The 72089-nt window shown below is 42.8% G+C and overlaps 4 protein-coding genes across 4 annotated transcripts in view; all 4 read right to left on the bottom strand.

The window, feature by feature from the left end:
* The window catches only part of ACOT7 (acyl-CoA thioesterase 7), a 130478-nt gene extending 127026 nt beyond the window's left edge, over positions 1–3452 (bottom strand). The window contains exon 1 of the mRNA XM_018576546.1: positions 3377–3452. The gene's annotated coding sequence lies outside the window, so the exon portion shown is untranslated. The remainder of the gene's footprint in view (positions 1–3376) is intronic.
* Positions 3453–11245: 7793 nt separating this feature from the next.
* On the bottom strand, positions 11246–21288 carry LOC108804703 (alpha-tectorin-like). The gene is made up of 9 exons (XM_018576557.1): positions 21243–21288; positions 19291–19395; positions 18521–18729; positions 17114–17271; positions 16234–16473; positions 15935–16097; positions 14594–14663; positions 13556–13588; positions 11246–11310 (listed from the first exon to the last, which is right to left on the bottom strand). Exons 1-9 carry the CDS (start codon positions 21286–21288, stop codon positions 11246–11248), a joined length of 1089 nt encoding a protein of 362 aa, XP_018432059.1.
* Positions 21289–23487: 2199 nt separating this feature from the next.
* On the bottom strand, positions 23488–37075 carry LOC108804714 (uromodulin-like). The gene is made up of 12 exons (XM_018576569.1): positions 37030–37075; positions 35755–35859; positions 34983–35191; positions 34244–34401; positions 33541–33780; positions 33239–33404; positions 31419–31491; positions 30776–30808; positions 29486–29546; positions 28436–28494; positions 23792–23936; positions 23488–23611 (listed from the first exon to the last, which is right to left on the bottom strand). Exons 1-12 carry the CDS (start codon positions 37073–37075, stop codon positions 23488–23490), a joined length of 1419 nt encoding a protein of 472 aa, XP_018432071.1.
* Positions 37076–49478: 12403 nt separating this feature from the next.
* LOC108804719 (uromodulin-like) lies at positions 49479–59205 on the bottom strand. Its single transcript, XM_018576584.1, has 9 exons — positions 59160–59205; positions 57872–57976; positions 56509–56717; positions 54610–54767; positions 53916–54155; positions 53625–53787; positions 51379–51451; positions 50764–50796; positions 49479–49543 (listed from the first exon to the last, which is right to left on the bottom strand). Exons 1-9 carry the CDS (start codon positions 59203–59205, stop codon positions 49479–49481), a joined length of 1092 nt encoding a protein of 363 aa, XP_018432086.1.
* Positions 59206–72089: the final 12884 nt, after the last annotated feature.

Below are 72089 nucleotides of genomic sequence, written 5' to 3' on the forward strand. Positions count from 1 at the left end.
GAACACTGCGGAACTACAGAGAGTCTACACAGCCCAGGCCTTTACCCTATTCACCGGGTCACGGGAGAGCACGGCTCGCTCACAGACCTTGCTCCTCCCAGAATGCTCTGGGCTACGGAAGCCTCTCAGATTCCAAATGTTTCCAAAGCTCACACAAGGCTGACTACTAATAACAGAGGCCTAGACCACGGGAGAGGCTTCATTACTCAAGTCCTCAACATGTGCGTGTCCAGTCTCATTCACATGATCCCGGTTTGCTGCGGTGCAATTAACGCTTGTGCGTTAATGTGAGTTGCGTTTAGACAGACCATTCATTTGATTGGGCTGCCTAATGCACCACAAGGGATTGGAAGAAATGCATGCAGCGTTTCTTGAAAGCTCCGCAATGTACCGGATTGCATTACCATGCACTGCAAGGCAGGTGCACTCGGAAGACCAGATGGGTAACATGCACGTATTACTGCAAGCGCACTGGTGTGAATGGGCCCCTAACCTTCAGACAATCTGCAGACAAGGGCCCCCGTCACACTTGGGTGGCCCAATGCAGGACGTTAATATGTGTTGCAGTAAGGCCAGTGGCGTCACAAGGGGGGTGCGGCCCGCACCCGGGTGACACCATTGGAGGGGTGACACCAAAATGACTTGGTGTCACCCCCTCTGAAAAGTCAGGCACTCGGTCATGGACCGGGAGCCCGACAGTTGCATGAAAGAGGAGGGGACCCGGCGGCATACCTTATCTCGCCGGGTGAACGTTCCCTCCTCTGCAGGCGTCGATCACCAAAATGGCCGCCGGCAGGTATCACAAAGATAGCTGCGCACGCGTGTGGTGACGTCTCACGCATGCGCAATGACGTTTTGGTGGGGTGTCACCCAGTATTCGCTCCAGGTGACACCCAGCCTCGGGACGCCCCTGATTAAGGCATCCATATTTATTTAAATGGTGTCCCTGAAGAAAGAGGAGATTCTCATTGGTCAGCAAGGTCATGTGGCCACACTGGCCAATGAAAATCTCTTCTGAGCCTTCTGTGTTCAGAGAAGGTATCCCCAGTGGTTAGCATGACACGAGGCCGCAATTTCCAATGAACGCTTGCCACTGCTAGCATTATAATGCTACACAACTTCTGGGACTGTGAAGTGGAGTTTTGAAGTGTGAGGCCCGTTACACTGGGTGGTGTGAGTGGCAGGAGTATGTCATCTTAGCAGAGAGTTGCAATAGGGACTGTGGGAGGGGTTTGGAAAGGGGAGGGGTATTGTAAGTTAGTTCACCTTATTAGTTTTTCTGGAAAGGTGAACAAACAATTTAAAGCGGACCTTTACCCCTTTGACTACAAATCACATCAGCATTCAGCTCTGCTAACAAACATATTTTTATTGTACTTACAATTTCTTTTTTTTCTACTTGCTGGTCCACTTTGGCACAAATGATGTAATCGTGCCCAAGCAATGCATCCTGGGAAGGTTACATCAGCAGAGCATTGCTGGGAAATCTCACCTGTAATCTCATGAGATCTCAGGGAAAGGCATTTTCCAACCCTGAGATGATGTGCATGGTCACATGTCCTAGTCACATGTGCCAGAGTTCCAGGAAGTAAAAGGGAGAGCTAGTAACCTGCCCTTAGTAAACATGGCCACTACCAGCAGCCTGGGGAAGAAAAGAGAAATAAGGAATGCAAAGAATACAAAGCCGGCAATTATCTAGAAGTATGCGTTTGTAGATTGTCGCCCGACGCTCGGGACATGTAGCTCTACAGCTGCCCAGATCACTTGTAACAGCCTGCTTGCCCGATCGACTGTGCTGCAATGTGCGGCACTGCAATACTGTGCATTGTGGTGCGGTTGGAAAAAGTAACGCATGCTCAAATTGCGTCACAAACAGACGTGGTGTGAACACGGCCCTCACACTCTGAACGGGTTCAAACATATTGCAGGAGAACGTGGGGTGTGAAGTGTCATGTTTGTTTATATTTCCCAAATCATCTCTGTGTGTAAATAAAACAAAAAACACAGACAACCCTCTACAAACAACACTGGAGAGCAAAACACCAACAACTCTACTAACACAACACCGGAGAGCAAAACACCAACAACTCTACAAACAACACTGGAGAGCAAAACACCAACAACTCTACAAACACAACACCGGAGAGCAAAACACCAACAACTCTCTACAAACACAACACCGGAGAGCAGAACACAAACAACTCTCTACAAACACAACACCGGAGAGCAACACACCAACAACTCTCTACAAACACAACACCGGAGAGCAAAACACCAACAACTCTACAAACACAACACCGGAGAGCAAAACACCAACAACTCTCTACAAACACAACACCGGAGAGCAGAACACAAACAACTCTCTACAAACACAACACCAGAGAGCAACACACCAACAACTCTCTACAAAACACAACACCGGAGAGCAACACACCAACAACTCTCTACAAACACAACACCAGAGAGCAACACACCAACAACTCTCTACAAAACACAACACCGGAGAGCAACACACCAACAACTCTCTACAAACACAACACCGGAGAGCAACACACCAACAACTCTCTACAAACACAACACCGGAGAGCAGAACACCAACAACTCTCTACAAACACAACACCAGAGAGCAGAACACACCAACAACTCTCTACAAACACAACACCAGAGAGCAGAACACAAACAACTCTCTACAAACACAACACCAGAGAGCAACACACCAACAACTCTCTACAAACACAACACCGGAGAGCAAAACACCAACAACTCTACAAACACAACACCGGAGAGCAAAACACCAACAACTCTACAAACACAACACCGGAGAGCAAAACACCAACAACTTTGTGTCACTATTTATAAATATCAATTTCACAGCAAATCACCTGAGAGACCCACTGACACACTAATGGAGGTTTACTATAGATTGACACACAGACACACCACTGTCTGACACCGGGGTCACTGACAAAACACTATCACAATACCACACTGACACATTATGACACAATGAGGGGCATTTGTCAAAACTGGAGCAGAGCAAATCTGGAGTAGGTTCTCTCTTTCATTTTCAAAGCTGGTTACTATGGACAACTGCTCCAAATTCTGTCTGCCCCAGTTTTGATAAATGCCCCCCAGTGACACATTATGACACACTTGCTGTGACAGCTCCATGTTCCCTGTGAATTCTGTATGCCGATACCCCTCCATCCTCGTCCCCAAAACCGCAGGACACCCCGGGGCACCCCTCTCCCCATCCTCGGGCCTCTTTCTGCACAGTCACTGATGACGTCACTCCCCGCTCAGCGGTGCCGCCGGGCGTGCTGCACCCACCTGCAGGGTGTGGGCTGACACCTCTCCGGTATGTGTGTGCGCTTACCGGCTGATCTGGATGGTGGAGGCTGCGGGCTCCTTGTGCTGAGACATCGCTGGGGGAAGACGAGGTGGTCCGGCTGCTGGATGCTGAGGCTGGGAGGGAGGAGGGTGACACCAGCCGGCAATGGCAGTGAATGAGGTGACACACCCCTCTGTGACATCCTGCAGGGGGCGGGGCCAAACCTCAATTCACAAAATGCAGAATTTACATTACATTACAATGTATGACATTGTGTCCAATAATGTGTCCTGTTCAATGAGGGCCCCCGATCATCGTGTGATACAGAATGCCCAGTGATTGGCAGCTTATGAGGTGTACGGGAGCCTCAGCTGTGGCCCCTGACAGCTCCAAAGGGCCACACATAATGTTCAGTATATGATAGAATACTGTCAGAGGAGACATCAGAAGCTACAGGCCTGAAATATGATAGGTTGAAGGATGAAGACACTATAGGGGATAAAAAGTCCAGGGACATGCAACATGAGACTGCTAGAGGTCACCGTCATCATGGCCTCCTTGCAAATTAATGCTTCAACTAATGACTGCTGGGGTATGCAAAGGGCATCACAGCATGCACCAAAGGATGTGGCCGCATGTGGCCCTCGGGCGGAGTTTGGGCACCAAGAGTCTATTGCTAACCATCTGACACCAAGTTCCACATTTTCCACCCATGTAATCACACCAGATTATTCAAATCAGGCGGTGGGGGGTTATGCTCAGGAAGATTTGTATGAAATGATGGATACCCATCAACCTCCCGACCTTCTACAGAAGACGTGGTGAGGGCAGAGACATTCACTCCTCTCAACCAATCATGTCCTCTCCTCCTGCTCCTAGTACCTGCAATGGCTCTCGTTGCCATGGTGGGAGTAAAGAATGCCCTAGGGTCAATGGCCAGGGGGAAGAAAATGCCCCAGGGTTGGCGGTTAGCAGGAGAAGGAATGATTGCCCACTGTTAGTGTCATTGAGACTAGTCCTTCATTGTTGGTGTTACTGAAATGAATAGTCCTCCATTGTTGGATTACTGTTGTCATTGGGAAGAATAGTCCTCCATTGTTGGTCTTACTGGAAGGAATAGTCCTCCATTATTGGATTATTGGTGTCATTGGGAAGAATAGTCCTCCATTGTTGGTCTTACTGGAAGGAATAGTGCTCCATTATTGGATTATTGGTGTCATTGGGAAGAATAGTCCTCCATTGTTGGTGTCATTTGGAAGAATAGTCCTCCATTGTTGGTGTCATTTGGAAGAATAGTCCTCCATTGTTGGTGTCATTGGGAAGAATAGTCCTCCATTGTTGGTCTTACTGGAAGGAATAGTCCTCCATTATTGGATTATTGGTGTCATTTAGAAGAATAGTCCTCCATTGTTGGTGTCATTTAGAAGAATAGTGCTCCATTGTTGGTGTCATTTGGAAGAATAGTCCTCCATTGTTGGCCTAATAACCAGTCAATGCTGCTCTCTCTCCTTGTGCAGGGTAACTGGGGATCTCACATTACCTACCACTGTGCACACTGTGGAGAGCAGTGGTGCAGTTTGAGCTATAAGAGCCTCCCTGTGGCCTGATAAGGGACATAAATTATATATATTATTACAAGACTAACTGCAAGGGAAGTCCTCCATTGTTTGCAGAACAGGTGTCTCCATTGGAAGATGTCCCTCAAATCCTGTTCCTGTAGCAACTAAATCAGTGGCAATGGGAAGACTAGAGCGGGTAAGTCTGCACAGTAGGAACGCAGACAAGAATATAAAGTTTCCACCCTTTAACAGTATCATCAAAACTAGACTAGAAAATAAAATGATACACTTTAATATAATTTAGATGTCATTGTTGCAAGACAGTATTGCCAAAAGAAAGACTTGTTTGTCCTGAAAAAGGGATATGTGTTACTTTGTTATCATCAAGGCCAAATTTACTTTCTCTGCTGTCCCGAGGCCAGGTACCTCAAAGCGCCCCCCTACCCGCCATGATTTGAGCTTGTCCGGTCCAGCAGTGGTAGCCCTGTGTAATAATAACAGACAGATAACTATTCTATCTATAGAAAGAAACTCAACAAGTTTTTCTGCTTCAAATGACCAGAGGTGCAGTGACGTTACAATATGTCACTCCCTTTAAAACATTGTAGCTTTGCAATGTAACCAGTTTTTACTATGGTATGTATTGCTCAGGGGTGAGGAGGGGTTACATTTTGAGTACATTCAAATGCCAGTCTTTTCTTAAATATTTCAAATAATATAAAGAAAGTAACTGGGAAATGTATTTTGTTTTTTAGCATTAGAATATTTAAAAGGCTTTTCCATTATTATTGTGCATTGGAAGCCCCTTTCTTTTACAGTAAAGTCCACGGAGGGGAATTTGCCTGATTACCTGTCAGCCATCTTTGTTATATCGCGTGGGTGTGGACATTTTTTTTTAAAAACTACTTGTCCAAGGACTAAAGCGGAGGCCCAATCTACTTGTCCCTCATGACAATCTACTTGTCCTGATACAAAAAATAATTTTGACCAAAACCCTATTTAACAACACCGGAGACAAAACACCAACAACTCTACAAACACAACACCGGAGAGCAAAACACAAACCACTCTACAAACACAACACCGGAGAGCAAAACACCAACAACTCTACAAACACAACACCGGAGAGCAAAACACCAACAACTCTACAAACACAACACCGGAGAGCAAAACACCAACAACTCTACAAACACAACACCGGAGAGCAAAACGCCAACAACTCTACAAACACAACACCGGAGAGCAAAACACCAACAACTCTACAAACACAACACCGGAGAGCAAAACACCAACAACTCTACAAACACAACACCGGAGAGCAAAACACCAACAACTCTACAAACACAACACCGGAGAGCAAAACGCCAACAACTCTACAAACACAACACCGGAGAGCAAAACACCAAAACCCTATTTAACCATGTGAAGAAGCACTTCTCATTGGTCAGTGTGGTCACCTGACTGTGCTGACCAACGAGTGCTTGCAATCTGCAAGCGAAATTCCAAATCCATAGGGCAAGGCTGTGCTGGACGGAAGTACAGATAGTACTGTACACCTGTACTGGCAGAGGGGAAGGACCGTGTGCCGGGGTAAGAGGGGTAGAGGGGGCCAGATTTGAGCGGGTAATTCCATTTTCTCAAATTGCTTGGGAAAGTGAACTTACCCATTAATGCGCATTGTGCATGTTAGAGAGCGCTGCTTATTCACATGCAGATGCCGGCGGGCCTGGGGTTGGTTTTAATTCTTTTTCTTTAATTTTTTTTTACTTTATCATTTCGTTCTCTGCTCCCCGCTCTCTATCCTGGAACGATTGCCGTGGTCTCGGGTACCCCAGAAGAGCAGGGGACCCCGAAAGCCACGGCGGGGGGCAGACAAGATGGCTGCTCATTTTATACAAGTGATCTAAGGTCACTTGTACTAAATGAGCGGCAGCTCCCCCGCTCTAAATTTAGCTCTGCTAGCCCACAGCAGGGCTAAATGTAGAAAAAGGAAATGAATGGTAACCACATAAATTTATAACATGCCTTGGTAGCACGGTGCACATGGGAAGGCTTTCAACAATACAAAACACATAAAGAATCCCCAGCACACCTGCCAGCTAGCCGGCAACAAAACAAGTTACCCTGTCAACAGTATGCGTTAAAAACAGAGGTTTTAGTTTCCCAAACCTTTGGCCAAAAATATGTAGAAGCCACACTGCCGCGTCAAGGCTCCTCTGTGAAGTGTGGTTCTAACTCTATTCATGAGTCTCCATGTTGGAGCATATTAATGCAGTTGATAAATTAAATGCAGGTGTACCTGGAGGTAGCCCACTCCTCCTCAAAAGGTGCAGGGACGCACTGGAGGCCTAGAAATCCAAAATGCACGCTGGGGGCCTCAGTGCTTCCCTGCATAGAAAATAGTCAAACTAGAAATAAATGGTAACCACACCGGCTCACTTTTTTTGTGGGGCAGAAGGGGGCATGGCAGGCCATTGAAGTGAATGGCACCGTAGCCACGACCTCCGGCCGCAATGTGATCGCCTGCACGGGAGCTAAAGGCACATTGTGCTTGCGGTCCAGTGCTGTGCGATCGCATTGCGGCCAGAGGACGTGGCTATGGTGCCATTCATTTCAATGGCCTGCCACGCCCCTTCCTGCCCCACAAAAAAGTGAGCCGGCCGCAATGCGATGCAGTGAGTTCTGCCCAAAATCGGACCGGAACGCACTGCATATGGTATGAACTAACCCTTAATCAATCATTTTTGGAATATAAGTTCTTTATGGAGTGACAGGGGTATGTCCATTGCCTAAATACATCTCAGCAAGTTGTGAGGTACTGTATGTACTAATACTCATGCTGTGTGTCTGAGGTCATCTCCTCTAGACAGTAGACTTTTCAGGGGATTAGGGTAATCATTAACTGCAACCACTCCAACCATTAATAATACTTCACTGTATCTGTGTTATCTTCATATGCACATAGATATGTATATTGTGCCTCAACAACCTGTTTAATGGGTCCCTCTTCTACCCCCAGGCCCCATAGCAGTCGCTTGCATTGGTTTAACACAATAGCTAAGTAATATGGTGGGTCCCAGGTATCCAGTGGCATGATAATATGTAAGCACATGTGTCTCTATGAATCATTCTCATGGAGTCATCTACTCTCCTATGCCTAGACTAAGGTCTCTCGGCTAATATCTCCAGTGTACTCTGCACTGGAGTCCTGAAGGTATTAAAAGTAAGTTAGTCACAAGTCTGAGCAACTTAAACCCGGTATGTAATGAAAATGATCCAGAGATGCAGGCAAAACTCTACTTTCATATCAGAGCTGATTTTGTCTCCACTGCCTCCATATTGGTCAATGAGGCCACAGGTAGCCAGAAGGCCAAGGTCATAATTTTCAAGGAAGTCAAGGTGTGCATGTGACTGCAGCTACCATAATCCACTAGCTTTCAGTGGTGGGAGATTGAGATTGATGCTAGTAGCTTTTAAAAGACCAATACCAAGAGTGATGCCCTACCCTGAGGTTTTATCCCTCCATCTAGCACTAACCCTCTCTGTAACTGCAAAATTACCCCTTATCTCCAGGTGGCCCTTTAACAGTGGGAGTTGAAGGTGGGCTTCCCGATTATGTGGTTACTCCCAGATAGCAAGAAATTGTGCTGCAAGTTTGAAAATGACTTGCTAAACTATTGCAGACTTGTCAAGTTTCACAATTTTGTTGCACAATTACACCAAGTCTGCATTGCAAGTCTCCAGACCAGCGAGCTCGCAGAGCTCTTGCTAAGACCTGCAGGACTCTTGCTGTAGACTTGCCAAGCAAATTTGCTACAAATTCAAAAAGTGTCAACTAGAAGTTGTGCTGCAAGTGTTCTGCAAGTCTACAACTTGCCAGGAATGTGTGCAGCAAGTTAACAAAATTACAATTTCACCCCGCCACAAGTTTGTAGCAAGTTATCCTTGCTATCTGGGCTGTGATTGGCTGCCACATTGGCCACAAGATCAGGTGCTTGTCCAGCCACTAGACATGTGCGATTCGTTTCGTTCCGAATCGAAATTCGGACGAATTTTCGGACATTCGGATGTATACGAATTCCGAATTACAGACATAACGAATGCAAACGAATCCGAATTTCCATTTCCGAAATTCGGTAGCGTTCGTACGAACGTTCGTTTCGTTTTCTGTTCTTATTCGTTTCTTATTCGTTTCTTATTCGTTTCGTTCGTTGGAGCAAAATGACATTAGAGAAGGAGAAAAATATTTTTTCCCCCTCAAATTTCACTTTTGCTGCAAACGAACGAAACGAATAAGAAATGAATAAGAACATAAAACGAAACGAACGTTCGTACTAACGCTACCGAATTTCGTCCGAATCCGAATTGACTTTCACACCCGAATCCTGAAAAACTAAATAACACAATTCCGAATTTAAAACGAAACGAAACTAAACGCATTTTTTGGCAGTGCACATGTCTACCAGCCACCTCACAATTGTAAACAGTGACCGTGAGCTGTCGGATACACGCTCAGCACACAGCAGGGCGACGGCTGATACATATTTGCTTACAACTTGTGTTAAAGCCCAACCACTGGGGTGACGCATGTATGTTAACACTGACCCTCCCTGTAACCCTTTCTTTCCTAGTCTTTCCTGTAACATAGGCCTCCAGGATTTTTTAAAATTAAACCTTGCATTGGGGCTACCCCCACTCTGCAAGGGCTAAGTGCTCATTTTGGTCTAGGGGGTTAAAATAAAGAAGAAATACTCACCCGATCCTCGGTCCCACCTGGCTGCTAGGTCCCTGCAGCCTCTTCTGCCCTGGGCTCCAGCCGTGACGTCATCATGTCTAATTAAGGTCCATTAGATGTGAAGATGCTTATGAACATACCGCACTGGATTGTAGGTGTAGAAAGGTGAGTGCTGACTGCCGCAGAACTGAAGATTGGGTGAGTATATCTCCACCCGTAGACCAAAACAAGCACTTAACCTTTGCAGTGTGGGGGTAGCCCCACTGCAAGGGTTCATTTTTAAAAATCCTGGAGTTCTCCTTTAAGCTGGCCATACACGTCTAAAATTTCTTCCACTTTCGAATGAAATTCGAGCCATGGGTGCTCCTGCGACACCACCTGGCACAGCAAACATGGACTGAACAATATAATTTATATTTCCATTACATTAGGAGACCTGGCAGACTTTAAAATGTAAAATGTTGCTTTTTCCATAAATATTTAAAATGCAGAAAGAAAGTATAAAAGGATATTTGACAACACAGATCAGGACCTCTGCCTTTGTTCTGTTTCCTTTGAACTGAATCTGACGCAATATCGACTCTTGATAGGGGTGGGTCAGTATGTCATCCAGGCATCTAGCATTTTCAGAAAGAAGTCAGTGATTACATCTCTCATATTTGTCTTCTGAAAGGTTTACCTGAATGTTTGTGCTTTGGGCATTATTTTATTTTGTACATATTTCGAGTAAGTGCCTGGGTGACGTGACGTCTATAACATTCTGCGTATAGTTCTGCTGAGATTTACCAACCCAGCACGTGACAAGGTTTTAACGATGTTGTGCAACGCTGGATCAGGACTTCTGGTCAGACCTCATTCTTAGCACACTTTGCGTTCAACCCCATCCAAAGAGTTCTATTTTATTTTTACATTAATGAAATGAACATAAAAGTTTTGTTTTTTTGCTGCGACAAGCAGCTATGTCCACTGTCAGCTGCAGATGGTTGTGGTGACCATCTTCCTACATACTGACTAGCTAAAGGAGACCCGCAAACAGATAGGGAGGACAGTGGTTCGGGAACAAGCTAGGGAAAGAGGAAAGAGACAATATAAAAGAAGAAGAACAATAAGATAATGTAAGTGTGGACCATCTCTCTTCCTAACAAAAAACTCCAAGGGTTTAATATAACTTATAGAACCTCCTGAGCCAACTGAATGTAAAGACAAAGAAACAATTTGCATTAAATGTCTTTGAGGTTTATTAAGTTTAGAAGTACAGATCATATTCTTAATTGATACAAAATATCCATTATGTGGTACACTCCATTAACTTTTGTTATCCTATAATAAATAAATAAATATAAAAAGCTGAAGTAACAAAGCAGGCACCTCTACTGTACACCGAAATAGCAGGATATCAGCGCTTTACAGAATAAGCATTAACAGGATGTTTAGTGGCGACGGCTGCAGCAGACGGTTATTTTGTTATTTTACATAGCTTTATATATGATGCAGCCAATAACAGAAACAGAAAAATAACTAAGATACAAGATTCCTTCATATTTCGCTCTTTGAGAGCCCTATTGGTTGACGTTATTACGAAGCCTCATGGTGCTCAGGGTGGTTGTAGTCTTGGAGAGGTTACATCAGCTTCACCAAGATCCAGGAGAAGAGCAGAGCAGGCAAAGTCCAGGGCATGGAGAAACCTGGGGCAACACATAAGTCATATTAGAAATGTAGCATTAAGGGTTGTCAACTTTTAAAGGAAGGTGTTCTAGTCATATGAGAATTCCTATGTTTTCATTGAAGTTGCAGTCTGTGGAAAGTCAACTTTTATACCAGATTTTAACAATGTGACCTTTAGCATTGAGTATTTAAAGTGTATGTCCAGCCATTACTTTTATTTTTGAATAGAGTGGCAATAAAATTAGAAACCCTGTCAGATGTGCTGCTACAGGGTCTCATTTACTGTCATGGTGACAACGGTTTCACCAGACAGGAAATAGGGAAAAATCGGAAACAACCGCAATTGTTTCAGAAACAAGAGTCCAATCTGACAGTGGTTCTAGCCTTCCTCTGCTCTACTTAGTCCTTCTCTTCTCTATCCAAAACTAAAAAAAAGTTTTAGCTGGTAGTACACTTTAATGAAGTGATCCCCCTCCCGGAAGTGAAGTCCGGTGGGGTCACTGACATCAATAAATACCAGACAAAAAAACAAAACATTTAATGCACCTGTGATGCTGGGGTCACAGACAGTGTTCATTTTGGCACCAAATTTCATTTTCGTTTTAGTCTTTTGACGGAAATTTATTTTTAGTCAACAGATTCATTTTTATTTTAGTCTAGTTTTAGTCGATGAAGTTCAAGTTGATTTTAGTCGCCGAAAATTAAAGTCGATATTTAGTCGACTAAAATCTAATAGGTTTCTTTTTAGTGTAATGCATTATTTAAACAATTCACTAGCATTTCCAAACTCATTCCATTATATATTCCTGGAGAAATGTCAAATTTTATTGAACTTTAATTTTTTTAATTTTTTTTTAACTTCATTGCTATCACGTGGGGTGGTTGGCTCACAAGCCCCATATGTGATAGCACATTGGAGGTGACAGGTTCTCTTTAAGGTGACATTAGGGGTCTTTTAGACCCCTAGTGTCACCTTTCCACTTCACTGGATTCAGCTGCTGGGGCAGCTGAATGTCAAAACAGCAGGCAGTGGCTTGGAGCAATAGCCAGCCTGTTATTGGTTATTTTAAATTTCAATAGCCAATAGCAGGCTGGCTATTGCACCCACCCACTGCCTGCTGTCCTTCAGCAGAGGAGGGAACTGAAGGAGAAATTTCTCCATCAGGTCCTCCTCTGCTGATTGACAGCAGGCAGTGGGTGGGTGCAATAGCCAGCCTGCTATTGGCTATTGCATTTTAAAATATCCTATAGCAGGCTGGCTATTGTTTGCAGCCGCTGATTGGAGACTTGTCACGGGTGATAGAACACCGGCGGAAGAGGGGGAGGAACGGGGCAGCCAGAGGAGGAGGAAGGGTGGCCAGAGGAGGAGGGAAGATCGGCAGCGCAGGTAGGAGGGGGGGCAGCAGGGGAATGTAGTCACGGCAGTGACAGTCTCTCCTCCCCGCTGGTGCCAGCTGCAGTGGCCTGTGTCCCTGTTGCCTCTGCCAATATAGGTGGGGAGAGCAGCAGGGATTGAAAGGGACACACACGGCTGCAGCCAGCACCAACTTTCGGTGACGAAATTAACACTGGTCAAAGAGCATTATGAGTTTTCTAAAGTCAAATGAAGCTGTTTGCCTTCAGACTGTCACTCTCCAATTGAAAACCTTTGTTCTTAGGCACTGCAACATATGCTTTTTAGTAAAACTAATAAGAAAAATTAGATAAGTACTAAATATATGCATTGAAATATCTAGATTGAGATATAAGCCATAGTCACTGGCATTCCTAAAATTAGGCAGGTGTACTGGTTGAAAAAAACACGGGGCACATTGGGGACTTTATATATCTCTGTGGGGGGTTTAATATTGTTGTGGCCGGCAACAGGAATCGGCTTAGGCTCAAAAGGAGACATTTTTGCTTTGCTGATTGGTAGCCAATCCGGTGACCTGCATACAAATATGCTGGCTAGGAGCATGCAGGTCGGTAGAGTAGGAGAAGAGGAAAAGTGAAAAGAAGGTGACCTTATTGGTGTAATAATGCTCCTTCACTGCCCATTTGGCAGACTGGGGGTGGGGAGAGGACACCACTGTAATAGAGGAAAGAGCTGCCAGCCTTCTTGTTGTGCTGTGTGTCAGAGCTGTGTAAATCACAATATTGGATGGACAGACATCTGTGAATTGAGACGTTTGCCTGCAGTTCAGCATGAAATATGTTTATCTATGCCAGTTCCTGATCAGTGATGTGCCATTAAAAACCATTAAAATGAAATTAAAATGTACTTACTGCTAGCAGAACTGAAATCTGCAAAGCGTTCGGCTGGAAATCAAAAATACATATTTGTTAATTGGAGACATGAAACTGAACTGATACTCATTCTACAGCAGATATCATATTCACTGTATTCTGCAAACATTGTGTTATAGTATATGTACCCCGTAACATGTAACTTCTCTGCTGTGTTCCCTTTTGGTCCTTTTCAGTACACCAGGCGCTTTATTATATCTGTTTGATAAGTGCATTGATTTGTTGATCTTGCCAAAAATTTAGAGCTGCCCTGTGTCCTTCTGGCACTTCCTGTGTTATCTCAAGGAGTCTAATCAGCACTCCCAGTTCTTATTTTGGACTACAAACCCACCTCCTCCCTACGCTGGCACTACACGAATTCTTTAGTCGTGCACAAGACAACTGGGCAGGGCTGACACAATTTCTCTCTTACTTCCTGTTCAGGTGACAGGTGTCAGACAGAACAGGAAGTGAGGGAAACCCCCCTTCCATAGGGGACAAAGACAGCAGTTATAACTTGACAGCTTTTTTTTAGCCCTCCATCGCTTTATACAGAGGCGGCTCTTTAATTAGGCAAATTAGGCGGTCGCCTTAGGCCTCGCGCTCCCGAGGGCCTCGCGGCCGCCTAATTTGCCCTTCCGTCACAATACCTCACAGCCAGGTAACGTCATGAGCTCTTAGCCCTGTCGCTGTCAAACAGAGACTCTCTGTTTGACAGCGACAGGGCTGAGAGCTTATCTGTTTCCTCGGTCCGTCCATTCGAAGATCTGTGGGGTCTCACCAGGGCTCTTTGGGGGTCTTACTGGGGCTCTGTGGGGTCTCACCAGCCTGGTTAAACCCCACAGAACCCTGGTGAGACCCCACAGGCCTGAGCGGGGCCTCATGTTTAGGTTTCGCCTAAGGCCTTGCAAACTCTAGAGCCGCCTCTGGCTTTATACAAATCGTAAAAAAAAAAAAAAGGTTTTCCCAGAAGTTGGGCTTTAATCTATGTGAACCGAAGAATTACTGTTACAAAACTGCCAACATGAGATCACTTACATGGCTGCAAAATGAGACTGACGGTTGCTCCACCGTCCTCGGATTTAGCTGATTTGGCTTTGAAACAGTCCTGAAATGAAAATAAGAAAGGTAATTCAACAACAATTTCCGGGCAACAAGTGAAATCAATCAAGGAACTACAAATTCTATCCAGGATACACTGCAGCTATGATAAAGTCACAAAGTCCAATTCTTGCTCTTTAATATGAGCTCTGTACTGTCTACAAAATGGACACAGCAGACAATGTGGAGGTCAACCACACACCAAGTTCTTTCATCACTCCGATGGTGATACTTCCCTAAGATAGGTTGCATTCCATCTTACTCCACATTGGCTTCACAGAGGTTTCAGTCTTTTAAAGCTATATTCCCCAATTGCTTGTTTATTCAACATGACCAGAAAATGGTCTACATCGGTATCTGGTCTACATGACTGGAATCTGATCTACATGACTGCAATCGGGTCTAAATGACTAGAATTTGGTCCGCATGACTAGAATCTGGTCCACATGGCCGGAACCTGGTCTGCATGACTGGAATCTGGTCTACATGACTAGAATCTGGTCTACATGAGTGAAGTCTGGTTTACATGACCGGAATCTGGTCTACATGACTGGAATCTGGTGTACATGGCTGGAATCTGGTCTACATGACTAGAATCTGGTCTACATGAGTGGAATCTGGTTTACATGACCGGAATCTGGTCTACATGACTGGAATTTGGCCTACATAAATGGAATCTGATCTACATGACTATAATCTGGTCTGCATGACTGGAATCTGGTCTACATGACTAGAATCTGGTCTACATGACTAGAATCTGGACTACATGATTTTCAAAATGAGTTGCGGGGGCACCCTACTGAGAATACCCACTTTTAGTGGTGGCTATGGTGGGGGTGAGGGTAGGGTAGGGTGTTGGAGCCAATTAAGCAGCTGCAAATGGCAAGCTGTCATGCAAGAACTCTGGTGGCGGCTCTCAGAGTTAAGAAATTATATCACTCATTTATCAGAAACGAGACTTCAGGATACTGGTGTTTACATACAGCCAGGCCACTGGGATCTGGAATCAGGTTATCAGAAGGAAGGGGAAATTGTACATATATTTAAATAGTAGACAACCAATATATCAAATAAATGCTTTTTCTAACACCTAACATGGCACCCTCAGGCCAGTGGCAACACATCCAAGGCTAGAAATTGCCTTAGGTTTCAAGTGCCCCTTGGACCATTGTGCCAAATGGGCAGCTGACTGTTTTGCCCATATGGCTCAAGAAGCCATTGCTGCTCTTTCAGGCCCAAGAATCACAGAACATCCTCTATGTGCATGTTGAGTCTTACCGGGACACAAATATCTGTTGCTTTGCAGATCACAACATCGGCAGAGAGACGGACGCCACTAGAAGTAGCAATCTGGAAGACTTTCAGTTTAAACTGAGCTTCAGTACCATTTCCATTGCTTATGACGGATAGCAGGCCAGCAGCTTCACTGGTAGCTGGGCACCTGGATATAAAAACCTTTCATCAGTTTTCAATTACTGTAGTCTGTATTCTAAAGATTAGAACACAATACTGAATACAGAATATTAAATGTGTACAAAGAACAGACAGAATCGTTTCCTAGTGTTCTGCGTACTTACCCATTCTCAAGAAGATTGTACTGGGTTGTATCTGATCCATCACCAGTGGCATAAATCCTCACCACTTTGAGTTTAAAGGAGTTAACATCCAGGTCTGGTATGATCACTGAAATGTAGATAATATCTTCTACGTACAGTGGATCAGCAGCTGAGAGAACGGTAGTAAAGGTGTCCTCTGTATAGGCCACCATGCTGACTGTAAAATTTGCGTTTGATCCAGGGACGGTTATTTCTGTGCTCCTGGAAAATAATGACAAAACAAAAGCTTACTTGCCAGGAAACCCTTGTAGGTATGTGTGCATGCATCTATTAGGGTTATTCACAAAAGGGTGAATAGTTTGCAGAAGGAAGGAGAAGTGAACTATCTAGGACAACATATCTGATCTGGAAAGTGAACTGGATTTTTCCAAATCAGCTATGTTGGCCTAGATTGTTCACTTTTTCTGCCTTCTCCAAACTCTTCACCCTTTTGTGAAGTACCCTGTATGTTATTGTACATGGGTATGCAGAACTGAAATATTTTCACTTGGGGTGTACTAATGAAAGTGGTGAAGCTGATATACAAATTAAGGACAATATCACTTTGGACAGATGGCTTACAGTCACCCACTTATCCTCAAAGAGTTGAGCTGAGTTCTATCCAAGCTTTTGTTTAAAATTTTTTGAGACGAGGCACAAGGCAATTGTGGCGCCATTATTCAAGAAGGGGTTAAGGTCATCTCCCAGTAACTACAGACTTGTAAATGTAACTTGTACTGTAGGGAAGATACTTGAAGGTGTGCTAAAGGAGCACATACAAGAGTAATGTGCTAGAATGCAAAATTATAAGAGATAGCCAGCATGGACTTCTGAAAGATTGAAGATAAATAATAACAATTACCCAAGAACTGGATTCAGTGAAATATTAAGAGCGACGTTATTAATAGTCAGCGGGTATGTGCAGGAAATATTCATGACAACATTTTTTCGTGTTATAATTGGAGACGTCTTGGCAAAAATATACAGCCGATTCCTGTATGTGACATGAGTCGCGTTTGACTGTAGAGAAAGGAAACACAAAAGTCATTAAACACGGTCAGAAAACTTTTCACCCTACAGCTACCTACACTAGACATGTGCGATTCGTTTCGTTCCGAATCGAAATTACTACACCTCAGCAAATAGTTACTAATAATGTCATTGTATTCTCTGAGAAGTCAAAAAGGAAGTCTCCAGATTGGTTGAAGCAAAACTCCAGCCAAAAACAACTAAATAAAAAAGAAAAACCTATCAAAAGAACAACATTTAAGTTTATCTATGTTTTATTCTATGTTCTATAATGGCATTGTATTTTTATTTCTTTTTTATAAACTTTTTCAAAAATTTGATATTTATTTTTATTTATTAACTCATTTTTTATTAAACATTTTTCTATTTTTACTTTACTTTTAGGGGCTTCGGGGAAATATTGTAGGTCTAAACAGACCCCTGACATTTCCCTTTTAAAATAGAAAAAGAGATTGAGAACACAGAGTCCTCAATCTCTTTTTCTGTATCCCCTGTCAATGAGCAGGAATCCTCTATGAGTGTTCCTATTCATTCATAACATGAGAACAGAGTATGTGTACTATAGCTACAACTACGAATGAACAGGAGGTGATGTAGATCACTCCCATTCATTCATAGTTGAGGATATAGTAAACATACCATGTCCTCAATTATCTAATAACACTCAGCGATCACTGCTCGTTGAGTGTTTGTACCCGCTCTCCTCTCTGACATGCTGTCACAGGAGGCTGAGCGGGGAGGAGAGCTTCGCTTCCTGTGACAGCGCTGTCCTCGCCCACACACCGCTCTGCCGGACTGTGACAGGAGGCTGAGCGGTGTGGGAGGAGAGACCCCGGCCACTCACAGCGCTCTCTTGCTGCAGCGCTCGGCCGGCTATCACTTTCTCTCCTCCCTGCTGGGACACAGAGCAGCGCCCAGCGGGGAGGAAAGAAATCACAGGAGAGAAAAGGAAAATGGCACTTTCGTCATTTAGCCAAAAGTTCAATTTTCGTCCGGCGGTGCACCCAGGGCAAGCGCACCGGCTGCCCCCCAGTTGTTACGCCACTGGTCAGCACCAATTCAGAGATGATTTGAGGATCTACAGCCAAGTGATACACAAATAAGATACGTTGTTGTTAATCATTAATGTACTTGAATGTATTTTGAAGATTTAGCTCCTGAGTTTAGTGTCACTTTAATAATGTAACAGTTTTTACATCTCTTGTATAATAAATAGTCAAACTGTGCCATTAAAACTTACCTCAGCAGTAGTGCCGCAATCAGTAGTGGCCAGTGCTCGATGAATACCCATCTGCGCTATTCCATTCACAACCTCTCTTAGGGCCAAACAACTGGTGTTTTCTAGCCTTATATTTGTTGTATCATAACGGTTTTTTTCCAGCCAGCACTTTGGCACCAATATATTAAATTTTCCTCCATCACAAGTAACATTTGGAGATGGATTGGCAGCTGAAAAAAGAGTAAATGCATTCAGCAATTATCAGATGAGAAGGTGATGGTGACGTACTTCTTGGACGTTATCTTTAAAATGTCTATTAAACGTTTCTCCCCTACATAACACTACAGGAGTTTTCTATGTTTAGGATGACACGAGTGGTCAGGGACTGGGGAGAAATATAAATGCCATAACGTCTATGGGGGTCTATAGAGGTGTACTTATAAAAAGCTTGCTCTGCAAATGTCTGTGTTGTAGAGTAACACTGCATTATGGCCACTAGATAAAGCTGAGGAACATGCTGGAGAAATTTCCTGACTCTGACAGCCATAGGCATGACTTGCAGAGGCCGATGCATAAAGAGATTTGTAGTTTCAGCACAGCTGGAGTGCTGAAGTTGCTTACCCCTAGTATAGGGAGTACACAGGAGTCTATTTAGGACTTCCCCTCTACAGACCCCCCCAAACCACAAATCTGGGAGCAAAAATTGATTGTTCCTTTAAGAATGAGATCAGCCCATGAGCAATATTTTGGCTTGGAACCCCTTCTGACCATTGTATTATAGCATACCATACCTGAATATGTATAGTAAGTGTTATTGCACAGGCAGTCAGTGGCACCGCTGTTACAAGCCTCATCATTTCCACAGGCGACACTTCCACAAGTTAAAGATGCAGTCACTGGAGAGACAGAAAGAAGACATCAGTACCTAGTAAGACCTTTTTAATATACAACATGGTACAGTATTTGAAAGCAAAACTGGGTTTTGGATGTTGACACAGGTTCTGTGGCTTCTTGTTGATCTTATAAGTGAGTTAGGGGGACATAACCTTATAATGTTTATGTTTTGGATTTTGCTTCTTTTGTTTATGTGTTTTATTTATACTGTATGCTTTTCATGCAGCTCTGAAATTCTTTGTTTGTATCAGTTCTGACAAAATTAATAAAACTATGTTTAAAAATAAAGACATTAGTACATTCAAAGGCTTCTATATGACAGTCTAAACATGTCTTGAATCCAGTTACTACGTGACACAAGAGCCTCATAAATTAAAAGAAAGCTTTTTTTTTTTTTTACCTTCTTTGACCAAATTCTTCTTCTTTTGTGTCTCACACGCCCCCTCCCAGACACTGCAGCTCACAGTGGGAGGGTTGCTGCAGCACAGTAAGTTCTGCCAATCCAGAAAGCATTGGTTGAGACTATGTGATTATGTGACTATGGTTGAGGCTGCTGATTGTCAAGCTACACGCTTTGAAATTAGCAAAGACAATGCTGATAGCCATGCCACCTGCATCATACTGTAGTGTGTGCAGACACAGCCTACACAACTCTGCTCTGAATTCAGGAGCAGTGCAGCAGTGTTGTCCCCATCACAGGAAGCTGTAATAGGTGGACTTAACTGGCAGGATCAATAGGTGTTTGTGGGACCTTGCAGGAGGCTAAGAGACAACTGCAAGCACAGATGAATTTAAAATTAAATGCCACAGAACATATTTTTTTGCAATAGAAGGGCATAATTCTTTGTACTATTCTAGTTAAAGTCTTTGTAAACCCAACACATAATCTTCCTTTTGGTCCGTTAAATATAAAATAAAAAACATTGTATTATATCTGTTCTCAGTATGCAAACAATACCCACTGTAAGAACTGGTAAGCTGCAACATATTATGTTTTGTTCTTTTTTTTTTTTTTAATATTACAATGTTTTATTAAACAATCACAAACAAAAAAAGCCATACAAATATATATATATACAATATAGACATTACATATCCCCATGCACATAGCATCAATCATTAATGCATTAATAGAGTCTCTTCTCTTTTCTCGTCCCTTCGCTCCCTCCCTTCTGCTTTGACCCACATCAATATGCAATCTATTTTACAGGCACTGAACATTTTTGTTTTAAAATCCCCCCAACATAAATTACTCACATCCACAAAAAAAAAAAGAAAACGAAAAGAGAAAAAAAAAAGAATACCCCAGGTGAATACCCATTAATATTCATGCCCAGTAGGCCATTTAATTACATTTTATCCATATAATTGTACCTGTGTATACTCTCTCTGAGACTGGGACCCTCCACATTTAATTTTTCAAAGATTGCTTATTTTTACCTTTTACTTTTACCTTGTTTTTCACTATAGGTATTTTTAGTTTCAGAATTAACAATTATCTCTGAAAAGTAACCATGGAGACCAGGTTGCATAAAATCTATCATCTCTGTCATAGAATTGATCTGTTAATTCCTCCGTATACATCAGTCGATCCAATTCCATTTTCTATTCCCCCATACCAGGAACCACATTCGTTTTCCAATGTCTTGGAATGACTGCCCTTGCAGCTATCAAAAATTGTTCTTGGGTTCCACTTTAGGATGATCGAGTATCTCCCTGGCTTTTTCTCTGTTTATTTCTCCTTCCCTGATCTTACCCTCCAATCTGAAACCTCAGTTTTACAAATATCGCTGTCTCTGTATTCCAGATGTTCTATTGTAATGTACAAAAGGAGACAAAGCGCACTCACCTGCCATGGCAGCGCACAATACAGATAGCAGCAGTGCAGTCTTCATGGTTAACAGGGACCCTGGAAAATACATCCTAGGTAAATAACTACCCGCCCGTCGCCCAGAACTGCATGTGCCGGGCGTCATGAGATAGGAATTCCACATCCCTGCTGCCCCTCTACTACCTGCTGCCCCGAGGCCGGGCCTTGGTTGGCCTTATGGGAAATCCGGCCCTGGGTGCTGCATGTACTGTAATTGTGGGCAGCTGTATGCCGTCCTGAATCTGCACGTCTGTGCAAGTCCAGGTTCCTACCCTTGGATGCACACTCTCTGCGTCCAAGCCTAGGCTCACGGGCCTGCACAGATGTGCAGGTCCAGGTCAGCATCTAATAATGCGTAACCACATGCAGCCATGTCCTCCTATAGGGATGTACAATTACATGCAGCACCTGTCTCTCCGGGGAGCAGGTTTTGGCACCAGCGTGCACGAAGTATGGATGCGCACATCCGTGTGAATGAGCCCTTAATGGTGCCCATTCACACCTGAGCGTTGGATCACTTTTATTGTCTTTTGCTTGAAGCCTAAAAAAAGTACATGAGCTTTGTTGGGGGGAAAAACTGGGCCTTTTCTGTCCCTATAGATTTCAATGGGAGAGTTTGAAAAACAATTTTGAGCCAAAAACTAGTAATCAGCTTTCCATTGGCCAGAACAAAATGCTCAAGCTGAAAATCACTGTGAATGGGGACTTATACAATATAGCTCAAATTAAACAAAATACAACAAAAGAAAAATAGATCTATATACAGTATATTCCGATATTCATTATTATAATGGATTATGTAACAAATCCAGACTTCCCAGTACTATGAGAGGAAAACATAATATAAGGCATAGGATGTCACGCTGTTAGAGGATGAGCTGTCTAAAATACCTATAAATAACCGATTAGACTCAAACCTGAAACTGATTGTACAATCGCCTTTAGATCTACCAGCTACAGTATAAAATCCAAGGGTCTACCTGACTGGATACAAAATTAATGCATATTTAGGTTGCCCGTATATTAAATGGTTTGGTAAACCTAAAGCTGAACACACACACACTGCAATCTGACTCTTCAAGCTCTTTTAGATCTACCAACAACTACATGATTGGATACACATTGATTGGATAGTTAGGTAGGTCCTTATATAAAGCAGCTCAGAGGTAATCAAAACCAAACAATTAACTTGATATCCAGTGAACTAGCACTCTAATGAAGAGTCATCCATGGTACCCTCCATTACTCCCTATAAATCTTATTATACTGTACAAACAATTGTAAGGTGTATGCCCAGCCTCAGATAAAGACATTTCTATTCTCATTGTCTTCCATGAGTTGAAAATGATGTAGAAATCAAAGATTTTATACTAACCGACAAGTACGATTTGCAAATGTCCCGGGTCTGTGAGCACCTTCCAGGTACTTAATGTCCTTCTAACAAAGTTATCGGTCTCTTGAGCTTTGCTGCTTTAAGGAAAGGCAGTTGGATGGTGGTGGTGGCTCTGTGTACAATTACCAGCCACTCGGCTACTTATATACTGGTTGGCCCAGATGGAATGCCATGCGTCTGCCTTGCGAACAAAGTAAAAGGTGGAGGTTAGATGACGTTTGAAGAAACGGGCCTCTCCCAGTCAGGACTTAGCCCCAAGCTGTCACGGTTTAACTTTAAAGCAATTTTTGTCTTGCTGATGTATTTCTCTTGGGGCGTTTACCATTTATAGCCTGTATGAAAATGTCAGCCTTTTCCATTGCTAAATAATCGACTAGTTTAAATTCTTGTTTAATACCCAACTTCAGCCAATTTTTTAAAATTGTTGTTCATCACTTTTCAGTGCTCGTCATCTATTCACAATGGCTGCCTATAAAGGCAGTTTTCGTAGAGTCCGTGTAAATCCTCACAAGGAACATCTTTTATTTACCACCTTTTGGTCTGTTACATATACAATAAAGAGTGTGTTGTTATATCTGCGCTATGCAATCGTATGTGGAGCTGTGTTGTCAGCCCTGCTCAGTTCCCTTCTGTGACTATAGAACACCTCCCTCTGTGCTATGGAGATGACAGATGAGCTAAAAGCCCATATTACTTAGCTAAATTTGTGGTCACTTGATGTCTGAGATCCTGACTCTTCTCCTCTTCCTACAGAAGAGTAGGAAAGTCCTTCCTTGGACATGGACAATTAATGCTTTCCAGTGGTGGGGTCCTCTCAGAATCCAGGCAACTTCACAATGAGAAGACACCATCACAGTGGGACAGGTTGGTGTTGGCACAGACTATGGTCTTCCTCATGGAAGCGGCACCAGCAAGCAGCACAGATAGAAGACTTAGGTACATGAAATGCGCTTTTCTATGGCATGGATAGGGGGAATGGGTGGGACGGTTGGAGGGGAATGGGTGGGACATGTTGGGGGGAACAGGTCGGAAGGATAGGGGAGAGATGGGTGGGAATGGGTGGGAATGGGTGGTGGGGGAACTGGTGGGATAGTTGGAGGGGAAATGGGTGAGACGGATAGTGTCATAGACTTACCCGGACCGGAGCGCCGTCGCCGCGGCCCGACGTCTCGGCTGTGATGTCACGGCCGACTCCTCCCACTGGGTGCGGCGCCTCCTCATAATCACAGGTGAGTCAGTCACTCGGCGTTCTATCGTTGTGGAACGTCGAGCGACTGACTCTGTGTGAAACAGAGCCACAGACCGCCTTAGCCTTAGAGTGGGGGTTCAGCCTTCATACCTGGACTCAGCTCCTGACCATCCGCTGAGGCTCACCTCTGCCTTACCAGGATACCACCTGATCCACCTGAGCTCACTCCACACCAGAACCACAAGTACTAGGGGATCTTCCCCCTCCTATTAGTAGCCACTTCGAACCATACCCTGCTAAAATACTATTGATGAACTGTGTCTGTTAGTACAGATTGTACTTGCTAAATTATAGTTGTTACGGATTGCATATCTTGCTCAGGCTGGGACAAATCTATCATAGATACTACACTGTAAAGCTTTCCAAAGTAAACTAGTGGACGCTACTGGTTAGTTCACCTCACTATTGGTTACAGAGGAGTGGATGCGGTTATAAGCAAGCACCTTCCTGTGACTCCTTCCAGGAAACTACAACTCACCTCACGCCTCCACTTTTGAATAGATATCCTGATTACTATATACTCTAGCTTAAACTGGACCCACATTGGTCCATATTCAGGTAACACTTTTAGGACGGGTACATGATGTGGAACGGTCTCCCATCGCACTGAGTGTATTGGGGTTCCACCAGACTGACCGAACCCTGACTCATAGGGTGTTAGTTCCGCAACTGAGATCCAGGAGAGTATTGCCCTGCTGGACTGTGACAGAGAGAGGGGAAGGAGGGGTGGTAGAGAGCAGCTATAGTTTTAGTGTAGGGTAAGCTGTTGCAGGGCAAGATGACGGACTGCAGAGGGCAGAGATTAGGGTCAGTACTTTAATTCTGATTGCTAGCTCTTTGGACAATCAATCCCTTTGCTGCCTTTTTCTGTTTTTATTATTTATTTTGTCTTATTTTGTGACCCTTTAAAAAGAAAGATCAAAGCCACAAAAGAAGTCAATACTGGAGTTTAAGTGATGTTTGTGCTTTTGAGATCTGCTATGACAGAGGTAGCCTATACTAGGGCCACCACTCTAGTATAGTATGGAGCCACCAGCCCAAGGGGAGGGGGGGGGGCACGCCTCCCTGTTCTCCAGATCACACTGTCCCCAAGGTAGTGGAATGTTACAGAAAGATCCCAACAAAAGGATTGCACATAATGTTTAAACATATCTGTCCAAAGTCTTGAAGTTCTCCTCCAGTTCTCAGTTGTCTCCCAATGGAGGGAAGAGATTGCTTTTCTCCTTCCCGGTGGAGCTGACATATCTGGATGTTAAAAGTTTAGAACTATGATCACACCAAAGTGTTCTTTGCAGAGGATTAAAATGTATCTAAAGGCACAGCGTTTTTCTTTTGTTTGTAGTTTTGGATAGAATGGTGAGGGACTGGAACCTCTATCAGAGTATTTTTTTATTCAACGTCAGAATGCACGACATCACAGAAAATGAAACTTTAAAATAACAGATTCATCTCTAAAAATCTTTTTATAGACACGTTCTGTTTACTCTATTGTGTCACAATTCTAAGAAATCTTCTGATGTATAATAGGTATGTAGTACACTCCGGGGTAAGGTTTGACTATTTCTGGCACAATTCCCAATTATATAAGTGCTATAAGAAATACCATTTTGCATGCTATTGTAAATGGAGGTATGGGCAGCGAAATGGTGAAACTAAATGTACTGTAAATACATAAAGAATATTTGAACCTAAGCTGTGGTATTCATTTATGTTGGAAGCTAGACAGATGGAGCTGGGGAAAAAATTGTAGGGTACAATTTACATAGTTACATAGTATATGAGGTTGAATAAAGACACAGGTCCATCAAGTTTAAGCTTTGTGTGTCTGTGTGTGTTGTGCATGTGTATGTGTGTACATGAGTCCCTGTATGCTCTTAGTTTTTAGGAGTACCTGTACTACTGTATGTTACGGTCTCTGAGGACAGTATCTAATTGATTTTTGAATGAATCAATATTCTCTGCTGATACCACTGCTTGTTGCAGAGAGTTCCAAAATGTGCCCGCTCTGTCAGAAAAGAAGCCCCTTCACCCTTCATGGTTAAATCTCTTCTCCACTCCAATTTTAGGTGGTGGCCTCTAGGAATTTTAAGTTTTAAGGGGGTTAAAATAGAACTAAACACTCCAAAAAAGCATTTAAGTTTTATACAACACTGGTAGTAAAATAGATTTAAAAACAAAAAAACAAAACTACAGTTTTTTTACTTGTTTTGTTTTGTTTTGTTAGTATGTGCCAACTTAATGTGCATTGGCACAGTTGCTTGTGATCCAACCTTTTGACATTACAGGGGCATGTGCAGCAACATGTTTGGTTCAAATCTTTAGGTTTAGATACACGTTTTTTCCTTGGGCCTCAGCTGTGTGCAGACAGTCTTCCCCGTTCCTGGAGGGCCAGTCATAGGGCTCAATGAACTTCAAAAACAGCAGGTGAGACTCGGACACTGCAGATTCTATTCAGACTGAGGTGACTGGAGGTGACAACGGTTTTATAGATTGGTGTTCCCAATTGTAGTGCATTACCCCCTCAATCAATTATACATAATACCCCTAGGAACAGAAAATTGGGCTTTTAAGGTGCTCACACACAATCGACAAATTACATCTGTAAAACGTCTATAAAAGCATTTAACATTTATTAGTATCGTTAAAAACTATCAATAACAATGTTTTAACAACTCTGAGAGATGTATTATTAATAAATTAATCTCAGTATTTAATAAATCTGAGATGTATATTATTGATTTTGGTTATACTATGTTTCTATTTTAAGTGTGAAACACTTACCTGTCTCCTGAGGAAGGCCCATATTATTTGGGGTGAAACACATTGAGAATAGGAGGACGCCATTTTAACTGCAACATCTCCACTGTTGAAGTTTCTTGCATCACCGTTTTGGACAACTTTACAAGTTGCATATGATAGGAATATTGAAAGACATTGTAGAACTAGAAGGTGGCTCGGCACCACCGCTATTCTTGGAAAGTGTGTAATGTGGAGACAATTGTTTGGCGTCCTCACCAGGCATGGTGTTACTCACAGTGAACAGTTGATAAATGTGTTTAAATTTGATAAATTTGACAGTTGAAAAATGTTTAAGCTTGTTCTTATTTTGATTTGAAAACACATAAAAACTGTACGATCATTAGGGGAGTCGGCAGTCCATGACTTGAAAGCTCATCCCCACCCTTGGGCTGAATAAAACCTTATCTGATTTGAAGCTACTACAGACGTTTCTGTTATGGCTTCCTTATACACTAGACTTCAAACACTGCAGCTTCCCATAGACCAGGGGTGCCCATTAGGTAGATCGCGATCTACCAGTTGATCGCAAAGTGAACACTGATAGATCGCGATCGGCTCACTGACCTGTGCTCCCTCCCGCAGCCCTAGTGCGGCTGAATGTGTCAGACGCTGCAGACAGGAAGGGGCGGGACACCTCTCCCCGTGTGCAGCATCGGCCACACGAGCACAGCCGGAGGACAGGACGGCGCACATGAGGAGACCTGGGAAGCTGCTGCAGTGCAGGTAAGGAAAGACAGCCAGGAGAGAGAAGAGAGATAGCAGAGAGAGAGAGAGAGAGAAGAGACAGCAGAGAGAGGGAGAGAGAGAAGAAACAGCAGAGAGAGAGAGAGGGAGAGATACAGGGGTGAGAGAGAGCGTGAGAGAGAGGCAGTAGTCCCAGTAACGATTTTAATGTGCTTGTTTTTTAGATAAAATGTTTTTTTTTTCCGTTGGTAGATCTCATTGAGCTCGCCATTTGAAAAGTAGATCTCCAGACGAAAAATTGTGGGCACCCCTGCCATAGACATTAGATGATCTTTGCTTGATTCCAGTTGAATTGGGATATGACTCCATGTCTATGAGCTCCTCCCATCTTCTGCAGATATCTCTAAGGTTGGCCACATGCTAGATGTTTTGAGTTTTGAGTTTTGTCTATATCCATTTACAGTAAATAATTAATTTCTAGTGATTTGTGCCAGCTTTGAGTCCACATTACTGCCCATTAGCCCTGAAGAAGATGGAGGTCAATGAGCCCCTGAAACGCATTGGCTGTTCCGTTTTGTTGTTTGTATATCAATTCTATTATTAAAAATTGTTAGACTCTCTACCCAGGGATGCATCACCCTGACGCCAAGTGAAGCCTTGCTGAATGTCAGACCGAATTACCTTTACAAGTGTGGATTTCAACTTTTAACACACATGCATACAGCATCGAAACAGGTATTAGCCAGTGCCTGGCTTTCTGATAGTCTGTGTATCTCAGCTGTCCAAAATAGGCTCCATTGGGTCATGATTAACGAGAAGCTGACGGCTAAATTACTAGGTAGTCTTCCCAAATTCAGTAGGATCTGGGAGCCGTGGGCCTCTAACTTTCTCCCGCCTACCTTCGACAGGTCCCTTCTGAGCACTTAACTTTGGGATCACTTTTTCGATAGTACATGCTCTACCGTGCACAATCTCTGGTTATACCCGGTCTTCCCAGATAGACTGGCATACGCATCTACACAATTATAGATTGCAATTACTGGTTACCATTGATCTGACGCAATATCGACTCTTGATAGGGGTGGGTCAGTATGTCATCCAGGCATCTAGCATTTTCAGAAAGAAGTCAGTGATTACATCTCTCATATTTGTCTTCTGAAAGGTTTACCTGAATGTTTGTGCTTTGGGCATTATTTTATTTTGTACATATTTCGAGTAAGTGCCTGGGTGACGTGACGTCTATAACATTCTGCGTATAGTTCTGCTGAGATTTACCAACCCAGCACGTGACAAGGTTTTAACGATGTTGTGCAACGCTGGATCAGGACTTCTGGTCAGACCTCATTCTTAGCACACTTTGCGTTCAACCCCATCCAAAGAGTTCTATTTTATTTTTACATTAATGAAATGAACATAAAAGTTTTGTTTTTTTGCTGCGACAAGCTGCTATGTCCACTGTCAGCTGCAGATGGTTGTGGTGACCATCTTCCTACATACTGACTAGCTAAAGGAGACCCGCAAACAGATAGGGAGGACAGTGGTTCGGGAACAAGCTAGGGAAAGAGGAAAGAGACAATATAAAAGAAGAACAATAAGATAATGTAAGTGTGGACCATCTCTCTTCCTAACAAAAAACTCCAAGGGTTTAATATAACTTATAGAACCTCCTGAGCCAACTGAATGTAAAGACAAAGAAACAATTTGCATTAAATGTCTTTAAAGTTTATTAAGTTTAGAAGTACAGAGCATATTCTTAATTGATACAAAATATCCATTATGTGGTACACTCCATTAACTTTTGTTATCCTATAATAAATAAATAAATATAAAAAGCTGAAGTAACAAAGCAGGCACCTCTACTGTACACCGAAATAGCAGGATATCAGCGCTTTACAGAGTAAGCATTAACAGGACGTTTAGTGGCAACGGCAGCCGCAGACATTTTTTTAAAGTATCTTTATATATGATGCAGCCAATAACAGAAAAATAACTATGATACAAGATTCCTTCATAACTTCGCTCTTTGAGAGCCTTGGAGGTTGACGTTATGACGAAGCCTCATGGTGCTCAGGGTGGTTGTAGTCTTGGAGAGGTTACATCAGCTTCACCAAGATCCAAGAGAAAAGCAGAGCAGGCAAAGTCCAGGGCATGGAGAAACCTAGGACAAGACATAAGTCATATTATAAATGTAGCATGAAGGGTTGTCAACTTTTAAAGGAAGGTGTTCTAGTCATATGAGAATTCCTATGTTGTCAGTGAAGTTGCAGTCTGTTGAAAGTCAACTTTTATACCAGATTTTAACAATGTGATCTTTAGCATTGAGAATGAAAAAAGTGTATGTCTAGCCAATACTTATATTTTTGGGTAGAGTGGCAATAAAATTAGAACCCCTGTCAGATTTGCTGTTACAGGGTATCTATAGAGAGATTTACCCTCATTTACTGTCATGGTGACAATGGTTTCACCAGACAGGAAATAAGGAAAAACCTGAGAAACAAAATCAATTGTTTCAGAAACAGGAGTCCAATCTGACAGGGGTTCTTGCCTTCCCCAGCTCTACGTAGTCCTTCTCTTCTCTATCCAAAGCTAAAAAAAGTTTTAGCTGGTCGTACGCTTTAATGAAGAGATCGCCCTCCCAAAAGTGAAGTCCGGTCACTGACATCAACAAATATCATACAAAAAACCCCATTTAATGCACATACAATGATGCTGAGGGTCACAGGGCATTATGCGTTTTCTAAAGTCAGCACAACTGAAGCTGTTTGTCTTCAGACTGTCTCTCTCTAATTGAAAACCTTTGTTCTGAGGCTTTTTAGTAAAACTAATATAAAAATGCATTTAAATATCTAGATTGAGATATAACCCATAGTCACTGACATTCCTAAAATTAGGCAGGTGTACTGGTTGAAAAAAACATGGGGCACATTGGGGACTTTATATATCTCTGTGGTGGGTTTAATATTGTTGTGGCCGCAAACAGGAATCGGCATAGGCTCAAAAGGAGACATTTTTGCTTTGCTGATTGGTAGGCAATCCGGTGACCTGCATACAAATATGCTGGCTAGGAGCATGCAGGTCGGTAGTATACAGTAGGAGAAGAGGACACAATGAAATGAAGGTGACCTTATTGGTGTAATAATGCTCCTTCACTGCCCAACTAGGAGACTGGGCGTGGGGAGAGGACACCACTGTAATAGAGGCAAGAGCTGCCAGCTTTCTTGTTGTGCTGTGTGTCAGAGCTGTGTAAATCACAATATTGGATGGACAGACATCTGTGAATTGAGACGTTTGCCTGCAGTTCAGCATGAAAGATGTTTATCTATGCCAGTTCCTGATCAGTGATGTGGCATTAAAAAAAAACATTAAAATGAAATAAAATGTACTTACTGCTAGCAGAACTGAAATCTGCAAAGCGTTCGGCTGGAAATCAAAAATACATATTTGTTAATTGGAGACATGAAACTGAACTGATACTCATTCTACAGCAGATATCATATTCACTGTATTCTGCAAACATTGTGTTATAGTATATGTACCCCGTAACATGTAACTTCTCTGCTGTGTTCCCTTTTGGTCCTTTTCAATACACCAAACGCTTTGTTATATCTGTTTGATAAGTGCATTGATCTGTTGATCTTGCCAAAAATTTAGAGCTGCCCTGTGTCCTTCTGGCACTTCCTGTGTTATCTCATGTCTAATCAGCCCTCCAAGTTCTTATTATGGACGACAAAGCCACCTCCTCCCTACGTTGGCACTGCAGGGATTCTTTAGTTGTGCACAAGACAACTGGGCAGGGCTGACACAATTTCTCTCTTTCTTCCTGTTCAGGTGACAGGTGTCAGACAGAACAAGAAGTGAGGGAAACCCCCCTTCCCTAAGGGAACAAAGACAGCAGTTATAACTTGACAGATGTTTTAGCCCTCCATCGCTTTATCCAAATCGTAAAAAAATTTTTTTGCCAGAAGTTGGGCTTTAATCTATGTGAACCGAAGAATTACTGTTACAAAACTGCCAACATGAGATCACTTACATGGCTGCAAAATGACACTGACGGTTGCTCCACTTTCCTCGGATTTAGCTGATTTGGATTGAGCGGTGCAGTTCTGAAACGGAAAAAATAAAGGTAATTCAACAACAATTTCCAGGCAACAAGCAAAATCAATCAAGGAACTACAAAATCTATGCAGGGAGCACTGCACCTATGCTAAAGTCACAAAGTCCACTTCTTGCTTTTTAATACAAGCTCTGTGCTCTCCCCACAAGGGACACAGCGGACAATGGGGGGGGGGGGGGGGGGGGGGGAACACCACCACACAATAACATGCACCGCAGCAGAAGGGGGGGGGGGGGGGGGGGGCGGTCAACCACACACCAAGTTCTCTCATCACTCTGATGGTGATACTTCCCTAAGATAGGTTGCTTTTCATCCTTCCTCCACATTGGCTTCACAAAGGTTTCAGTCTTTTAAAGCTGTATTCCCCAATTGCTTTTTGATTCAACTTAACCAGAAAATGGTGTACATCGGAATCTGGTCTACATGACTAGAATCTAGTCTACATGACTGGAATTTGGTCTACATGGCTAGAATCTGGTCTACATGAGTGGACTCTGGTCTACATGAGTGGAATCTGGTCTACATGAGTGGAATCTGGTCTACATGACTGGAATCTGGTCTACATGACTAGAATCTGGTCCACATGGCCAGAATCTGGACTACATGACTAGAATCTGGTCTACATAAGTGGAATCTGGTCTACATAAGTGGAATCTGGTCTACATGACTGGAATCTGGTCTACATGACTGGAATCTGGTCTACATGACTGGAATTTGGTCTACATGGCTAGAATCTGGTCTACATGAGTGGAATCTGGTCTACATGACTGGAATCTGGTCTACATGACTAGAATCTCGTCTACATGAGTGGAATCTGGTCTACATGACTAGAATCTGGTCCACATGGCCAGAATCTGGACTACATGACTAGAATCTGGTCTACATAAGTGGAATCTGGTCTACATGACTGGAATTTTGTCTACATGGCTAGAATCTGGTCTACATGAGTGGAATCTGGTCTACATGACTGGAATCTGGTCTACATGACTAGAATCTCGTCTACATGAGTGGAATCTGGTCTACATGACTAGAATCTGGTCCACATGGCCAGAATCTGGACTACATGACTAGAATCTGGTCTACATAAGTGGAATCTGGTCTACATAAGTGGAATCTGGTCTACATAAGTGGAATCTGGTCTACATAAGTGGAATCTGGTCTACATGACTGGAATCTGGTCTACATGACTGGAATCTGGTCTACATGACTAGAATCTGGTCCAAATGGCCGGAATCTGGACTACATGACTAGAATCTGGACTACATGATCAGATTTTCAAAATAAGCTGCAGGGGCACCCTACTGACCATGCCCACTTTTAGTGGTGGCTTGGGTGGGGGTGGGGTAGGGTGTTGGAACTTGCATATGGCAAGCTTTCATACATGAACTCTGGTGGCCGTTCTCAGAGTAAAGAAATGACATCACTCATTTATCAGAAACAAGACTTCAGGATACTTGTGTGTATATACGGCCAGGCCACTGGGATCTGAAATCAGATTATCAGAAGGAAGGGGAAATTTTAAACATACTTAAATAGCAGACAACCATTAAATCAAATAAATGCTTTTTCTAACCCCTAACATGGCACCCTCAGGCCAGTGGCAACACACCCAGGGCTAGAAATTGCCTTGGGTTTTGATGGCCCCTTGGACTAATGGGCAGCTGACTATTTTGCCATTGCTGCTCTTTCAGACTTAGGAATCACAGAACACCCTCTATTTGTATGTTGAGTCTTACCCGGGCACAACTAGTATCTGAGGCTTTGCAGACTACAACATCGGCAAAGAGACGGACACTGCTAGAACCAGCAATCTGGAAGACTTTCATTCGAAACCGAGCTTCATTATTATTTCCATTGTTTATCACGTATAGCAGGTCAGCAGTTATACCGGTAGCTGGGCACCTGGATAAAGAAACCTTTCATCAGTTTTCAATTACTGTAGTCTGTATTTTAAAGATTAGAACACAATACTGAACACAGAATATTCAAAGTGTACAAAGAACAGACAGAATTGTTTCCTAGTGTTCTGCGTACTTACTCATCCACAAGAAGATTGTACTGGGTCGCATTTGATCCATCACCAGTGGCATAAATCCTCACCACTTTGAGTTTAAAGGAGCCAACATCCAGTTCTGGTATGATCACTGAAATGTAGATAATTTGTTCCACGTAGAGATCAGTAGTAGATGAGAGAGCGGTAGTAAAGGTGTCATCTGTATAGGCCACCATGTTAACTGTAAAACTTGCGCTTGAACCAGGAACGGTTATTTCTGTGCTCCTGGAAAAGAAAGACAAAACAAAAGCTTACTTGCCAGGAAACCCTTGTAGATATGTGTGCATGCATCTATGTTATTGTACATGGGTATGCAGAACTGAAATATTTTCACTTGGGGTGTACTAATGAAAGTGGTGAAGCTGATATACAAATTAAGGACAATATCACTTGGGACAGATGGCTTACAGTCACTCACTTATCCTCAAAGAGATGAGCTCAGTTCTATCCAAGCTTTTGTTTCAAACTTTTTGAGATGTGGCGCAAGACAATTGTGGTGCCATTATTTAGGAAAGGGTAAAGGTCGTCTCCCTGTAACTAGAGACCTGTAGGAGTAAGTTGTACTGTAGGGGAGAAACTTGAAGGTTTCCTAAAGGAGCACATACAAGAGTAATGTGCTAGAATGCAAAATTATAAGAGATAGCCAGCATGGACTTCTGAAAGATTGAAGATAAATAATAACAATTACCCAAGAACTGGATTCAGTGAAATATTAAAAGTGACGTTATTACTATTCAGCGGGTATGTGCAGGAAATGTTCATGACAACATTTTTTCGTGTTATAATTGGAGACATCTTGGCAAAAATATACAGCCGATTGCTGTATGTGACATGAGTCGCGTTTGACTGTAGAGAAAGGAAACACAAAAGTCATTAAACAGAGTCAGAGAACTTACCACCCTACAGCTACCTACACATCAGCAAATAGTTACTATTAATGTCATTGTATTCTCTGAGAAGTCAAAAAGAAAGTCTCCAGATTGGTTGAAGCAAAACTCCAGCCAAAAACAACTAAATAAAAAAGAAAAACCTGTCAAAAGATAGAAAAAAACAAAACATCTTTTGCCAACGCTCCAAGCTCGCTCCTGTGACACACTATAATCTCACTTTCAGTTTACTCATTTTTTTGAAGTTATAGTCTATTGCAGGAGGGAGCTTGGAGCGGTGACTACTTTATAACACACACAGGGACCATGGGGAACAAAAGTAGCCACCCTCCAGAAGGAAGGACAGTGTCTGCACCAATTCAGAAATGATTTGAGGATCTACAGCCAAGTGATACACAAATAAGATACATTGTTGTTAATCATTAATGTACTTGAATGTATTTTTAAGATTTAGCTCCTGAGTTTAGTGTCACTTTAATAATGTAACAGTTTTTACATCTCTTGTATAACAAATAGTCAAACTGTGCCATGAAAACTTACCTCAGAAGTAGTGCCGCAATCAGTAGTGTCCAGTGCTCGATGAATACCCATCTGCGCTATTCCATTCACAACCTCTCTTAGGGCCAAACAACTGGTGTTTTCTAGCCTTATATTTGTTGTATCATAACGGTTTTTTTCCAGCCAGCACTTTGGCACCAATATATTAAATTTTCCTCCATCACAAGTAACATTTGGAGATGGATTGGCAGCTGAACAAAAGAGTAAATGCATTCAGCAATTATCAGATGAGAAGGTGATGGTGACGTACTTCTTGGACGTTATCTTTAAAATGTCTATTAAACTTTTCTCCCCTACATAACTCTATAGGAGTTTTCTATGTTTAGGATGACACGAGTGGCCAGGGACTGGGGAGAAATATAAATGCCATAACGTCTATGGGGGTCTATAGAGGTGTACTTATAAAAAGCTTGCTCTGCAAATGTCTGTGTTGTAGAGTAACACTGCATTATGGCCACTAGATAAAGCTGAGGAACATGCTGGAGGAATTTCCTGACTCTGACAGCCATAGGCATGACGTGCAGAGGCAAATGCATAAAGAGATTTGTAGTTTCAGCACAGCTGGAGTGCTGAAGTTGCTAACCCCAAGTATAGGGAGTACACAGGCGTCTATTTAGGATTTCCCCTCTACAGACCCCCCCCAAGCTACAAATCTGGGAGCAAAAATTGATTGTTCCTTTAAGAATGAGATCAGCCCATGAGCAATATTTTGGCTTGGAACCCCTTCTGACCATTGTATTATAGCATACCATACCTGAATATGTATAGTAAGTGTTATTGCACAGGCAGTCAGTGGCACCGCTGTTACAAGCCTCATCATTTCCACACGTGGCATTTCCACAAGTTAAAGATGCAGTCACTGGAGAGACAGAAAGAAGACATCAGTACCTTGTAAGGCCTTTTCAATACAACATGGTACAGTATTTGAAAGCAAAACTGTCGAATACTTTGGGGGGTTTTGGATGATGACACAGGTTCTGTAGCTTCTTGTTGATCCTATAAGTGAGTTAGGGGGACGTAACCTTATAATGTTTATGTTTTGGATTTTGTTTCCTTTGTTTATGTGTTTTTTATGATACTGATCTTTGTATGTTTTTCATGCAGCTGTGAAATTCTTTGTTTGTATCAGTTCTGACAAAATTAATAAAACTATGTTTAAAAATAAATACATTAGTACATTCAAAGGCTTCTATATGGCAGTCTAAACATGTCTTGAATCCAGTTACTATGTGACACAAGAACCTCATAAATTAAAAGAAAGGTTTTGTTTTGTTTTTTCTTCGACCAAATTCTCCCTCTTTTGTGTCTGACACGCCCCCCTCCCAGACACTGCAGCTCACAGTGGGAGGGTTGCTGCAGCACAGAAAGTTCTGGCAATCCAGAAAGCATTGGACAGGACTAGGTGTGGCCAGCTGCTGATTGTCAAGCTACACGCTTGACATTAGCAAAGACAATGCTGATAGCCATGCCCCCTGCATCATATTGTAGTGTATGCAGACACAGCCTGCACCAGCAAGACAACTCTTCTCTGAATTCAGGAGCAGTGCAGCAGTGTTGTCTCCATCACAGGAAGCTGTAATAGGTTGACTTAACTGGCAGGATCAACAGGTGTTTGTGGGACCTTGCAGGAGGCTAAGAGACAACTGCAAGCACAGATGAATTTATAATCAAATGCCACAGAACATATTTTTTTTTTTGCAATTCTTTGTACTATTCTAGGTAAAGTCTAAACCCAACAAATAATCTTCCTTTTGGTCCGTTAAATATAAAATCAAAAACATTGTATTATATCTGTTCTCGGTGTGCAAACAATACCCACTGCAAGAACTGGTAAGCTGCAACATATTACATTTTGTTCTTGGGTTTAGATCCACTTTAGGATGATCGAGCATCTCCCTGACTTTTTCTCTGTTTATTTCTCCTTCCCTGATCGTACCCTCCAATCTGAATCCTCAATTTTACAAATATCGCTGTCTCTGTATTCCAGATGTGCTATTGTAATGTACAAAAGGAGATAAAGAGCACTCACCTGCCATGGCAGCGCACAATACAGATAGCAGCAGTGCAGTCTTCATGGTTAACAGGGACCCTGGAAAATACATGTGAGTTACCAATTTCTGGCGGCGAGTCACCGAAAAAAAAAGTTTTACATGCTTTTTATATTAATATATATATACACACATACACGCACACATACATATGGTTTATTGATGTGTTAAGCCCCCAAGTAACACCTGAACATTTTTCTGTTCCCCAAAACTCAGCATGAAGAATCTCATTCTTTTTACAGATCATTCACCCAGGCATGCACATCCCTACAGCAAGTAGGGACAGGACAACTGGTGAGGATGAGGCGGAACTGTACCAAAATAGATGATTTTTATTTACAATCACAAATTCTTATTGATAGATTTGTGAAAAAGGGGTATAATGGAGAGGAACTATATAACTTAAGAAAGAAGGTGGCAGAGATGGATAGAATGACCTTATTGAAACCCATACAAAAAGGAAATGAACCTTTCCCGATCTCTTTTATCACAGATTATTCAGGCCAAAACGACGGGTAAGGATACCTGGGGATATCCGCTAGAGTGCCCGGGAACCTTGCACGTATCGGTGAACTGATGGACCGGAATTACAGCTATTGAGAGGGGTTTGCTGTCCATATACTATCTGGTGAGTAACCATCGCTTGGGGGGCTTCAGATCGGGTGAAGAAAAATTGTGGAACTTTCACCAGAATAATCCATTTTTCATTTATATTTTATAATCTTTATTTTTCTATTGATAACTTTTTGATATATATATATAATTTTTGCTCATATATATATAAAAATTTTTTTGTCACATCACGGATTTAATTTTTTTTCGGAAAGACTTATGGTTTTCATTGTTTCATTTGTATTACATGCTTGATTGGTGCATATGCCTCATTGGTCTCACTGCTATTTTGCACTGTTTCACATATTTATGTATTTATTGTATGGGATGTACGAAAATTTTTTTAGTTCACCCTTTATATACTAGATTTTACGGTTTTTACATTGTGTTACTTTGTTACATTTTTTATTCACCTATTGAGTGGGGAATCCAGTTTTTATTTTGAATGTTTGCACATTAGCACTTTTCACAATTAATGGACACCTGTTCTCTGGTATTCCATACTCACAGGGGTAGGTCTCTTTGAAGACTTATCCACAGGGTTGTTAATTCAGGGTGTTTCATATATATCTATAAAATATTTTTTACATTTATCAAAAAACCTTTAGCGCTGTGACTACACTTCATATTTTCACATCCACACCTCTCATAGCAGCTTTAGGACCACTATTTGATTATTTTAGTTCATTTTCCAAGAGCGCAGATTTTTGTTGTAATCAATTGTGGGCAGCTGTCTGTACCTCCCTATGGGAGGATGCAGCTGCATGCTGTCCTGAACCTGTACATCTGTGCAAGTCCAGGTGCCTGCCCTTAGATGCACACCGTCTGCGTCCAAGCGTGGGCACTCGGGCCTGCACAGATGTACAGGTGTAACCACATGCAGCCATGTCCTCCTATAGGGATGTACAATTACATGCAGCACCTGTCTCTCCGGGGAGCATGTCTCGGCACCAGCGTGCACAAAGTATGGATGTGCACATCCGTTTGAATGAGCCCTTAATGGTGCCCGTTCACACCTGAGTGTTGGATCACTTATTGCCTTTTGCTTGAAGCCTAAAAAAGTGCATGAGCTTTTTGGGGGGCGAAAAACTATGCCTTTTTTGGCCCAATAGATTTCAATAGGGCCAAAAAAACAATTTTGTGCCAAAAACTAGTAATCAGCTTTCCATTGGCTAAAACAAAATGCTCAAGCAGAAAATGGCTGTGAATGGGGACTTATACAATATAGCTCAAATAAAACAAAATACAACAAAAGAAAATTAAATCTATATACAGTATATTCCAATATTTGTTACACATCCAGACTTCACAGTACTATGAGAGGAAAACATACTATAAGGCATAGGATGTCACGCTGTTAGAGGATGAGCTGTCTAAAAGACCTAAAAAAAAACGATTAAACTCAAACCTGAAACGGATTGTACAATCACCTTTAGATCTACCAGCTATGAAGTCCAAGGGTCTACCTGACTGGCTACAAATTGAATGCATATTTAGGTTGCCCGTATATTAAATGGTTTGGTAAACCTAAAGCTCACCACACACTGCAATCTGACTCTTCAAGCTCCTTTAGATCTACCAACAACTACATGATTGAATACACATTGATTGGATAGTTAGGTAGGTCCTTATATAAAGCAGCTCAGAGGTCATCAAAACCAAAGAATTAACATGATATCCAGTGAACTAGCACTCTAATGAAGAGTCAGCCATGGTACCCTCCATTATTCCCAATAAATCTAATTATACAAACAATTGTAAGGTGTATGCCCAGCCTCAGATAAAGACATTTCTATTCTCATTGTCTTCCATGAGTTGAAAATGATGTAGAAATCAAAGATTTTATACTAACCGACAAGTACGATTTGCAAATGTCCCGGGTCTGTGAGCACCTTCCAGGTACTTGATATCCTTCCAACAAAGTTATCGGTCTCTTGAGCTTTGCTGCTTTAAGGTAAGGCAGTTGGATGGTGGTGGTGGCTCTGTGTACAATTGCCAGCCACTCAGCTACTTATATACTGGTTGGTCCAGATGGAATTCCATGCGTATGTCTTGCGAACAAAGTAAAAGGTGGAGGTCAGATGATGTTTGAATAAACGGGCCTCTCCCAGTCAGGACTTAGCCCCAAGCTGTCACGGTTTAACTTTAAAGCAATTTTTGTCTTGCTGATGTATTTCTCTTGGGGCGTTTACTATTTATAGCCTGCATGAAAATGTTAGCTTTTTCCATTGCTAAATAATCGACTAGTTTCAATTCTTGTCTAATATCCAACTCCAGCCATTTTTTTAATTTTTTGTTCATCTCTTTTCAGTGCCCGTCATCTATTCACAATGGCTGCCTATAAAGGCAGTTTTCGTAGAGTCCGTGTAAATCCTCACAAGGAACATCTTTTATTTACCACCTTTTGGTCTGTTACATATACAATAAAGAGTGTGTTGTTATATCTGCGCTATGCAGTCGTCTGTGAAGCTGTGTTGTCAGCCCTGCTCAGTTCCCTTCTGTGACTATAGAACACCTCCCTCTGTGCTATGGAGATGACAGATGAGCTAAAAGCCCATATTACTTAGCTAAATCTGTGATCACTTGATGGCTGAGATCCTGACTCTTCTCCTCTTCCTCCAGAAGAGTAGGAAAGTCCATCCTTGGACATGGACAATTAATGATTTCCAGTGGTGGGGTCCTCTCAGAATCCAGACAACTTCACAATGAGAAGACAGGTTGGTGTTGGCACAAACTATGATCTTCCTCATGGAAGCGTCACCAGCAAGGGGCACAGATGGTGGATTTAGGTACATGAAATGCGCTGTTCTATGGGGGGGATGGGTGGGATGGATGGAGGGGAATGGGTGGGAAGGATGGGGGGGAACCAGTGGGGCGGTTGGAGGGGAATGGGTGGGATGGTTAAACCAATTACCCCACTAAAAGGAGGAAGGAGGGGTGCGTAGAGAGCAGCTATAGTTTTAGTGTAGGGTAAGCTGTTGCAGGGCAAGATGCAGAGGGCAGAGATTAAGGTCAGTTAGAAACTGTACTTTAATTCTGATTGCTAGCTCTTGGACAATCAATCCCTTTGCTGCCTTTTTCTGTTTTTATTATTTATGTTGTCTTATTTTGTGTTTGATTAAAGGTCAGTGGTCGATTTTATTCATTTTTTTTTTTTAGTGTAGGATATTATTTTTTCTTTAGTTTTGATTATTTAACTTTATTTAACTTTATTGTAGGTTACACTGCTTTTTTTCTGCAAGGCTTCTCTTTAAAAAGAAAGATCAAAGCCACAAAAGAAGTCCGAACTGCAGTTTAAGTGATGTTTGTGCTTTTGAGATCTGCTCTGACACTAGGTCCACCACTCTAGTATAGTATGGAGCAAAACGCCAGGGGAGGGGTGGGGGGCAAGCCGCAAGCCACCCTGCCCTCCAAACCACTCTGTCCCCAAGGTAGTGGAATGTTACAGAAAGATCCCAACAAAAGGATTGCACATAATGTTTAAACATATCTGTCCAAAGTCTTGAAGTTTCCCTCCAGTTCTCAGTTGTCTCCCAAATTCCCAATGGAGGGAAGAGATTGCTTTTCTCCTTCCCGGTGGAGCTGACATATTTGGATGTTAAAACTTTAGAACTATCACAACAAAGTGTTCTTTGCAGAGGATTAAAATGTATCTAAAGGCACAGCGTTTTTCTTTTTTTTTTTTTATACTTTTGGATATAGTGGTGAGGGACTGGAACCTCTATCAGAGTATTTATTATTCACCGTCAGAATGCACGACATCGCAGAAAATGAAACTTTGAGACCGAACTGATTCATCTCTAGAAATCTTTTTATAGACACGTTCTGTTTACTCTATTGTGTCACAATTCTAAGAAATCTTCTGATGTATAATAGGTATGTAGTACACTCCAGGGTAGGGTTTGACTATTTCTGGCACAATTCCCAATTATACCAAGTGCTATAAGAAATACCATTTTGCATGCTATTGTAAATGGAGTGTGGGCAGCGAAATGGCGAAACTGAATGTACTGTAAATACATAAAGAATATTTGAACCTATGCTGTGGTATTCATTTTATGTTGGAAGCTAGACAGATGGAGCTGGGGAAGAAATTGGAGGATACAATTTACATAGTTACAAAGTTAAATAGTATTTGAAATTGACTAAAGACACAGGTCCATCAAGTTCAAGCTTTGTGTGTCTGTGTGTGTTGTGCATGTGTATGTGTGTACATGAGTCCCTGTGTGATCTTAGTTTTTAGGCGTACCTGTACTCCTGTATGTTACAGTCTCTGAGGAAGGTATCTCATTGATTTTTAAATGAATCAATATTCTCTGCTGATACTACTGCTTGTGGCAGAGAGTTCCAAAATTTACCCCCTCTGACTGAAAAGAAGCCCCTATGCCCTTTATAGTTAAATCTCTTCTCCAATGGACAACTGATTAAATGGCCTAAACGTTTTCTTCTCCATGCTTCTATTTCATTGCATACCTCTCACCTCTGACTGCTTGATATTGGTTGCTGGACCTCGCTCCCCTCCCCCCTCTCTGTCCCTTAGGAAGATTGTTTGGGGGTGTCGCCCAGATGGGTCTGCTTGACTATACACACGTCAGTCTGCAAAATTGATACTCTCCATCTCCTGAAGAAGCGCCTATGTGCGCAAAACGTTGAGAAAATAATTTACTTTTCCATTATCAACCATCCGCAATGATTTCTTGTTAAATTTCTAAACATGTTCTAATCATGTATACTTGAGGGGCGTGTTCTTATATGGAGTGAGCCATATTTATGCCCCTCCATGTTTGGATTTACTCCAATCAATTCTTTGAATCCTGTCTATATTTCAATTAATCATGTATCATTGAACGGGTGGTTTACAAATGATGGGAGTTCATAGGGAGGCATCTGACTAGCTGACATTTTATATCAAATATACTGCATTCGAATCCATTATTTTTAAACTATAATTATTAAAAACTTTTTTACCGCCATTTGCTTTGGAGTTTTCAGTTGGTGCAAAAAAACCCCACCTTTCTCTCCTTTTTTGTTACATCTCTTCTCCACTCCCATTTTAGGTGGTGGCCTCTAGTAATTTCAAGTGTTAGAGGGTTAAAATAGAACTAAACACTCCCAAAAATCAGTTTAGTTTTATACAACAATGTAAGCAAAATAGATTAAAAAACCAAACAAACAAACTACAGTTTTCTCCTTGTTTTGTTGGCATGTGCCAGCTTAATGTGCATTGGCACAGTTGCTTGCAGTCCAACCTGTTGACACTACAGGGGCATGTGCAACAACATATTTGGTTCAATTCTTTAGGTTTAGATGCACTTCTGTTCCTCGGGCCTAAGCTGTGTGCAGCCCCTTCTTCCCTGCTCCTGGAGTGCCAGCCATAAGTCTCAATGAACTTCAAAAACAGCAGGTGAGGGGGACACTGAAGATTCTATTCAGATTGAGACTGGAGGTGACAACGATTTTATAGATTGGTGTTTCCAATTGTGGTGCACCACACCCTCAATCAATTATACATAATACCCCTAGGAACAGAAAAATGGGCTTTTAAAGTGCACACACAATTGGCAAATGACATCTGTAAAACGTCTAAAAAATGTTTTATCATTTATTAGTATTGTTTAAACCCAAAATACACAACCCATAACTATCAATAAAACAACAACTCAGATAAATCTGATTGATTTTTATTATACTGTCTCCTGAGGAAGCCTCATATTACTCGAGGTAAAACGCATTGAGAATAGGAGGACGCCATTTCAACTGCCATATCTCCACCGTTGACAACGTTTTTTGCATATGCGTTTTGGAAAATTCTACAATCTTCCTATGATAGTAGGGCAGCTAAAACTGAGTGCGAAAAGCATATCGCCGCACATAAATAATGTGGAATTGTTCAAGAAACTTTTGGACGATTTCTTAAGGGACCGTCATATACAGGGGTACAGGTACTCCTAGAATGAGATCCTAATAGGTTGGACTTGATGGACTAATGTCTTTATTCAACCTCAAATACTATGTATACTATGTACAGTAATATTGAAAGACATTGTTGAACCTGAAGGTGGCTCAGCACCACCGCTATTCTTGGAAAGTGTGTAATGTGGAGACAATTGTTTGGCGTCCTCACCAGGAATGGTGTTACTCACAGTGGACAGTTGTTAAAAAAATGTTATTGATAGTTTTGTGATTGTGTTATGGTTTTAAACAGTACTAATAAATGTTAAATGCTTTTATAGATGTTACATACGGATGTCATTTGTTGATTGTGTGTGTGCACCTTAAAAGCCCAATTTTCTGTTCCTAGAGGTATTATGCATAACTGAGACTGGAGTTGGCCATGGCTTGGGTGCCATGTTGCCAAGATGACTTGTCTAACATGTGCAATGTTTCTATCCTCCACAGCCTCTTATGTGTAACTGCAAATCAGGCTCTAACTAGTGTAAAGGGAAAACTGATGATCCCTTCCGAAATACATGATCGTGCCCCATTTTGTATCAATGTTAGCCATTTTATGGAAGGAATCCATTTTAGACAATAAACTGATGTAAAGATACATTTGCAGTAAATATAATTATGAGTTATGAATGGAATTTCCAGAGACATCACAAGGAGGGTAATTTTGCATGTCATAGCTAGAAGGAATTTTGCCAAGGACAACGAAACCCACCTACCAGTCTTATCTTGGAGAACCCATCTGATGGGCGTGAGTGAGCATAGACTCACTGTTTGATGATTGGATAGACATGAAGTAATTAGTTGCTATTAACCAATGGTGTTTAAGCTTGTTCTTATTTTGCTTTGAAAACACATACAAACTATACAATCATTAGGGGAGTTGTCAGTCTCTGACTTGTAAGCTGATACCCACCCTTGGGCTGAATAAAGCCTTATCTGATTTGAAGCTACTACAGACGTTTCTGTTTTGGCTTCCTTATACTCAAGACTTCAAACACTTAAGCTTCCCATAGACATTAGATGATCTTTGCTTGACTCCATTTGGATTGGGAAATGATTGCATGTCTATGAGCTCCTCCTATCTTCTGCAGACATCTCTGAGGCTGGCCATACGCTAGCTGTTTTGAGTTTTGTTGCTCCACTGATTTTGCTATATCCATTTACAGCAAATAATTAATTTCGAGTGATTTGTGTCCGCTTTGAGCCCACATTACTACCCATTAGCATTGAAGAAGGGGGAGGTCTTAGAGCCCCTGAAATGCATCGGCTGTTGTTGTTTATAAACTAATTCTATTATTAAAACATTTTGGACTCTCGAACTGTCTTATTTGGTGCTCCCGTTGGAATTTATATACGTGAATCTTCAAGTTTGGGTCTCCTTGTTTGAGTGACCGTGTTTGTTGAGAGTGGTCTCATCGAAATCATTGTGCTTTATCATGTTCTGGCTGATCTTCTGATTATTTAAATCCAGCGCTTTACCTTGTTCCAGCAAAAATTAACTTAACAGGGGTTCATGTGACTCTTCCACACTCGATTCAAAAAAAAACTCTCCATTATGTGGCATTCAAGCAACTGGTTCTCAAAAAAACTGGGTAAAAAAGAAAATTGAGGACTTATGTTATTTTTTTTTGCAGGTGGCTTGGTGCTCATTAAAAAAAAGTTGGTTGCTTGGTACACAGAAAAAAATGTACTTAGCAACTAAATTATGGAGGTCCTCTCCTCTACTCAGTGGGAAGGGATTCAATAGCCAGCCTGCTATTGGTTATTGCAATTTGAAAATGGCCAATAGCAGTCTGGCTATTGTACCTGGCTGCTTAACTTCACCTGTCGGCTGTGGAAGCTAGGGGCAGGGCGATACCCCAAGGGGTGCTACTTGCTATTAACTCTCAAGAAACCAGAAACTACAGTTATCCTGCACCTACCGATCCCCATGGGTGCTGGATAACTGGGAGTTTACTGTATATACTGTATATGAAGTGCTCACCCCTGAAGGAGCCGTCAGAATAACTCGGGTCATCAATAGTTGTCTAGCGGTTTTGGTCTTCAGCTGCATGGGGCACTAATGGGTAGCACTTAACCACCCTCTTCTAATGCCCACAAAGCAGATATCCACTCCAGTAATGCAATGCTGAATAACTTTTATTAAACATCTTCATACTGGGGAGAGCAGGTTTAGGAGTCCTAGACATCCAGGGTGTAACAGACATAGACTTAGACATAAACTCCAAGTAAAGATAGTAGTCACCAGCACTCACTTGTAATGTGCAAAAAGGATAGCAGAAGTGACGCCCTGAAGAAGTGACCCTGACAACAGCACAGGCCTCCTCCATACTTGAGGCCTAGGGAAACTCTTACCACACTCCAGCATCTGCCCACCCCCAGGCCTTGGACTAGCCTGGGGGGTGGCTGGACAGCACCCAGCCCTGTACTAATCCATGGCTGGTCACGAACTAGACTCGAATGGGCGCATTGCGGAGCCCGGCCTTGGGGCAGCAGGGAGGGTAAATCCGATCCTGGTCACACTCTACCCAGGTAGGTACAGTCAATGCCAGACATCTGGAATTAAACAGATAAATGCATTATATAACAATGCAGAATACCACCAGCTATAGAGGACTACAAATCCCAGCAATGCATTATACAGCAATGCAGAATAATATGAAGCTACATACTCTGCTCAGCAGGGCTGTGCGGTGTCTCAGGAGGCTGTGCTGGGTCTCACCAGGGCTCTGTACAGTCTCACCAGGGTTGTGTGCGGTCTCACCAAGACTGTGTGGGATCTCACCAGGACTGTGGGGTCTGACCATGGCTGTGTGCAGCATCTCAACAGAGCTGTGCGGTCTCTCCAGGGTTGTGCAGCGTCTCAGCAGGGATGTGTGCAGCCTCACCAGGGCTGTGTGCAGTGTCTCACCAGTGCTGTGTGCGGTATGTCACCAGGGCTGCGCGTGGCGTGCCCCCAGGGCTGTGTGCAGCGTTTCACCAGGGCTGTGTACGGCGCGTCACCAAGGCTGTGTGCAGAATGTCACCAGGGCTGTGCTGTGTGTCACCAGGGCTGTGCAGCGTGCATGTCACCAGGACTGTGTGTGGTGTGTCACTAGGGCTGTGCGGAGTGTCACAAGGGCTGTGCAGAGTGCATGTCACCAGGGCTGTGTGGCATGTCCCCAGGGTTGTGCAGTGTGTCCCTAGGGCTGTGTGCAGCCTCTCATTTTGGCTGTGTGGCTTCTCGTGGGTGGGCATTGTGCTGGTATTGGCGCTTAGTATAGGGGCATTTTCACGAGTATGAGTACTTGTGAAAATGCCCAATATCAGCATCGGTACATTGGTACTGGTATTGGTATCGGTGCATCCCTAATAAATACAGTACATACATTTTTTTTAATTGCTGCTACAAGATGCTTTGTCTACTGCCAGCTGTAGATGGTTGTAGCAACAATGCATGTAATATTGTAAAGGTGCACTGGAAGAAGGTTTGAGAGCAAATGGTACTCAACTGCCCTACTGATTACAAACTCCAAAAGAGGCAAGTGATAGTTCTACAAAGCATGGAAGGGTTCTTCTTTAAGGGATCCAGACCATTCATTTCATCAATCAACTACAATCTTCCCATAAGATTACATGTGCATCTAATATATTTTATTCATGTTTTTGTTGCAAACATTACATATCTCCCGCTTTCTAGCTTCATTTTCTTGCCTGCTTTTTCTATCCCTGCCATTCTTCTTCCCAGATGGATTATGAAAGACCTGGGGCACCCAGGGGAGAGGCGGCACTTGTAGTGTACGCCAAATAGTGGGTATGGCCAAATTACATTAGCAATCAGAGGGGCTTAGAGGGACATGGTTAAAACCTGAGCCTGCTTGTTGAATACAGGGCATACATACTTTACAATCCTTGTACTCAAGCAATACAGCTCAGGGGTGTGTAATGCACAATATGCAGGGTTTAGGAGTGCGTAATACACAGAGTACAGGGCTCAGGAGTGTGTATCACCCAAAGTACAGGACTTGGATGTATAACATATGCACAGCAGGGCACCAGCCTGCATATCAAACAGAGTACCTGAGTCTGGGGTACATAAAACACAGAGTGCAAGGGTCAAGACTATGCAACACACATGCCAGTGTACAGAATATAACCAAAAATTACCCCCAACCAATACAGTTCCCCTTCTTCCGGACCCCAAGATCCCCTCACCAGTACAGATTCTTGCCAGTACAGTTCCACTAATATAGTGCAACTTACTAGTCCATAGAGCTGCATTAATTTCCTTTTTTCAGGCTATGAAAGCTTTCAGCAAGTACACAAAATACCTGTGGATCTTGCCAGAAATGCTGTGCCCTTGTCACTTACTGTGAGCTGAAAAGAAGGATGTTATCTTCATTGTGTAAACCACTAGTCCCATCAATCTAACGTGTAATGGAGATGAACAAAGGCAGACAAAGTCCAACCTGTTTGAAAACCGTGACCACTTCTATAGATGCAATGTAAAAATGAGCGTAGCCACGAAGGGACAGGAAGTGTGTTACCTGCAGGATTACTAAGTTAAAAAAAAAGGGTAAAGTACTGAAAAAAGGGAAAGAATGCAGCCTCTACTTCTAAGGACTGGTGAGCTGCTACATATTGTCTTTCTGTTTCTGGGTTTAGATTTTAGGATACACTAAATGCCAGGCTATGCATTCTCTGCATTAAGGTTAAAAATACCCCAGTACCTTTCCATGCCCCCAGTCCCCAAACATTTGACTGCAGTCCCTTTTCATCACCCCTGGGTCCAGGAATATTTAAACCGTTGCTGGAAGTGGTGGAGGTAGGTATGGAGGTGTTCCGAGTTGTGGAGTACGGAGGGCAGTGGAGTGATTGTCTCCTGTTACCATTCGTCAAAATGCTTGGAGGAGGGGCATGGCTTGCCGGGTGCTGTGTCTATCTATGGATGCACATAGCTAGGTTCAGGTCCCGGCCGGGAACGTGCACACACAGGTGTCTCCATAACAGCCCACTAGTTTAAAGAACAATCAAGAATGGAAGTGGACACCATCAGTGACAGTAGAGTCCAAGAAGGCTTTTTATTCATGAAAGGTCAACAGAGTAAAAACAGTTACTTGTTGAGCTCTTGGATTTTGCTGTCACTAGTGGTATCCCCTTCCTTTCTTGATTGTTACTGCTCAAGAATCCTTCCTGGAGGTCCTGTGGGGAGCAGTCTTACCTGAATGTGTGAAAATCTAAGATGAGATAATCATCTCCATTATGGGATGTCAAAGGCAAGACCTCTTAGCACCTTTCTTCCTACATACTGACTAGCTAAAGGAGACATCCACAAACAGTCAGGGAGGACAGTGGTTTGGAAACAAGCTAGGAAGAAGGAAAGAGTCAATATGAAAGAAGAACAATCAGCTAATATAAGTGTGGAGCATCTCTCTTCCTAAAAGAATCCAAGGGTTTAATATCACTTATAGAACCTGATTACAGCGGAATGTATAGACAAAGAGGCAATTTGCATTGAATGTCTTTGAAGTTTATTAAGTTTAGAAGTACAGAGCATATTCTTAATTGATACAAAATATCCATTATGGGGTGCGCTCCATAAACCTTTGTTATCCTATAATAAATAAATATAAAAAGCTGAAGTAACAAAGCAGGCACCTCTACTGTACACCGAAAGAGCAGGATATCAGAGCAGTACAAAGTAAGCATTAACAGGATGTTTAGTGGCGTTTATATTAAGTAGCTTTATATATGATGTAACCAATAACAGAAACAGAAAAATAACTATGATACAAGATTCCTTCATAACTTCGCTCTTGGAGAGCCTTGGGGGTTGACGTTATGACGAAGCCTCATGGTGATCAGGGTGGTTGTAGTCTTGGAGAGGTTACATCAGCTTCACCAAGATCCAGGAGAAAAGCAGAGCAGGCAAAGTCCAGGGCATGGAGAAACCTAGGACAAGACATAAGTCATATTATAAATGTAGCATGAAGGGTTGTCAACTTTTAAAGGAAGGTGTTCTATTCATATGAGAATTCCTATGTTTTCATTGAAGTTGCAGTCTGTGGAAAGTCAACTTTTATACCAGATTTTAACAATGTGACCTTTAGCATTGAGTATTTAAAGTGTATGTCCAGCCATTACTTTTATTTTTGGATAGAGTGGCAATAAAATTGATCCCCTGTCAGATTTGCTGATATAGGGTGTCATTAGAGAGATTTACCCTCATTTACTGTCATGGTGACAATGGTTTCACCAGACAGAAAATAAGGAAAAATCTGAAACAAGAGCACAGACAATCTGACAGGGGATCTAGCCTTCCCCTGCTCTACTTAGTCCTTCTCTTCTCTATCCAAGGCTAAAAAAAAGTTTTAGCTGGTCGTGCACATTAACAATGAGATCACCCTCCCAAAAGTGAAGTCCGGTTGGGGTCACTGACATCAATAAATACCAGACAAAAAAAACATTTAATGCACATACAATGATGCTGGGGTCACAGAGCATTATGAGTTTTCTAAAGGCAGCACAACTGAAGCTGTTTTCCTTCAGACTGTCTCTCTCTAATTGAAAACCTTTGTTCTGAGGCACTGCAACATATGCTTTTTAGTAAAACTAATATAAAAATGCATTGAAATATCTAGATTGAGATATAACCCATAGTCACAGGCATTGATAAAATTTAGGCAGGTGTACTGGTTGAAAATAACGGGACAATTTGGTGACTTTATATATCTCTGTGGGGGGTTTAATATTGTTGTGGCCGGCAACAGGAATCTACCTAGGCTCCAAAGGAGACATTTTTGCTTTGCTGATTGGTAGGCAATCTGGAGACCTGCATGCAATCATGCTGGCTAGGAGCATGCAGGTCGGTAGTATAGGAGAAGAGGGCAGAGTGAAAAGAAGGTGACCTTATTGGTGTGATAATGCTCCTTCACTGCCAAACTGGCAGACTGGGGGTGGGGAGAGGACACCACTGTAATAGAGGAAAGAGCTGCCAGCTTTCTGGTTGTGCTGTGTGCCAGAGCTGTGTAAATCACAATATTGGATGGACAGACATCTGTGAATTGAGATGTTTGCCTGCAGTTTAGCATGAAGATGTTTATCTATGCCAGTTCCTGATCAGTGATGTGCCATTAAAAAAAAACATTAAAATGAAATTAAAATGTACTTACTGCTAGCAGAACTGAAATCTGCAAAGCGTTCGGCTGGAAATCAAAAATACATATTTGTTAATTGGAGACATGAAACTGAACTGATACTCATTCTACAGCAGATATCATATTCACTGTATTCTGCAAACATTGTGTTATAGTATATGTACATCGTAACATGTCACTTCTCTGCTGTGTTCCCTTTTGGTCTATTCAATACACCAACAAATGTTGATCTTGCCAAAAATTTAGAGCTGCCCTGTGTCCTTCTGGCACTTCCTGTGTTATCTCAAGGAGTCTAATCAGCACTCCCAGTTCTTATTGTGGACTACAAACCCACCTCCTCCCTACGTTGGCACTACACGGATTCTTTAGTTGTGCACAAGACAACTGGGCAGAGCTGACACAATTTCTCTCTTACTTCCTGTTCAGGTGACAGGTGTCAGACAGAACAGGAAGTGAGGGAAACCCCCCTTCCCTAAGGGAACAAAGACAGCAGTTATAACTTGACAGATGTTTTAGCCCTCCATCGCTTTATCCAAATTGTTAAAAAAAAAAGTTTTGCCAGAAGTTGGGCTTTAATCTATGTGAACTGAAGAATTACTGTTACAACACTGCCAACATGAGATCACTTACATGGTTGCAAAATGACACTGACGGTTGCTCCACCGTCCTCGGATTTAGCTGATTTGGATTGAGCGGTGCAGACCTGAAACGAAAATAATAAAGGTAGTTCAGCAACATTTTCCGGGCATCAAGTGAAATCTATCAAGGAACTACAAATTCTATCCAGGACACACTGCAGCTATGTTAAAATCACAAAGTCCACTTCTTGCTTTTTAATATGAGCTCTGTGCTTTCCCCACAGCGGACAATGGGGGGGTTGGGGGGGGGGTGGTCAACTACACATCAAGTTCTCTCATCACTCTGATGGTGATACTTCCCTAAGATAGGTTGCATTTCCTCCTTCCTCCACATTGGCTTCACAAAGGTTTCAGTCTTTTAAAGCTGTATTCCCCAATTGCTTTTTGATTCAACTTAACCAGAAAATGGTGTACATCGGAATCTGGCCTACATGACTGGAATCTGATCTACATGAGTGGAATCTGGCCTACATGACTGGTATCTGATCTACATGAGTGGAATCTGGCCTACATGACTGGAATCTGATCTACATGAGTGGAATCTGGTCTACATGACTGGAATCTGATCTACATGACTGGAATCTGATCTACATGACTGGAATCTGATCTACATGACTGGAATCTGGTCTACATGACTGGAATCTGATCTACATGAGTGGAATCTGATCTACATGACTGGAATCTGATCTACATGAGTGGACTCTGGTCTACATGACTGGAATCTGATCTACATGAGTGGAATCTGGTCTACATGACTGGAATCTGATCTACATGACTGGAATCTGGTCTATATGAGTGGAATCTGGTCTACATGACTGGAATCTGGGGCCCGGCCAGCCTCACTGGTCTATATGAGTGGAATCTGGTTTACATGACTGGAATCTGGTCTACATGACTGCAATCTGGTCTACATGACTGGAATCTGGTCTACATGACTAGAATCTGGTCTACATAACTGCAATCTGATCTACATGACCAGGGCCGCCATCAGGGGGGTACGGCCGACACTCAAGTAAGGGGCCCGGCCAGCCTCAGGGGTCTGCGAACCTTACCTGGGTGACGGCCGTACAGGTGACTGAAGGCGGCTGGGCCCCCGCAGCACCGGAGGAAGCCGGGGCCCGTACACTCTACATCGTAACCTCGGATGCTGTGCGAGCCTCCGAAGTCCCCCCTGTGCTACTCGCGGCGGCCATCTTTAAACCTGGCAAGTGCCCACATCCCATTTAATATATTGCAGAAACGGAAATATATTAAATGAAAATCATTCCCTTGTGGGGAATCAGTATGATCTGCATCTCTTGCTGATGCAGACCATACTGATCGCTCCCTCATGGTGCCTCTGCTAACATGCAGGGAGCGATTAGTATGTCTGCACCAGCCAGAGTGCAGAGCACACTGATTCTTCAATGAAGCCCAGGGATGCAGCCCCCCTTCCTGCAAAACAGGTAAGCAGGAGAGGGGGACATTTTTTAATGAACTACTATTAGTTGTGAGAGTGTGTTTTATTGTGTGTTTTTAATGAGTGTGTCTACTGAAACTAATTTCATACCATTTTTTGGGGGACTCATAGAGCTTTCGTTTGGTGGTGTTTAACCATATATTATAACATGACTGAAATCTGGTCTACATAGCCGGAATCTGGACTACATGAGTGTAATTTTGTCTGCTTGACTAGTCTGGTCTACATGACTAGAATCTGGTCTACAGTGCCGGAATCTGGACTACATGATCAGATTTTCAAACTGAGTTGCGGGGCCACCCTACTGACCATGCCAACATTTTGTGTCAGCTATGATGGGGGTGGGGTAGGGTGTTGGAGCCAATTGACCAGCTGCAAATTCACTCTGCACATGGCAAGTTTTCATGCAAAAACTCTCAGAGTTAAGAAATTATATCACTCATTTGTCAGAAACGAGACTTCAGGATACTTGCGTGTACATACGGCCAGGCCACTGGGATCTAAAATCAGGTTATCAGAAGGATGGAGAGATTTTAAACATACTTAAATAGCAGACAATCAATATATCAAATAAATGCTTTTTCTATCCCCTAACATGGCACCCTCAGGCCAGTGGCAGCACATCCAGGGCTAGAAATTGCCTTGGGCTATGAGGGCTCCTTGGAATCAATGGGCCAAATGGACAGCTGACTGTTTTTCCCATATTGCTCAAGAAGCCATTGCTGCTCTTTCAGGCATAGGAATCACAGAACATCCTCTTTGTGTATATTGAGTCTTACCGGGACACAATTATCTGTGGCTTTGCAGACTACAACATCGGCAGAGAGACGGATATTGGTAGAACCAGTAATCTGGAAGACTTTCATTTGAAACCGAGCTTCAGTTGCATTTCCATTGTATAGCACGGATAGCAGGTCAGCAGTTATACCGGTAGCTGGGCACCTGGATATAGAAACAGTTTTCAATTACTGTAGTCTGTATTCTAAAGAGTAGAACACAATACTGAATACAGAATATTCAAAGTGTACAAAGAACCCACAGAATTGTTTCCTAGTGTTCTGCGTACTAACCCATTCTCCAGAAGATTGTACTGGGTCGTATTTGATGCATCGCCAGTGGCATAAATCTTTACCACTTTGAGTCTAAAGGAGTTAAAATCCAGGCCTGGTATGTTCACTGAAATGTAGATAGTATTTTCTACGTACAGTTGATAATCAGCTGAGAGAACGGTAGTAAAGGTGTCCTCTGTATAGGCCACCATGTTAACTGTAAAACTTGCGCTTGATCCAGGAACGGTTATTTCTGTGCTCCTGGAAAAGAAAGACAAAACAAAAGCTCACTTGCCAGGAAACCCTTGTAGGTAAGCGTGCATGCATCTATGTTATTGCACATGGGTATGCAGAACTGAAATATTAGCACTTGTGGTGTACTAATGAAAGTGGTGAAGCTGATATACAAATGGAGGACGATATGATTTGGGACAGATGGCTTACACCCACTTATCCTCAAAGACTCAGTTCTAGCCAAGCTTTTGTTTCAATCTTTTTGAGATGTGGCGCAAGACAATTGTGGCGCCATTATTCAAGAAGGGGTTATGGTCTTCTCCCAGTTACTACAGACCTGTAAGTGTAACTTCTTCTGTAGGGGAGAAACTTGAAGGTGTGCTAAAGGACCACATACAAGAGTAATGTGCTAGAATGCAATAATCATAAGAGATAGCCAGCATGGACTTCTGAAAGATTGAAGATAAATAATAACAATTACCCAATAGTTGGGTTCAGTGAAAAATTAAGACCGACGTTATTTATATCCAGCGGGTATGTGCAGGAAATGTTCAAGACAACATTGTTTCGTGCTTGAACTGGAACCGTCCAGGCAGAAATATACAGCCGATTACTGTATATGACATGGGTCGTGTTTGACTGTAGAGAGAGGAAACACAAAAGTAATTAAACAGAGTCAGAGAACTTACCACCCTACAGCTACCTACACATCAGCAAATAGTTACTATTAATGTCATTGTATTCTCTGACAAGTCAAAAAGGAAGTCTCCAGTTTGGTTGAAGCAGAACTCCAGCCAAAAACAACTAAATAAAAAAGAATAGCAGATAAAATAAATAAAACAGCTTTTTCTGTAATATTCAACTTCAATCTACAGTTTTCCCCTGCAGCACTTTTTTCTGACAGTAGATGTCTCCAGCATGATGTCTAGCATCATTGAACCCACTGCCTGTGAGCCCAGGTCATCCTGGAGCCACCTGCAAGCCTGTCACTGGACAGTGAAATGAGAAGCTGCAGACTGCTGAGCTAATTTCTCTGTCACTCTGCTCTCTCTTTGTATCAACATGACCTGATTGGCTCATTGTGCTGCTTCTCCCTTTGCCAGTATGAGCTCTGATGTACATATTCAGATACTTACACTGTTTGCATTCAACAAATACATCCAATGACTACAGAGCTGCATTATTTGTGTTGTTTATATCTGCCTGGAGTTCAGCTTTAAAAATATTTTATTATATTAGAACTTGTATACGTTAAATATTTCTTAAACGAACCATACTATAATCTTCCCCGTTGTCACATTCCACTGCACTTGTTCTATCATTATGAAAACATTTCCATCCAATTAGAACTAATTAAATTATTTGGAGGGGTGGTAAAGAATCTTCAACATTACAGAACACGTCAAGCTGAATGTGATTTAACTATTGCTAGCTCTGCCATAGCTTAGATAAATGACGATGTATACAAATGTCAGTGTTCATTTCAATCTGCAGCAAACCACGAGCTCTATAAAGGCCAGAAGACTTCAAACTTCTTTTTGTTACTGCCATGGCAATAATTATTCAGCTTAAAGCCGAACTGCAGAATTAAAAAGAATGAACCCATGCAGTGGGGCTACCCCCAGCACTGCAAGGGCTAACTGCTCTTTTGTCTAGGGGCTTAAAATAAAAAAAATATATTAATCCGATCCTCAATCCTACCTGGCCGCTAGACCAGTCCCCTCAGTCTCTTCTTCCCCAGGCACCAGTGGTCCAAGGACCCGTGACATCATCACATCTAATACAGGTCTATTAGACATGAAGATGCCGAGGGATATACCACAGCCGGAGTGGAGTTGGAGAGAGGTGAGCGGTCACTGCCGCAGGACCAAGGATTGGGCGAATATTTCTTACTTTTACCCCCAGCGAAAAAATGAGCAGTTAACCCTTGCAGTGCCGGGGTAGCCCCACTGCAAAGGTTAACATTGAAAAATCCTGGAGTTCTTCTTTAATGACACTTTCTCCCTGGGATCATGACCTCCAGCCTTCCAAAGCTGTCTTAAAGTCCTGGAAATCTGACTCAATGTGTTCTGCTGAGCCTGGGGGGACTATAATCCCGGGAGTGAGCTTGGAGCGGTGACTACTTTACAACATACACAACACAACACTTCCTTCTGAAGGTATCCCCCCTCCAGAAGGAAGGACAGTGTCAGCACCAATTCAGAAATGATTTGAGGATCTACAGCCGAGTGATACACAAATAAGATACATTTTTGTTAATCATTAATGTACTTGAATGTATTTTTAAGATTCAACTCGAGTTTAGTGTCACTTTAACAATGTAACAGTTTTTACATCTCTTGTATAATAACAAATAGTCAAACTGTGCCAGGAAACTTACCTCAGAAGTAGTGCCGCAATCATTAGTGACCAGTGGTTGATGAAGACCCATCTGCGCTATTCCATTCACAACCTCTCTTTGGGCCACACAACTGGCGCTTTCTAGCCTTATATCTGATGTATTAAAACGGTTTTCTTCCAGCCAGCACTTTGGCACCAGTATATTAAATTTTCCTCCATCACAAGTAACATTTGGAGATGGATTGGCAGCTGAAAAAAGAGTAAATGCATTCAGCAATTATCAGATGAGAAGGTGATGGTGACGTACATGTTGAACGTTATCTTTAAAATGTCTTTTAAACTTTTCTCCCCTACATAACTCTATAGGAGTTTTCTATGTTTAGAATGACACGAGTGGCCAGGGACTGGGGAGAAATATAAATGCCATAACGTCTATGGGGGTCTATAGAGGTGTACTTATAAAAAGCTTGCTCTGCAAATGTCTGTGTTGTAGAGTAACACTGCATTATGGCCACTAGATAAAGCTGAGGAACATGCTGGAGGAATTTCCTGACTCTGACAGCCAGATGGCATGGCTTGCATAAAGATGCATAAAGAGATTTGTATTTTCAGCACAGCTGGCGTGCCTAAGTTGCTTACCCCTAGTCAGGGGCGTAACTAGAAATCACAGGGCCCCATAGCAAAATCTTGTATGGGGCCCTGTGATTTCTAGGTAAGTCCACCCAAACAGCCCACCTGAGGGTGACCCTGCAGAGCCCACCATAGACTCTCTATGGTGAGCTCTGCAGGGTCTCAGGTGGGCGGTCAAGCCCTCTTACCTGTCTGGCCGATCCCCTGTCCGCCTCCTTCTCCTTCATGATCGCGTGCGGGCCCCGCCTCCTCCGACACTGGGCCCCACCTCCTCGATCGCCGGGCCCGCCTTCCCACCGCTCAGACCTGTCTCTTCGATCGCTGGGCCCCGCCTCCTCCATTGCTGCCGACGACGGGCCCAGCCACCTCCCCCGAAGATGCTGGTTGTCATCGACTCAGCAGCTGTGAGGAGGGACGCGCCGCTGCACATGTGAATGGCTGCGTGTTTCTCCTCACAGCCGCCAGTGACAGTCAGCAGCCTGAAATGCCATAGCGACCCAGGCGGCCCACACGGCATCAGGGGGATGTCCTGGCCGGGCCCCCTTGTGCCCCGGGCCCCCATATCGGCCAACTGGGTTGCTATGGTGATTGTTACGCCACTGCCCCTAGAATAGGGAGTACACAGGAGTCTATTTAGGATTTCATCTCTACAGACCCCTCCAAACCACAAAACTGGGAGCAAAAATTGATTGTTCCTTACAGTACAAGATAATCCCAAAAGCAATATTTTGGCTTTGAACCCCTTCTGACCATTGTATTATAGCATACCATACCTGAATATGTATAGTAAGTGTTATTGCACAGGCAGTCAGTGGCACCGCTGTTACAAGCCTCATCAATTGCACAGGTGACACTTCCACAAGTTAAAGATGCAGTCACTGGAGAGACAGAAAAAAGACATCAGTACATCTGAAGGCTTCTATATGGCAGTCTAAACATGTCTTGAATCCAGTTATTATGTGACACAAGTGCCTCAGAGTAACAGAAAACTTTTTTTACCTTCTTTGACTCACACTCCCCCCTCCCAGACACTGCAGCTCACAGTAGGATGGTTGCAGCAGCACAGTAAGTTCTGCCAATCCAGAAAGCATTGGACAGGACTAGGTGTGGCCAGTTGATGATTGACAAGCTACAGTCTTTGAAATTTGCAAACACAATACTGATAGCCATGCCCCCTGCATCATCCTCTCATCCTACTGAAGTGTATGCAGAAACAGCCTACATGAAGGTGACAACTCTTCTCTGAATTCAGGAGCAGTGCAGCAGCGTTGTGCCACCATCACAGGAAGCTGCATTAGGTGGACGTCACTGGCAGGATCAACAGGTATATGTGGGACTTTGCAGGGGGGGGGGGGAAAAGGGGATTAAGAGAAAACTGCAAGCGCCGATGTATTTATAATTAAATTCTGCAGCGCATATTTTTTTATAATGGAAGGCCATAGTACTACTTCAAACTATTATTCTGGCATATACTCCTAGTTAAGGTCTATGTTAACACAAAGAATATTCTTTACTCATTTGCTCCCTTTTGGTCCGATAAATATACCATTGAAAACATTTTATTATATCTGTTCTAGGTATGCAAAGAACACCCATTGATCCTGCCAGAAATCTTGTTAGCTGATAATGTCCTGTACTCTCTGCCTGTGCTGCACTTTTATCAGTTACTTTGTTCCCAGGTATCCCCGTAGACTACAGAATCACACCCATCTATGTTATGGAGAAGAAGAGAGGAGGAGGTGGCTCTGATACAAAAAGGTTAAGTGAGCGTTGTCACCCTGGGACAGGAAGTGTGTTACTGTCAGAATCACCAGATGAAAAGAAAAACAGAAAACGTATGCAGCCACCACATGTAAGAACTGATAAGCTGCGACATATTACGTTTTGTTCTTGGGTTTAGATCCACTTTAGGAGGAGAAAGGATCCCCCTGGCTGTTTCTCTGTTTGTTTCACCTTCCCTGATCGTACCCTCCAATCTGACACCTCAGTTTTACAAATATCGCTGTCTCTGTATTCCAGATGTGCTATTGTAATGTACAAAAGGAGATAAAGAGCACTCACCTGCCATGGCAGCGCACAATACAGATAGCAGCAGTGCAGTCTTCATGGTTAACAGGGACCCTGGAAAATACATCCTATGTGAGTCACCCATAAAAAGGAAAAGCTTCCACATGGCTTTTTACATTAACATTATACTGTATAGCTATGTAGCTCTCTCTAATACACACACACACACACACACACATATAGTTTAGTGATGTGTTAAGTCCCTAAGTGACACCTGAGCATTTTGTTGTTTCCCAAAACTCAGCATGAAGATTCTCATTCTTCTTAGGGCTCATTCACACGAGTGTGCGCATCCCTACGGCATGCACACCCCTGCAGAGACCAGTTCTGAGGAGAGACAGGTGATGCATGTAATTGAGTGTACATCCCTATGGGAAGACGTGGCTTGCACACCGACCTGAACCTGCACATCCATACAAATCCGGGTGCCTGCACTTGGACACACACTGTCTGCGTCCAAGTGTGGGCACCCGGACCAAATGAAAATACTCAACCTGAAAATCACTGTGAATGGGGACTTATACAATATAGCTCAAATAAAGTTAAAAAAAAAAAAAAGAAAAGAAATCTATTTACAGTATATTCCAATATTCATAATTATAATACATTATGTAACAAACCCAAATTTAACAATACTTTGAGAAGAAAACATAATATAAGGCAAAGGATGTCACACTGTTAGAGGATGAGCTGTCTAAAATACCTATAAACAACCAATAAGACTCAAACCTGCAATGGTCATATATGCAAGAAGCTGATTTTAGATCTACCAGCTATGACGTCCAAGGGTCTACCTGACTGGATACAAACTGAATGCATATTTAAGTAGCCCGTATATTAAATGGTTTGGTAAACCTAAAGCTCACCACACACACATTGCATAGTTGCATAGTTACATAGTATTTGAGGTTGAATAAAGTCCATCAAGTCCAACCTATTGCGTGTATGCATTTATGTTTGAGCAGGTGTGTGCATGTGTATGAGTCCACTCAACGTGCCTGATTTTAAACATTATTACAAAGCAGCTCAATTAGTTTGGTTCCTAGACTGGACGTTCAATGCCTCCCATAAAGGATGGGTGACATTAGAAGTAGACTTGAGTAATACCCACCTCAAATATTTTGAAAATCTTTAATAAACATTTAATATGTAAAAAATGTGTATGAGTCCATGTGTGATTTTGCTCTTAGGAGTACCTGTACCCCTGTATGTTATGGTCTCCGAGGAACTCGTCCAGGAGTTTCTTGAATGATTCCACACTCTTAGCTGAAATCGCTTCCTGTGGCAGCGAGTTCCAGACCTTAACCGCTCTAACTGTGAAGAACCCCTTGCGCCCTGTGTGTTGAAATTTTTTTTCCACCAATTTTTGGTTATGCCCTCTGGTCTTTGTTACAGAGCTAACCGTAAACAGTTTGGTAATAATGTTGCTGTCACCATTGAACACTTTATACAAGAAAATCATGCCCCCCCTTAATCTCCTAACCTCCAAAGAGAACATATTTAATTTTAACAACCTTGTTTCATAGTTCAGATCCTCGAACCCCTTAATGAGTTTGGTTGCCCTCCGCTGGATTTTTTCCAGCTCAAGGACATCTTTCCTGAGTATCGGTGACCAAAACTGGACCGCATACTCCAGATGTGGCTGAACCAGTGATCTGTAAAGTGGCACAATTATAGATTTGTCCCTGCAATACATCCCCTTCTTAATGCCAAACAGGTATCTGCTTGCTTTGTTTACAGCAGCCTGGCACTGCGAGCTGTTCTCATTGGCATTGCAATCTGACTCTTCAGGCTCCTTTAGATCTACCCACAACTACATGATTGGATACACATTGATTGGATAGTTAGGTAGGTCCTTATATAAAGCAGCTCAGAGGTCATCAAAACCAAAGAATTAAGTTGATGTCCAGTGAACTAGCACTCTAATGAAGAGTCAGCCATGGCAGCCTCCATTACTCCCTATAAATTGGATTATACCAGCAGATTGTAAGGTGTATGCCCAGCCTCAGATAAAGGCATTTATATTCTCATTGTCTTCCATGAGTTGAAAATGACTTAGAAATCAAAGATTTTATACTAACCGACAAGTACGATTTGCAAATGTCCCGGGTCTGTGAGCACCTTCCAGGTACTTGATATCCTTCCAACAAAGTTATCGGTCTCTTGAGCTTCGCTGCTTTAAGGAAAGGCAGTTGGATGGTGATGGTGGCTCTGTGTACAATTACCAGCCGCTCAGCTCCTTATATACTGGTTGGTCCAGATGGAATGCCATGCGTCTGTCTTGCGAACAAAGTAAAAGGTGGAGGTTAGATGACATTTGAAGAAACGGGCCTCTCCCAGTCAGGACTTAGCCCCAAGCTGTCACGGTTTAACTTTAAAGCAATTTTTGTCTTGCTGATGTATTTCTCTTGGGGCGTTTACCATTTATAGCCTGTATGAAAATGTCAGCCTTTTCCATTGCTAAATAATCGACTAGTTTAAATTCTTGTCTAATATCCAACTCCAGCCATTTTTTTAATTTGTTGTTCATCTCTTTTCATTGCCCGTCATCTATTCACAATGGCTGCCTATAAAGGCAGTTTTCGTAGAGTCCGTGTAAATCCTCACAAGGAACATCTTTTATTTACCACCTTTTGGTCTGTTACATATACAATAAAGAGTGTGTTGTTATATCTGCGCTATGCAGTCATCTGTGGAGCTGTGTTGTCAGCCCTGCTAAGTTCCCTTTCGTGACTATAGAACACCTCCCTCTGTGCTATGGAGATGACAGATGAGCTAAAAGCCCATATTACTTAGCTAAATCTGTGATCACTTGATGGCTGAGATCCTGACTCTTCTCCTCTTCCTCCAGAAGAGTAGGAAAGTCCATCCTTGGACATGGACAATTAATGATTTCCAATGGTGGGGTTCTCTCAGAATCCAGGCAACTTCACAATGAGAAGACACCATCACAGTGGGACAGGTTAGTGTTGGCACAGACTATGATCTTCCTCATGGAAGCGTCACCAGCAAGGGACACAGATGGTGAATTTAGATACATGAAATGCGTTGTTCTATGGGATGGATGGGGGGGAATGGGTGGGAAGTATGGGGGGAATGGGTGGGACAGGTATTTTATAATTTATTATAGGGGAACAGTTTTTTTTTTATTTTGGTAATATTAAACACCACCAAAAGAAAGTCCCCAAAAAAATGGTACGAAATTAGTTTCAGTACAGCGTTGCATGATGGAATAAATGTAATTCAAAGTACTACAGCGCTAAATACTGAATACTAAATACTGAAAAATGGCGGGGACAGGAAGGGGGTGTAGCACCGCGGACTTCAAGTGGTTAAAAAAATGTTTTTTTAATTTTTTATTGTTACTTTAATTTTGACAATTTTTTTTCACACTTAGCTTTATTGCTATTACATAGGGGGCTAACAAGTCCGACGGTGAAGGGGGAGGAGGCGGAGGCCTGGCCCAAGCAGCCTAGGGCCCCAGCATTGCCGCTGCAGTGGCTTTGAGACAAGCTAGGGCCCCATCAGCGATGCTGCTCGTCTGATGTCGGACAGGCCGGGCGGGACATCACTTCTGGCTGGTCCGGCGGCAGACGAGGCCATGTGTGCAGGTAAGAGGAGCTAGGAAGGAAGGAGAGAAAGGAAGAAGGGGAAAATCCAGCGTCTATACAGATGCCGGATCGCTTGTATTTAAACAGCAATCATGGTTAAAAAAAGCCACACACATAATGAAACACACATATCACACACATATCACACACACAATGAAACACACATATCACACACACATATCACACACATATCACACTCATTAAAAAACACACACATAGCTTCATTAAAAAAAAAAATGACTCACACTCATTAAAAAACACAATACAACACAATACAACACACTCTCACAACTAATAATAGTTCATTAAAAAATTTCTCCTGCTTACCTGTTTTGCAGGGAGGGGGGCTGCATCCCTGGGCTTCAGTGAAGAATCAGTGTGCTCTGCACTCTGGCTGGTACAGACATATTATTCGCTCCCTGCATGTTAGCAGAGGCACCACGAGGGAGCGATCAGTATGGTCTGCATCAGCAAGAGATGCAGATCATACTGATTCCCCACCAGGGAATGATTTTCATTTAATATATTGCCGTTCCGGCAATATATTAGATGGGATGTGGGCACTTGCCAGGTTTGAAGATGGCCGCCGCTACTCGCAGCGTCAATCTTTAACCAGTTGACATCCGCGGTGTTAAACCCCCTTCCCATCCAGGCCATTTTTCAGTATTCAGCGCTGCGGTACTTTAACTGACATTTATTCCGTCATGCAGCGCTGTACTGAAATGAAAATGTGCAGTGGACACACGGGGGACCCCGGAGGCTCGCACAACATCCGAGGTTACGATGTGGAGTGTGCGGGCCCCGGCTTCCTCCGGTGCTATTTTCTTGTTTATAACAACATTACAATTATGCTTCTAGTACAAAGCACGGCAAAGCTTTGTGTAAATGAGTTAAAACGATTTATTTATTTTTCCATTATTTTTTGTGCATTTTTTGCAGCTGCAGGAGTGAACAAAAAAAGCAATGAAAATGATAAAAAGTTTACCAATAACACAATAGAGAATAAAACAATCTACAAATACATAAAACCTAAGGGGAGAAAGGAGTTAACGGAGAATAAAAACAGGGTTCGATTGAAACAGCTTTTATTAATAAAAAATAGCAAAATCTGGGTGAAACAGACAGTTTGTGCATGATCTTGGTGTGTCTAATAAACTGTAAGTTCATAAGCTCATAGGCATTGTCTGGTGGGGTTTACGCATTTGGTCCTCCCGTGTGGGTACCTACATGCGGTGTGGGGACATCCGCGCACAGTATCCTGACATCTTTTCTCAGGATTAAAGTGTATCTAAAGGCAAAACTTTTTCGTTGTGGATAGAGTGGCGAGGGACTGGAACCTCTATCAGGGTATTTTTTTTTTTTACAGTCAGAATGCTTGACATCGCAGAAAATTACACATGACACAAATTACACATTACAAATGACACATTTGTTCCATTCCATTATGTCACCTGTCCAACGGGCAATTCTAAGAAATCTTCTGATGTATAATAGGTATGTAGTACACTCCAGGGTAGGGTTTGACTATTTCTGGCACAATTCCCAATTATACCAAGTGCTATGAGAAATACCATATTTCATGCTATTGTAAATGGAGACGTGGGCAGTGAAATGGTGGAAAAACGGAATGTACTGTAAATAAATAAAATGCGTAAAAGACAGCTAGGTAGCTAAAATAAAGTAGATAGAATTTAGGCAGTTAAACTAGGTGCATTAAAAATAATAATAATATGTCAAATTGGGTTCACTTCAGCTTTGTAAAGTTTTATGTTTAATTGGTAGTTGATATTAGGAATGTATATTTTCCTAAAAAAAAAACTGTTTAAAAAAATTGCAAGGGTGAAACAAATACTTTGTGCAGTTCTGCTGTAAATAAAAGCTGAAATAAAGTAAATGGAAGTTAGGTAGTTAAACTAGGTGTATTGAAAATAATAACGATAACAATAATAATGATTGATGCAATTCACAATGAAATCTCCACTACCCAGACCTCCCCCACTCCAACCATACCTTGTCTGCCACCACACTCGCTACTCTCTTTGATCCAGTTACCACCGAAGAAGTCGCTACTCTTTTGTCTAACACTCGCCTAACCACCTGCCCCCTGGACCCCATCCCCTCGCAACTACTCCGGTCACCCTCTAGCTCTATCGTACACTCGCTTACTCACATCTTCAATCTCTCCTTTTCTAATGGTGTCGCCCCTACCCCTCTAAAACAAGCACTGGTAACCCCCATATTAAAAAAAAAAAACATCTTTGGGGCCCACCAGTCTAAACAACTTGAGACCCATCTCCCTGCTCCCATTTACCTCCAAACCTCTTGAATGGCTGGTCTACAACCGCCTGAGCAGCCACCTTACAGTTAACAATCTCCTTGACCCGTTCCAATCTGGCTTTCGTCTGCAACACTCCACAGAAACTGCCCTTCTAAAACTTACTAACGTTCTAAAACCAATGGCCACTACTCTATACTCATACTTTGAGACCTTTCTGCTGCCTTTGACACAGATGACCAACCGCTTCCCCTTAATAAACTTAATTCCCTTGGCCTCCAAGACTCGGCTTTCTCATGGTTCACCTCCTTCCTATTTCAGCGCACCTTCAGGGTCACCTACAATTCTACCTCCTCCTCTCCTCTTCCTCTTTCTGAGGGGGTCCACCAAGGGTCTGTCCTTGGGCCCCTTCTATTCTCTCTCTATACTTCTTCCCTGGGTCAATTGATAGCCTCCCATGGCTTCCAATACCATCTTTATGCCGATGGCACCCAAATCTATCTCTCCACTCCTCAACTCACCCCCTTCGTCTCTACACGTATCTCAAATCTACTCAGTGACATCTCAGCATGGATGTCACACCACTTCCTCACATTCAATCTGTCAAAAACTGAGATTATCATTTTTCCTCCGTGTTCCCTCCCCCAACTTCCCCATCACTATCAACAACACTACGATCAACCCCTCCCATCAAGCCAGGGTACTCGGTGTTATCCTTGACTCTGAGCTCTCCTTTCAGCCCCACATCCAATCACTATCCAAATCTTGCCGACTCAACCTCCGTAACATTTCCAAAATACGCCCCTTTTTAACAAACGAAACCACAAAGATTCGATTTCACTCCCTTGTAATCTCTCGTCTCGACTACTGTAACTCCCTCCTTGTTGGCCTACCACTAAGCAGGCTATCCCCCCTTCAGTCTATCATGAATGCTGCTGCCAGACTCATCCACCTTACCAACCGTTCAGTGTCTGCAACCCCCCCTCCGCCGATCCCTCCACTGGCTCCCACTTGCCCAACAAATAAAATTAAAAATACTAACAACAACATACAAAGCCATCTACAACTCCACCCCAACATACATCACTCACCTCATCTCAAAATATCACCCAAACCGCCCCTCTCCGCTCCTCTCAAGACCTCCTGCTCTCTAGCTCTCTCATTACCGCCTCCCGTGCTCGCCTCCAGGACTTCTCCAGAGTGTCCCCCATCCTCTGGAACTCCTTACCCCAATCTGTCTGCCTATCTCCTACGCTGCCCACCTTTAGGCGATCTTTAAAAACCCATCTCTTCAGTGAAGCCTACCTCAACTCAGCATAACGGTCTTTTACTTCCTCCAATAACTCAATCCAAACAATTAGTACCTTTTGTATCACTTGCCCCTCCTACTAGATTGTAAACTCTCACGAGCAGGGCCCTCCCAACCCTATTGTTCTGAAACTGTATTGTACTGTAAATTGTATAAATTTATATTTTCCTAAACAAACACATAGCTGAGGGCATTTTGTATGTTTTGAAAATATTTCTGACATTGTGTATCTCCCTTACAGCCTCGCTGCACAGAATGACGCAGAATGGCTTGACGTCAGCAGTGCTTCCGACTGAACCCGATCAGTTTGTCAGCACCGATACGAGGGAAGCTCAGCTAAATTAGGCTATTTAGTTTAAAAAAAACTCAAAGTGGATGACCTCAAATTAGATTCTAACTGAATGACAATTTATTTTCTAAAACATGAAAAAGTTGCCTTTTTTTAATTAAAAAACAATAAATAGTTTTTATCCTTTTTTTATTCTTTGCTACATCTCAGTACTGAATATCCTTTAGTGTCTTTGTGGCCGCTTCCTATCTACTTGCACTCCAGTGATGGCTTTTATGGCATTTTTCAGGTCAGGTTTTTTGATGGTGACAACAGGGGGCCGTGCCCAACTAATGTGTGTTGAAATGGCTACTTGTAGTCTCCATTGGATGCTCGTGTGCAGGGCCGGATTTCCCACAAGGCCAACTGGGGCGGCAAAGAGCAGCTGTCACAGGAGAGCCAGCACAGTGCTGTGCTTGAACTCTTGTATTGGAGGTGACAGTTTCAATAAAGAGATAGCAATAGAAATAAAGTGAAAAAAAAGAATAAAATAAAAATGTAGGGTTAAGTGCTCATTTTCTCTGGGGGACTCAAATAAAGCAGATTTACTCACCTGCTCCTCAGTCCCGTGGTGGCCGGCACTCACCTCTCACTTCCTTTGCTCCAGCTGTGGAATGTTCCTGGGTGTCCTCACGTCTAATGCAAGTCAATGGACCTGTATAAGACATGATGACATCAGTGGTCCTTAGACCGCCGTAGCACGGGAAAGAAGAGGCTGCGGGGACTGGTCTAGTGTCCCGGACCGAGGATCAGATGAGTAAATCTGGTTTATTTGAGTCCACTAGACAAAACAAGCACCTAACACTTGTAGTGCCGGGTACTGCACAGGTATGGTTTTGCTTGCCCGGTGTTCTTCTTTATATCCTCGGACAGGTTTTTAATGCTGTCTATGCTGAAGAGATATTCATTCATTACTGTGCTGGGTTCTACTATGGTTACCATACAGGAAATATGTACTGGTAGAGCTATGGATGTACCAATACCATTGCTGACCTCCTGAAAATACTGGTTGCCTGGCTGCCTTGCAGAAACAATAACCTCGGTACTTCCACAGAAGATCTCAGTTCACTTGCTGCATGCTTCTCCTGGCTCTGTGATTCAGGATGTAATGAGGCCAAAGGCAACCAGGCACCTGACATTTTCAGATAGAAACAATGGCATCCTATGTATTTTTTCCCAGTACCAGTTGCACACTAAGGAGCTCATGTGTAAACCTCCCGACTAGGGTGAAAAGGGTGAATGCTGTTTCCACGGCACTACCGCCACTAGATGACGGTCTTTGTTCAGTCACGTCCTAATATGGGGTGACAACACTCTGTCCCTGCCTGCCCATTGTGCCCCTGTGTTGTCACCCTTTGATGAGATGGGGACTACAAGCAGCCATTGCAACACACATTATGCAGGTATGGTCCACTGTTGTCACCATCAGGAGACCCACCACGAGGAATGCCATACAGCCATTTCTGGAGTGCAGGTAGATGGGAAGTGGCTGCCAAGGGGCTGCAGGAGATGAGTAGCACCAAGATGTAACAAAAGATGAAAAAGAGTGATATTTTATTATAAAAAGACAATTGTTCATGGTATGCAGCACTTTTACAGGGTAAATGGATTTCAGTTAGGGATTACATATGTTTTAAAGCCCATCTTCAGGGAAGAACCGAGGAGAGGGAGCCCAGGGTTCAGCTTTACAGTAACTGGGTAATATCCTTCATCAGAGGCTCATATGATTCATACAGGTTTCAGGGCAATTGATGGCTGCGTTGAGTATTAGATGCAACCATTGAATTGTATTACATCAACTCCAATCAGCCACACACAGGAGCTCATTGTAACTCATTGATTACAGGGCTTCACCTGCTCATCCAGTTGTCCATTGCTCTCTTTGCCCTCATTCACACGAGAAACGGCCGGCATGTACAGCTCTGTGCTGCGTGCACGGGCGTATGGGGCCGATCCCGGGAAGGACAAGTGCTGCGTTTGATTAGTACGTAGCCCCTGTCCTTCTCTATGGGAGTACACGGCCATACGCTCCCCCCCTACGCTCAACTAAAGTGCAGGTCTGTACGGGTACGTATGTCCCGGCTCGGACACAGACAGGATCCATCCTGTCAGCGTACGAGTACGCTCACCCGCACCCACACGGATGTGCAGGGCGGGTAAGCATAGGGCAGCGTACGGCCGCATACTCTCATAGAGAAGGACAGGGGCTGCGTACTAATCACACGCAGCACCTGTCCTACGCGGGAGCTGCCCGATACGGCCGTGCACGCAGCACAGAGCTGTACGTGCCGGACGTTTCTCGTGTGAATGGCTTTGTCTTCATACACATGAGATATTGTATTAATGGTGACGCATTTGTGAACTATCTAGACTAACCAATTTATTTGATTATCTTGTTCAGAATTGTTGTCTCGTGTTTAATGTTTTGGGACAGGTATCATTAGCTTACACAAGTCTTTAACGTCTGGGCACTCCCTCAATTACTCCTGCCCGAGGCAGAAAGTGTAAATCTTTCACATTCTGTTTTGATGAAACCTGAAGAGCATTTTACAATAATTAGAGAAAAATTCAGGTGGACACTCCTTGGCTGCCATGGTGGTAACTCCTTGCCTGTAGGTGAGATGGTTATATGATGGCTGTTGTTGGGGGATTCTTTTGTCATTCCCTGAATGCAGCAGTGGTAAGTCCCTGGTTTGGATGGTGGGCTGCCACGTGTCTTGAGGGGAGTTGAGGTGATGAGGGGGGCCACTCTTGCTGCTCCAGTCCAAGCACCCCTGGAAGGTGGAACAGGTGCAAGAGGACAAGGAGTGGCATGGGTGCCGAAAGATAATGCAGACACCAGGAATGCCAAGATCAGTAGTGCAGGTATCTGCCAACAGGAAGCAGGTGAAGAACACAGGTCTTCAGCAGCAAGGTCAGGTCTAGCGAAGTCAGCAATGGTCGGGCAGCGGGGTACCAAGACAGCAGACAAGACATAGTCAGGGAAAGGCTTGGGCTATATCTTGCGGGCAGCGTGGTACAAGGCAGCAGACCGAAGAGTGATCAAAGAACAAGCCGAGGTCAAGGGATATGGAAACGCAGTCAGAAGGTCAAGGCAAGCTGGGTCGTTAACGGGAGTTCAGATTACGATACAGAAACATGGAAGCAGGAAACATCTGAAGATCAATCAGCATGGAGGTTAGAACATCTCAGTCATAAATAGCCTGTTTGGCACCACAGCTTGAAATGAGCTTGTGCACACATCCGCACACACGCATGCACACTTCTATGGACCAAATTGTGCCATACACATGTACAGGTGCTTGTGCTAAGCTTCGGCCTAACAGGCTGGTCCTTGCGTCCTGACATGGTCTCTTCCGGCCTGTAGTGGTGTCCGTTTCCTGGTTGTACCAGTTGTCAGACCTTTCAATAAACTGAGTTGAAGTTCTTAATTCTAGAATTCTGGTGGTTGATCAAACTCAGGGGTAGGAATGAGCAAATCTGCCTAGGTTTGGCTTGCAAACAGTTTTGTGAATCGTGCTTGAATCTTTGAGCATACTTTGTGGTTCCCATTGAAGTCTATGTAAATCTTATTCTTACTCATGAGAACCCAGATTGCTTAGTTTCTGGTGATTACTTGCAATCATATTTGCGATTCCCAGTGGGTAGAAAGTGCTTGCAATTGACTGAAAATTGCATGTTCTGCCAGCTTGTGATGAGCAATCTTTGCATCCACTGTTGCCCAGTTCCTGAATTTAGAGGTGGTTATTTCGCTGGCAGTGGCTGAAGCAATCATTTCTTGTGTTCAATGGTGATCAGTTACCCTGTCTAGTAGGGTGGTTACTATATCTGTATCCAATGTAGTTTCTCACTCTGGGTACAGGGATGATCCAAGTGTCTAATGGTAGTCCCTCTGTCCCCTGGTGGTCATGGTAGTCCATGTGTCTGTGTAGTCAGTACCTAGGTTCAGTGGTTGGCAGTCCCTTACTCTAATGGTGGTCACTGTGAACAGTGGTGATCCCTGTGTCCAGAATAGTCACTGTGTTCATCAGTGATCCTCGTGCTCATTGGTGGACACTATGTGTTGTAATAGTTCTCCTATCCATTGATGGAAAGGCTTTGGGTTTCTTGTTGGTCAGTCCCTGTATCTAGCTATAGTTTCTGTGGTCTGCAGTGGCATTTATACTCAGTGGCCTTCCCTGTGTGTAGTAATAATCCCTGTGTTCATCAGTGAACCTTATACTCAGTGGTGGTCACTATGTGTTGTAATAGTTCTCCTATCCATTAATGGAAAGGCTCTGGGTTTCTTGTTGGTCAGTCCCTGTATCTAGCTATAGTTCCAGTGGTCAGCAGTGGCCTTTATACTCAGTGGCCTTCCCTGTGTGTAGTAATAATCCCTGTGTTCATCAGTGAACCTTATACTCAGTGGTGGTCACTATGTGTTGTAATAGTTCTCCTATCCATTAATGGAAAGGCTCTGGGTTTCTTGTTGGTCAGTCCCTGTATCTAGCTATAGTTCTTGTGGTCAGCAGTGGCCCTTATACTCAGTGGCGTTCCCTGTGTGCATTAATAATCCCTGTGTTCATCAGTGGACCTTATACTCAGTGGTGGTCCTTATATTTAGTAATAGTCCCTCTGTCCAGGGATGGCCAGTTTCAGTGTACATTGATGGTCAGGCTCTGTATCCATTTGTAGTGCCTCTACTTTTCCAATTTGTTTAAGCATACATGAACATTGTATATCTGTTATTTGCCATTTATCTTCAATATTTGTTTTACAAATGAACAACAGGGAACCCGTTACACACAATTCACAGAGTGTTACGAGCCCCCCTATTTGCATGTTTAAATTTCAGCTTGAGCTACTCAGCTCTGTAAACAACAGCCAAGCTGGTCTCATAAAGAAGTGGAAAGGAGCTCCGAGCCTCATCTGATAGCTGGAAAGGAATACAATATATTCATATGGAATATCTAACTTACCTGGGAATCCCTTAAAGTCACTTAAAGACATAGGAAACCAGAAGAGGAGTAAACTCACCGGCTCCTCCTGCAGTTAAAATATCCCTTTTGTCATGACTGCCCACTTGACCACATGACCTGCAGTTAAGCCCTTATCAACAAAGAAGGTTGGTAGTAGAGATGGTAATAGATTGTCATTTCAGTGCTACTTCTGTTACCATGCAATGGGGAAAAAAATGCTGGGTAGGAGACGGAGAACATCAGGTGCACGAGAAATAGCTGTAGCCGAAGGCAGGTTTATATGACAGTGATGAATGAATGGTTTCTTCTTTTTGCAGCAGAAAGATGGTAATGAACATGACATTCTGACTTTGATGTGGGCTACCTGTCAATTCTTCTCCTACTCCACCCGAACACTCACTCTACCAGTGGGTCCAGTTTGTCAGTGACCTATATAGGAGATT

Source organism: Nanorana parkeri, unplaced genomic scaffold, assembly GCF_000935625.1.
Source record: "Nanorana parkeri isolate BGI_ZX_2015 unplaced genomic scaffold, ASM93562v1 scaffold5, whole genome shotgun sequence".
Classification (NCBI taxonomy): Eukaryota; Metazoa; Chordata; class Amphibia; order Anura; family Dicroglossidae; genus Nanorana; species Nanorana parkeri.

Coding starts and splice junctions, on each gene's coding strand:
- LOC108804714 (XM_018576569.1), bottom strand. CDS start 37,075: ATGAAGACTGCACTGCTGCTATCTGTATTGTGCGCTGCCATGGCAG. Junction 35,860..37,029: donor ATTGTGCGCTGCCATGGCAG/GTGAGTGCTCTT, acceptor CTGTCTCTCCAG/TGACTGCATCTTTAACTTGT. Junction 33,781..34,243: donor TCACTGAATCCAGTTCTTGG/GTAATTGTTATT, acceptor TTTCTTTTCCAG/GAGCACAGAAATAACCGTTC.
- LOC108804719 (XM_018576584.1), bottom strand. CDS start 59,205: ATGAAGACTGCACTGCTGCTATCTGTATTGTGCGCTGCCATGGCAG. Junction 56,718..57,871: donor CACTTACTATACATATTCAG/GTATGGTATGCT, acceptor CTCTTTTTTCAG/CTGCCAATCCATCTCCAAAT. Junction 50,797..51,378: donor CAGTGTCATTTTGCAACCAT/GTAAGTGATCTC, acceptor TTTGATTTCCAG/CCGAACGCTTTGCAGATTTC.
- LOC108804703 (XM_018576557.1), bottom strand. CDS start 21,288: ATGAAGACTGCACTGCTGCTATCTGTATTGTGCGCTGCCATGGCAG. Junction 18,730..19,290: donor CACTTACTATACATATTCAG/GTATGGTATGCT, acceptor CTCTTTTTTCAG/CTGCCAATCCATCTCCAAAT. Junction 16,098..16,233: donor TACAATCTTCTTGAGAATGG/GTAAGTACGCAG, acceptor TTTTATATCCAG/GTGCCCAGCTACCAGTGAAG.